This window comes from Leucopleurus acutus (genome assembly GCF_964270905.1).
Source record: "Leucopleurus acutus genome assembly, chromosome: 11".
In the NCBI taxonomy this organism is placed as follows: Eukaryota; Metazoa; Chordata; class Mammalia; order Artiodactyla; family Delphinidae; genus Leucopleurus; species Leucopleurus acutus.
The window spans coordinates 84,224,120-84,296,208 of record NC_139152.1 but is presented as its reverse complement, the minus strand read 5'-3'; the positions used below and the strand labels follow the sequence as shown (position 1 = coordinate 84,296,208).

The window sequence follows — 72,089 nt, the reverse complement described above, 5'->3', positions numbered from 1 at the left end:
AATACTCAGGCGGGGGCCGCTGCATTCAGGTGAGGCCTTACACACGAGTGCAGGGCTGAGGGGAAGGATGGTGGTGAAATCTAGCCTTTACTCCTCTTTCAGTCTGTGTGGGTGCAAGTACCCGAGGGCGGGATGCCATACTTTCGTTCCTCGCACAGACACTGTCTACCTACAAAGCCTAGAGGAGACCACTTTTCCTAATTCACCTACCTGAAAGGGCTCCTTTTTATAATAGGTATAATTTGTATGTGCTCAACTCAAAGCCCTTCAGGACTTGATAGGTCTGAGGGCAAGTGGGGTACAGGGCACCTGACTACTAAATAGTTTGTAGCATCCATCCCCCATTTGGAAATGGCAACTTCATAAAGCCCTTGGACTTCCTTCAGACTGATCTTCTCCCAGGGGTAACTAGGGAGCTTTAGAGAATAACTGGCCCTGTTCATTAAGGTTTGGGTTGTTTTGTTTTGTCTTTGAGATAATTGTAGATTCACATGCAGTTGTAAGAAATACAGAGAGATACAGTGTCTTCTTTACTAAAGGTTTAATTTTTATTTTTTAAAATGTATTTATTTATCTGTTTGTTTGTTTTGGCTGCATTGGGTCTTTGTTGCTGCATACGGGCTTTCTCTAGTTGTGGTGAGCGGGGGCTACTTTTCGTTGCAGTGCGCGGGCTTCTTATGGTGGTGGCTTATCTTGTTGAGGAGCACAGGCTCTAGGGCATGCGCGCTTCAGTAGTTGTGGCTCACGGGCTCTAGAGCACAGGCTCAGTAGTTGTGGTGCACGGGCTTAGTTGCGCCACGGCATGTGGGATCTTCCCAGACCAGGGATCGAACCCGTGTCCCTTGCGTTGGCAGGTGGATTGTTAACCACTGTGCGACCAGGGGAGCACAAAGTCTTAATTTTTTAAACCAACATTTACTGAACATTTTTTCTGTGCCTCAGGAAAATAAAGATGCCTCAGATGAGACGTCATCCCCTCAGCACCTTAGATTCTTGTGATAAAGACACACACAACAGATCTCTTTGAAAAAGTTCATCGTGCACATTGCCAAGGGGCAAGTGAGCATCTTGGACGAAAAGTCCTGTGCAGTGTCTTGGGGACTGAGTAAAAGTGGGTGTTGGAAGGGCAATCTGGGCAGAGAACACAGCACGGGCAAAGGCTCAGAAGTATGAAATAGCATGGTGTGTGCTGGGAGCCATTCAAGTAATTCGGCATGGATGGGAACAAAAAATTCAAGGAAGGGAGTTTAGCGGCATCCCGGGAATGAGAAGGGAATGTTGTGTGATCCTGGCCTCCCACATTCTATGCTGGGGGAATGAAAAACAGATGGGAAATATGCTCCCAAACATGGCCCAAGCATGGCTCTCGGAGAAGCAGAAGCGAATCTTGCTTCAGTTCGAGGAGCCCACTGAACACTCACTTCCAATCCTTGGGCTGTGGCCCACTTCCTTCCATGACCTTCACCCAAGGCCAAGGGCGGAAGTCTAGCTCACATCCTTCTCTTCTGCATAAGGCCAGCAATTGGAATGAAACAGAGTCCCCCCTCTACCAATCTGGGCTGCCACATGGGACATGGCTAAGCCCAGCTGTCCCCAGTTCCCATCTGGCATGGAGATTATCAAGAAGTACCCCCCAGGGTCCAGTGAAAGGCACAGAAGGTAGTCGATGGTGCTGCTGGCAAGCTCAGCAGAGGGTGACCAAAGTGTGGGGACTGCAGGGCAGACCACCTGAGCTGGCAATCAAATGGAAATCCCAGCCATTCTTCAAAGAGATACACAACCCCAGAGAGCTGAGATGAGGCAAATTAACTAGGAGGACTCCAGGCCCTGACGAATGGAGAAACAGCAGACCTGGAGTATTCTATCCCCAGCTGTCTGCAGAAGGTGCTAGCAGAGGGAGGAATGACTAGGTACATAGGGAAATCATTCTTCAAAGACAGTGAAGATGCAAGGAGCAGCATGGGATCCGAGTTTTCACCTGCCCACCTCCACAGCGACACAATAAGCAAACGCTTGTTACTTCCAGGCATTCTGGAGAAGACAGGGAGGGGATACTGAGATACTTAAATATGAGTTTTCTTGTGACTCAGCAGGCTGGGCTCATAAGGAAGATTATATCATTTATAGAAAGCTGAGAAAGCCACACTTTCTTTGAATAAATGAGTATATTGTGTGTAAATGATCAACCCCTCTATATGTGGCTTACGGACATCCCCGGCCAGGTTTTGGATGAAACAATTCTATTTTAATTTGGAATGATGAGGATTCAGTGCTGGTTGGTGATTTGTGAATCATGCCATACTCTCTACCAGGGCTAAAGTATTTCTTACTGAGGAAGAGATGAGCTCCCTTTTTACCTGTCCTCGGGTCCAAAGATATGACAAGCCTAGTTACATCCCCAGAAAATGGATATAGCCGTCATATAGCCGTCATAAGAGGACTGGGGTAGCCTTTGAATCTGTGAACTAGTTTACTTCGGGACAACCTGCTTTTGTAATATTCCACCTTGTAATTGAAAGGGAGGGAGGAAGAAAGTCTGGTGTGGGAATAAGAAGACAGCAGTATCCTTTATGGGCAGGACTTAGAATTGGGTGACTTAAGAGTCCCAGGTGGCCATATTTTTAGGTATGTCTTTTAAAGTAAAACAAGGAATTTTCTTGTAAGGTTTGCTCTGTTAACAAACCCTGCACCTCAGTCTCAGTGACTTATTACAACAGTGGTTTATTTCTTCCTCATGCTATCTGGAGGCTGAGGTGGGCTGTGGCTTTCACCAGGCCCTGTAGGAAAAGCTCACTCTTCCTCTTGTGTGTCTCCCCTTTACTATCATACCACAGCCACACTCACAACACTTTTGACACCAGATGTGAGGGTCGGGGTGTTCCTGCACCACTGGTTCTACAACACCAGCTGGATGTCCCACAGTTCAACTCAATTCTGACACTGTCTTTCTGGAAATAGTGTCAGATCCTATAGGTTAAGGGCTCAGTCCCGCAAAACAACCCCTTCCCCCCACCACTTCGGATGCCAGTCAAAAGTCCGGGTTGTCACCTGTGCTGCTGACCAATCATCCACAGATCAGGTATTCCCTCCACCCCCTCCTCGGGCTCAATTAATGTGCTAGAGCAACTCACAGAACTCAGGAAAGCAGCTCCCTTACTGTTTACCAGCTTATTCTAAAAGGATATGATAAAGGATACATATGAACATCCAGATGGAGGAGATGCATAGGGCATCTCCTGTGGGGAAGGGGCTCGGAGCTTCACCGCCCTCTCTGCCACTGTCCCAGCACCTCCACGTGTTCACCAACCCAGAAGCTCTCCAAACCCTGTACTTTTAGGATTTTTATGGAGGCTTCATCACATAGGCATAATCAATGATTAACTCCATTTCCAGCTCCTCTCGCTTCTCTGAAGAGTGGAGGGGAGGGTTGAAAATCCCAAGCTTCTAATCATGACTTGGTCTTTCTGGTGATCAGCCCCCCCACCAAGAGTCACCTCATTAGAGCAAAATACATTGCTATTACCCAGGAAATTCCAAGGAATTTAGGAGCTCAGTGTCAGGAACCTGGGTCAAAGACCAAATATTAGAACAAAAGATACTCCTAGTGCTTTTATCACTAAGGGAATTACAAGGGTTTTAGGAGCTCTGGGATAGGAGCTGGGAGCAGAGAAGATATATATTTTCTATTACCTTATACCCTGGGCTTGTTCTGTCTTCTGATTTCAGGACCCAGCCTCTACATAGGACATGTCTGGGAAAGAGCAAGAAAACTGGCCAAAACTCAAGATGAGTCATAGACCTTCTGCTGCAACATGGTAAATGCCATATTTACTCACATTTCATTGGCCAAAGCATGTCACATGACCAAAACCAAATCACATGAGGTGAGGACATAAAATCCTCCCATAGGAGGCACAGTGGATCACCTGACAATGGACAGGGAGGGGTGGGTAGTGATTGGAAAGAATAATATATTCCACCATGATAATAGAAACTCATTATAGATAATTTAGAAAATGTAGAGAGGAAAGAAGAAAATCAAAATTACCTGTAATCTCACTGTTAACATTCTGATATATTTCCTTCTAGGATATATGTCTGTGTGCTTGCTTGTTTTGACAAATTTAGGATTACATAATATATACCAGCTTTATAGGCTGCTGGTTTATATAGAATTATAATATATAATGAACTCTTTCCCATATAAATAATCATTCTTTTAAAATGTCACTTTAATGCCTGCCCAATTTTCATATTAGTTTGGATAGACCAGATTTTGTAGCAATAAAAAAACCCTCAACTTTGTTGCCTGGCTTCGAATCACAAAAGTTTATTTCTTATTCAAGCCACATGTCCAATGCAGGTTGACATGGAGACTCTGCTCATCTTGATCTCTCTGGAACAGAGGCAGACAGAGCAGCTACCATCTCAAATGTATCTGGCTATTGTGTAGGAAGGAAAGGAGAATATAGGGGAACATGCAATGGCTCTTAAAGCTTCTGCTCCCAAGGCTTTCACATTTTGTTAGCCAAAGCAAGTCTCATGGTGTGATTTTTTTTTTTTAAATGGCCACAATATTTTGCAGATCCTCCAATCAAGAATTGAGTCTGTTTCTCCACCCCTTGACTCTGGGCTTAGCCATGTGACTTACTTTAGCTGATAGTACATTAGCAAATGTAACATGAGCAGAGGCTTAAAATATGCTTGTGCGTTAGGGCTTGATCTCTCCTAGTGCTTTTAGAACAGCCCAAGATTGACCTAGAGGGTGACAGACCATGTGGAGAGAGAGACCATGCTGTCCCAGCTATTACAGCCATCCCAGATATGTAAGCAAGCCCATTCTCAACCATCCAGCTCCAGCCAGCCCAGACCAGAACTGTTTAGCCAATCCACAGATTTTGAGTGTTGTCTTAAGCCACTAAATTTTGGGGCAGTTTGATATGCAGCAAGAGCTGGCTTATACACACATCCAAATCTAATTTCATCTGGGAGGGAGCCATGATATTTTTTTTAAAGTCTAAATGACTACCTCGATATTAAATTATAAGGATGTGCCGTCATTTATTTAACCATTTTCTTATTGTTAGAATCGCACTGCTACCCACTGTGTTACATCACATTTACTACAACTATAAACAACACTACCATGAATATCTTTGTGTATAAATATTTATCCACGTTTCTGATTATTTAATTATAATCAATTGGTGGAAGAAGAATTACTGGGTCAAAATTTAAACCTCTTAATAATTACCAAATTATGAGACAAAAGGATTGCACCAATTTATATATCTAATGAAAGTATGTAAGTGTTCTCATTTCACTGCACCCTTACTCACCATCGAGTGTGAGCTTTTAAAAGCATCTTTACTAATCTAACAGGGGAAAAAAAATCTCATTTAAATTTTAATTTCTTTGCAAATTGAGGTTGACTTTTTCTTTCAAGTATTGTTAACAGTTAAAAATTCTTACATAACACTCAGAGTGTATATGATAGTATTTCCTTATTTTTCTATATTGAATTAAATCCAGCCTGAGTGCCCCACAGGACTAAATTGGCCGGAAGCTCGATACCAGATATCTTTCCCAGTTTCCTTTCCCTCTCTTAGATAAGTCCATCTGGGTTCCCACGGCCTTGAAGTAGTGTCCAGTTCTCACACTTAGACATGTCTTATTCAGGTCCATCTACCTCGAGGGCATTAGAGTCGGTGCAGGGCCCCTCCTGCTCAAATTTTTAACCACCTGTTGTTTGCCCAATATCATGTTCCGTCAGCACCACAGGAAGGCAAGATGCAGACCTCTAGTTCCCTTGATTTGGCAAAGTTATCATTTGAGAAAGCTTAAATGTGGCATGTGGGGGATGGGAGGGGAAGGGAGGTGGCTGGGATGACCAGAGGTTACATGTACTGCAAAATGCTTTTCCCAGTGGAATGAGCAGATGTCTCAGAAGACAAGCAGTGTAACTATTCAGAGCGTGATATAAATGTCAAGAGTCTAAGAAATCACACATGGAATTATTGAACCATAAGTCATCATATTTCTTCTGTAACCAAGAAAAAAATCACATTTTTATTGAGTTAGAAAAGAAATACAAAATCAGACTATGAATACTGCTTCATGAACAGACTTACTACCAAGACCCTCTGTATTCACACCTCCCAGCTCCACTGTTTTTTCATACGCTGCTCTTTGAAAAAGCTGTACTTTCTACCAAATGTCAGGGGATATAGCTTCAGTCAGTCAACTGTTCTCATCACTTGGGGTGGTGGGGTGGATCCCAAACCCAGTCACATTGCTTGCCTCTAAGGAGCGTATAGTCCTGTCTTCCAACCTTCTTTTAGGTAAGGCAGCTGAGTGAAAAAGCCAAGTCCCTATAAAACCCACTAACGGACTACCCATCAGCCTATGTGCCCGTGTTATAGGGGTCAGTATAAGGGCCAGCTGCCCTGCATCTAAGACAAATGGAGAACTTGCAAGAAAACACGAAGGCTGCTAATGCCAAACACGTTACAAGGCAACATTTGCCTGTGCAATCTGTGTGTTATGTCTTCTATAAAGGAATGCCAGTGAAGGAAGGAAATGAAAACCATTCCCAATATGGGCAACCTCCCCTCCCCCACACATGCTAGAGCTGAGGCAGTGGATACAAAAGTTGGCAAAGGAGCAGTGAGGGGGAAGGGACCCTGAGAAGGCAGATCAGAAAGGTCAGCTCCTGTGCTTTGAATTCGTTGCTGGAAAAGAGAGGAGTTTTTAGATGGGACCCCCACAGAGCCGTTTTACTGTTCCAAGTCTGCTTGGGGTCCTTTTTATGTAGTTACTCTACAAAATCTCACATCTCCTTTAAGATTCAACTTCAGCTAAGGGCCCTGAAGAAACAAGGCCTCTTTTGAAAGAACAGAAGAGTCCAGAAGCTTCTGGGTTCAACAGGCCACTGTCTAAACTGACAACCTGCTCTCTAGCCTGAGGGATGATAAAACTTCACAGACTGGGAGAGAATTCCACTCAAGAATGTCTGCTTCTGAGAGCTCACTCTGATTGCCCGCATCCCCATTAACAAAAACAGATGTGTGTTCATGAGTAAAGTAAACATTCAAGGTCAATATACGTTCCTCTCCAGCAATCTAGTTTGGCACTTCAATATGAGCAAATAGGCTATGAAGCTGAGTGGAACTTTTCTATAACATTGGTGTCGAGTGACAGGACGCACATCTGTGTATTAGGTTAACTGTTACATTAAATATCTACAGAATAGACTTTTTCTGTTTCGTGGGAAATGGTCTGAGCTACGGTAAATCTACTGACATGGAATAGTTATTCTCTATGAGAGAAACAAGAGAGTATGATATTTACGAGCCTGAGTCTGAATGCTGGTTCTAGTACTTACTATCTGTGTAACCTTGGGCAAGTCATTTAACTTCGGTTACTGTCTCTAAATGGAGGTTTCAATAGTATGTATTTCCTGCCTTGTCAGCACTAAGCATGTAAAAATGTGAGCTTATTCTAGGATTACTCCAGGACACTGGGGGGAAGTAGTATGCAAGAAGTCTCCATACCTAACCTTGTCTTCATTCATCCTTTCATCAAATATTTATTGAGTACCTACAATGTGCCAGCTAAAGATGCAGCAGTAATGATGAAAGACACACCTGGAAGTAATCGTGGAGTTTATGGTCTCCTGATTCATCTGCCACCCTCCCGAGACGTGACCCTCCAGTATCACTCAGCACCCTGAGTATGATGTTTCTCAGAGTTACTTGAACCTAAGAATCACCTGGCACTCTTGTGAAAAAAACAGATTCTAAGATCTCACCTCATCCTACTGAATATCGCAGGGAGACTCTGACTTCCTTTCCTCATTGGCAAAATAAGGAGCAGACACACCCTACCACGGTCTCATTATGTGTTCCCAGAGAAACAGCATATGGGAAATGTCTTCAGAAACCATGAAGTCACTTTCCAGCATGTGGCATCTAGGTTCTCTCTGGAGAATCAGAGAAGCCAGCCAAAGGCCACTCAGTGCCTATAGTCTGTCCTGGTGTCCTCCCACCCCACCTCCTCCTTCTGGACTCTTTGGAGACATGAATCAGAAGCCACCTATCCCCGTTTTAACCTAATGAGTTAATGGGTCTCATACAGGAACCAGCCTCAAGTCCACCACCAAGGTGAACACTTGCATTGTATTCTGGGAATGCCTATTACAAGGCTTCAGAGGTCCAGTCAATGGCCATAACTGGTGGTTTTCAAGGGACATCCTTGCCTTCCCTTGGCACCTGCTAAAATGGGAGATGAACCCAAAGATTAGAGGGGTGAATTGTAGGGTCTTGGTAAGTTCTCATCACCCAGCCCCTGCCCACCTCTCCAGCTCCTTCCATACATCCACTAGCCCTTGACTGCCTCTCCCCTTCTTTCAGTAATCAAACACTCCAGTTTCAACGGGTCACAAAACCACCCAGAATAATGATGATATTTCCTAGCCCTCTTGCTATTATGATCAATGGGTTGTAAGCAGAAATGTCATATGGCCACACCCAGGAACAGTCCACAATAAACAACTGGCATGTGTTTTATCCCTGTTCTATCCTACGCCTTCCTCCATCCTGCTGCTTGGAAATCAGAGGTAGCAACTGAAGCTCTAGCATCTGTTTTAGATGTTGGGAATGAGACAACAAGTTAGGAGTTCTGGGACCCTGAGCACTGTATGGCACAGAGCCTCTGCTTTAGTCCTGAACTACCAGCCTCTGTGCTTTTACATAACAGGGAAGTACACCTCTATTTAATTTAAATCAGTGTTATTTTGAGTTTCTATTACATACTCCAAAGTGAGTCTTTACTGATACGGTGCTCAGGAGGATGGATTCTGGAAATGCACTGCCTAAGTTCAATCACTTATTAGCTGATAGCCACAGGAATATTGCTTCACTTTTTGGCCTCAGCTATAAAAGGTAGATGCTAAAGACAGCATCTACCTTCTTGGATTGTTGTTAGGAATGAGCTAATAATATATGTGAAGCTTAAAACATGTAAGGCCTGACATAGGGTAAACACCCAGAATAAAAGTGTGCCCTAAGGGAGTAAGATTGAAGGTTGTTCTCTCAAATCAGAGGTAGGCTTTTTTAGTGCAGCAGCAATACCAATAGTGTTAATAATAATATCTTTTAAAATTTTATGGATTACTTTGCAGGAGTCTTTTCAACAGTTATGTATGAACTGTGCATTATGTATGTATGAGTTATGTATAATTACTTTCATTCCACAGAGAAGAGAATGCAAGGTTAGAGAGGTTAGGTTAACATGCCCCAAATCACATAGCTAGTAAGGGTCTGTGATAGGATTCACATGCAGGTTTTTCACTTCCAAATTCCATACATTTTCTGAAAACCTTCACTTGCTCCTAAATGCAAGTTGTTGTACTGCTATGCATTCTCTTTTTTAGATGCCTGATGCACATACATTTTTTGCAAAGGGATTCCCAGGCTAGATTTTTCTGTTTGTAAAGAATCAAAAAGGGTGCCCAAATTCCCCATGTAAGAAATTTTGTTTTCTGGTCGCCGACAGCTCAAATGTGAATAGGCCATGTATTTGATCCCATAAAATGTTAGCCCTAGACTATACTTTGAAAAAAGGGGTCCGATCAGGGCTCGCCTCAGGAATGGGGGTGGAAGAAAAGCCTTGATCCATCCCCATCCTGGTTGCAGTCTGGACAAAAAGCCCTGATTCTGAGTGATATTTCAGGCTCACCCTAAAAGGGGCCCAGAGTTGAGCGTCTGGGATGGGAGTGAGGCTTCATGACAGTGCATGTGTTTTGAATTGACAATTCTTTTAACAGAAGCAACTTGGAACCAGGACTGGGGGAGCTGCTGCTCACTGGAATGTTGTAGCCATTTTCCATGTTCCCTGAGGGCAGGGCAGGTGGCTCCCAGTGCATCTGGGGGTGGGGTTAAGTTAGATGCTAGGAAAAGCTTGCTTGCTATAATGACTGTGAAAGGCAGGCACAAATGTGGTTGTGGAATATAGTTATCTGTGCAAATTTGAAGCAAGTATAGGAAAAAATCTTTCACACGTAGAGGATATGGATTGAATGTCGTTGTAGCAGAAAACAGGAATTGAGAACAGAAAGTAATGGTATAGGGCTTCCCTGGTGGCTCAGTGGTTCAGAATCCGCCTGCCAATGCAGGTGACATGGGTTCGAGCCCTGGTCCGGGAAGATCCCACATGCCGCAGAGCAACTAAGCCCATGCGCCACAACTACTGAGCCTGCGCTCTAGAGCCTGTGAGCCACAGCTACTGAGCCCTCATGCCACAGCTACTGAGCCCTCGTGCCACAACTACTGAAGCCCGTGTGCCACAACTACTGAAGCCCGTGTGCCTAGAGCCCGTGCTCTGCAACAGGAGAAGCCACCACAATGAGAAGACTGCACGCCGCAACGAAAGAGTAGCCCCCGCTCGCCGCAACTAGAGAAAGCCCGCGCACAGCAACAAAGAGCCAACGCAGCCAAAAATAAATAAATAAATTTATATTAAAAAAAGAATGGGATGGTCAAAAATAAGATGCTCCACGCAGTGTGTAGAATCAGGGAGGGGTGTGGCTTTTGCTTGTGCACCTTGCCTGGAACCTAAGGGCTTGGGGTCCAGCACAAGGGAATGGGAGGAAGCTCAGGCAGCAACCAGGCTGGCATACCTCCCTGCAGGGCCTGGGCCTTCTGGTCCCCTCGTGCACACAACCAAAGGATGAAATCAGGTGAAAGCTGAGGACTCTCCAAGCTCCGAGTTCCTCTGAGCCGGAATGTAGAGAATTTCTATCGATGGAAAGTGATTTCTCTATCTTCTGTTAGTTTCTGTGGGCTACACTCCTGAATCTTATTTACACTTTCTCTTGAGGAAAAAATTGTGTAAGCCTATGGAAAGTTTCTTTCCTAAGCGGCGGGTTCTGTGTAGGGGCAGCGTGGGCACGAGGGTGTAGTTAACAATGAGGGAAGTTGTAGGGAAACGTGACAATATCAACTTAGAAACTCCAATCCCTTGTGTTTGACCTGGACGGGGAGGCCTGCCTGCTTTGTCCTACTTCACAGGAAAATGACAAAGAGGGGATAAGTGAGAAAAAGTTAAAAGTTATGTACAACCCTTTTGCCTCCAAGCCTCTTACAGCCTGCCACATCGTTAAAAAGGCTTACTGTGTAAGTCTTACACCCAAAGTTTAGAGAAAAGGAAATATTAATTGAAAAAAACTTGTTATATCCTAATGAAGTTTGTTCTTTTCTTCACCTGTACAATTTTTTTATGTAAAATGAGAGAATTGGTGAAGGAAAGAAGAATTACTTTTTCAACTCACAGACTCTACATTTACTCCAATAAGAAATTCCACTGTCAAATGTAGTTGCCCCAAAGTGAACACAACCAACCACAAGCAGTTGAAAAGAGTTGGTTTATATGCTTTTCTATGTATAAAGGTAAAGGGCAAACGTACAGTGTTAGCTATCCTAATTCATTCCCAATTTTTTCTCCAAAGGAAAGAGAGGGAGAGAGACCCAAAAGGGAGAAGAGTTGGCTCTCAGTAGCTTTCCATTCGGCTGGAAAAGGAACAGCTCTGGTTGCTACAACTATGGTTGCTCCTTCTTGCTATTTATGGATGGGGTGGCTGTTACTGCAGTCCACTAGTGCCCCCTATTGTCCCCTTCAGGAAACTCACAGGGCAGCATGAACGGCTAAACCTGGGTAAGTCATCTTAACACCCTCGAAACTTTTCTGACAAAGAAATCTCAAAATTTTGAAACTATGCTTCCACATTTAATTCACTGAAAGACAGTTTATAGTCAAGTTACATTATTATTTCTGAGACTTAGAGAATGTTAGGAAGGACCTTTAGAAAGTATGTAGCCAATTGTTTTTTAACCTAAGTGTGGGTATTAGCTCTGAGAGATATTAGCAGTTATTATGTGAAACCAAAATGGGTTAGGAGACACTGGGTTAAATAAACATTAATTAAATATTAGATAAGCAGGATCTTTCCTGCTGGTCTTCTCAGATCCTTTAATATGGATAGTGTGTCTCCCAAGGGGAAATGCAATTCCCGATAACATTTGACAAGAACCACGTTATATATGAATTTCTTGTAGGGCTAATATTTCAGGGAACACTTTGCGAAAGTGCTAATTGAGTCCAAATGAATCATTCTACAGATTTGGAAATAGTCCCAGGGAGGTGCCAGTGGCTTGGTGGTAGTTAGTAGGGCCGCCGTGAGGATCTGTCAGGAGGCTCCCAGCTCCCAGAGCTGCTTCTTCACCAGAGAGCCTACCTCCTCCCCAGAGTCAATTCTTAGTATTCCTGTTTCCACAAAGCGTGTTTACCTGTGGAATGGGAAATGGCATTGCCTTCAGCCAAGGATATTGGGAAAGTGAAGTAGACCCCTTTCAAGTATGCTCCAACTCTTTGGGGAGGAGAATTTGCTTCTGGTATTTTCGATTCAATTTTGCTGTCTCTTGTGAAGAACCTCATTTTTTTTATAAAAAATGTATATTCAGCAAATACGATGCACACGGTTTTCTGGTACTTGGAAGATTCAACATGATATAGCACATTGGGTAAGAGCAAAGGTTTGGAGGTCAGGTTCTGGTTCTGCCACATTCTGGCTGTGTACATTTGGACAAGTTACTTATCATCTTTAAACTCAAGATATGGAAACAACTTAAGTGTCCATTGACAGATGAGCAGATTAAAAAATTGTGGTGTGTATGTATGTATATATATATATATGTGTGTATATATATATATATATATATATATATATACACACAATGAAATTTTATTCAGCTTTAAAAAAAAAAGAAGGAGATCTTGCCATGTGAAACAACATAGATGAGCCTGGAAGACATTATGCTAACTGAAATAAGCCAGGCACAGAAAAAAAACTGCATGATCTCACTTATATGTGGAATCTAAGAAAGTTGAATATACAGAAGTAAAGAATAGAATGATGGTTACCAGGGGTGGGAAGGTGGGGGAAATGGGGTGATGTTGGTCAAAGGATACAAAGTTGCACTTATGGAGGATGAATAAGTCTGGAGATCTAATGTACAGCATGATGTGGTTAAGAATACCATAGTGATTACTGGAAATCTGCTAAGAGTAATTTCAGTGCTCTCACCAAAACAATAACTAAAAAAGTTAACTATGGGAGAAGATATGTTAATTCGCTTAATTGCAGTGTATGATTACTGCATACACTACGTATATGTGTATCAAATCATCTTGTCGTGGGACTTCCCCTAGCAACCAGTGGTCAAGACTCTGCACTTCTACTGCAGGGGGCACGGGTTCGATCCCTGGTCAGGGAACTAAGATCCCACATGCCTCGTGGTGCGGCCAAAACAAAAAAAATCATCATGTCGTACACCTAAAATATATACAATTTTTATTTTAAAAACTCAATTTGTAAAATAAATAAAAGACTCAGAATCCCTATCTATAAAACCTGACTGGGCTTCCCTGGTGGCGCAGTGGTTGAGAGTCCGCCTGCCGATGCAGGGGACACAGGTTCGTGCCCCGGTCCGGGAAGGTCCCACATGCTGCGGAGCGGCTGGGCCCGTGAGCCATGGCCACTGAGCATGCGCATCCGGAGCCTGTGCTCCGCAATGGGAGAGACCACAACAGTGAGAGGCCCGCGTACCGCAAAAAAAAAAAAAAAACCTGACTAATCCCTTCTCCACAGGATTGTGTTGAGGACTAAAGTAGAAAACACAGTTGCCCCTTGGTATCCACGTGCGATTGGTTCCACCACCCACCCATCCCCAACAGATACCAAAATCTGCAGATGCTCAAGTACCTTATATAAAATAAATACTCCATACCCAGGGTTCCACATCTGTGCAGATTTCAGCCAACCAGATTGAAATCTGTGGTTGGTTGAATCTGCGAATGTGGAACCCGGATACAGAGGGCCAACTGTACATGTAAAATGGTTAGTACAGTGCCAGCACATGTGTTTAATAAATATTTGCTGCTGGTGCTATCATTATTGTTTTCCTTATTATGATTATTGATATTATTATGATGCTATTGTTGTTACTTTTATTGTCCCTGCCCTCAAGGACTTAATAGCCCAGTTGGTGATAGAAGACAAGCACACTCAGAAACTTCAAATAATATAAGGGAATATATATAATATATATAAGGGAACAATATAAACAATATAAGGGAATATAAGGGAATGGAACAGAGATAGCAACTAGGTCTCACGTCACTTGCCGTGAGCCTTCAGTGGCTGCCTCAAGTGCTATGTGGAGAAGAATTCTGAAGTTCTTGCCAGCCTTGGAGAGAAAGAGCACCAATATCAATTAGTGATGTTTTTCATGGGAATGAGGAGTATGAATGAAGTTATACCACACATACTTAACATTCTTAAAATGAATGATGAAATTCCAGATGTGACAGATTAGATAGAACAGTCATTTCTGGAGAAGATAAGATAGCTGGACCTTGGAGGATGAGTTTGATGTGAATAGAAGGAGATGAAGTAAGGGAGGGAGAGGTATCTGGCACCAGGGATTTTGTGAGCAAGTGTGCCAAATATAAAATCCATGTGGCCTATTTGTGTGGCAATAAGTAGACCAGTCTGTCTAAAGAAGGGTTTGATGCTAAAGATTAGCTCTACAAATATGGTAACCAGAGATGCAGAGCTGGTGACGCAACATCCAATAAGTTCTCCCACTGTTCCCACAAATTCCCTCTTATGCATTGGGCCATGTGCCTGGATTTGAAGTTCAGAAAATGTAGATACCAGTAAGTCTCTAGCACCATCTTGTCTATCATGGAGCTGTTCAAAGGCTCTTTTCCGGGACCTCCCTGGTGGCGCAGTGGTTAAGAATCCACCTGCCAATGCAGGGGACACGGGTTTGATCCCTGGTCTGGGAAGATCCCACATGCCGCGGAGCAACTAAGCCCGTGTGCCACAACTACTGAGCCTGCGCTCTAGAGCCTGTGAGCCACAACTACTGAGCCTGCAATCCACAACTACTGAAGCCCGCACGCCTAGAGTCTGTGCTCCACAACAAGAGAAGCCACTGCAATGAGAAGCCCAGGTACTGTAAGGAAGAGTAGCCCCCGCTTGCCACAACTAGAGAAAGCTGCGCACAGCAACGAAGACCCCTCGCAGCCAAAAAAAAAGCTCTTTTCCATCATCCTTGCTCATGAAGACCATATCCTTTCATGTTTTCATATTTAGTCCCCAACTGCTGTTCAGAGCCCATTACTCTACGTGCACTTTAAAAAGTCCTTACAAATGTCTTCCATCACGTACAGATGGCATTGCAGCCCCAAGCATCTGATTCTCGGCAAATGCACACACAGATAAAAAGTCACTGAAAATGAAAAATGAAGAATCAACCTACCAGAAATTGCAGCTTGCATGTATACCATGTGCCTTCCCTCTATTCAGAACTGTGCTAGCTCTGGGAGGGATATCAAAGATGGGTTTATTAAAACCACAAATAAGGATGGGAAGTTTTGAAATACCCCATTTGCAAAACTTCATAACGTGACATAATGAGATTTTATTCATCCATTCTTTTTTATGGAGTATCTACCAAGAAGCAGGCACTTCTGTATTAGTTGAGACTTGTATGGTTACAAGTGACAGAGACCTAACTCAAGCTCGTTTAAGCAAAAGAAGGGACTATAGTAAGGGATAATGTGACATCTGTGAAACCAAAAGACAGGAATGTGCCTGGGGCACAGGAACCACTGAAACAGAACTCCAAGACCATCAGGTTTCTCTTTTATTCTTCTTGTCTCTGTGCCTTCATTCACTCGCTTCCTTAGTTTCATTCTTCCTTCTAGCTAGCCATCACCTTTCTCCACGTGGTGAAAAACAGGGGGGCCAACAGCTCTCAGATGTACCAGTATATCTACATAGCTTTGGGCACTAGAAAGAAATTATCTTAACATTCTCTCTGGTTCCAAGTTGAAAAATCCCCGGGAAGGACTCATTCAAGTAGTTCAAGTCAGATAACTCCAAAGAGTCATGAAACAACATGGCAGCTCCTGTGGGAACCGTAAAGATGGGGCGAAGAAAGAGGAAACTTATGGAAGAGAGGGGGTGAAGTGCTGGGCCAACAACACAAGAGGTGCCTGTTCCACCTTCCCTTATTTGTTTTTTCATGCCAGTTCAGCTACGCTATCAACAAACAATTCCATTCATTTAATAAGCACTTATTCATTTACTGAGTGTCAGCTATGTGCCAGGTACTATGCTGGATTCTAAGGAGGAAACGATGACCACGATGCCTCTTAGAGTGCTAGGCATTCAGCGATACAAAGAAATATAAACTAGACTTGGTTTAGGACCTCTGGAAACTTACCACACAACTGAAGGCAGAAGACTGTATTTGGAGAATCATCAAGGGGCAAGCTGCGTGCTATGGATAATGAAGGTAAAGGAAGGTGAGTGGGGTCAGTGAGGCCTGGAACCTTCCAGGGAAGCATCTTGGAGAGGGTGGTACTTCTGCAGGGTCTTTAAAGGGTGAGGAAGTTTTCGTTTATGACTACATGTGTTTTTTGGTTTTTTTTTTAAAGAGTATATGATTTCATTTATAAATTTATTTATTTATTTATTTTTGGCTGTGCTGGGTCTTCGTTGCTGCGCACGGGCTTTCTCTAGTAGCGGCGAGCGGGGGCTACTCTTCATTGCAGTGCGTGGGCTTCTCATTGCAGTGGCTTCTCTTGTTGCGGAGCATGGGCTCTAGGCACGCGGGCTTCAGTAGTTGTGGCCCGCGAGCTCAGTAGTTGTGGCTCACGGGCTCTAGAGCACAGGCTCAGTAGTTGTGGCACACGGGCTTAGTTGCTCCACAGCATGTGGGATCTTCCCGGACCAGGGATCAAACCCATGTCCCCTGCATTGGCAGGCAGATTCTTAACCACTGCGCCACCAGGGAAGTCCCACTACATGTGTTTAAAGTGCAGGATTTTCACAACATCACACTAAGTGAGGCCTCTGCTCCTGGCTGTCTGCATCTGGAATGCAGCCGGGGGCCAGTGGCCCTGTTCCCTTCTCAGAGACAGGACTACCACCCACAGCTCTTCTGATAGCCTTGCGTTTTATTGCCATGGCCTGTTGGATCAAAGCCTCTGAGTTTGATGCAAGTTCAGAATAATTTCCTTCAAGGATTAACTCATCTTTCTGGGCTTGGGGAGCTACACAAGTAACATCTGGTACAGCCTGCAGAGGCATTCTTCACCCAAGGAGTTTCAAATTTCAACATGTGAGCCGTCCTGCTGAATAACATCATCAACGGGAAACAGCACTCAGAGACCTCCTCTGGTGGTAACAAGAGCTCTGTGTAATGCCCCGAATCATGTTTTGCACACGACAGTAATAAATGGTGCAAACTGTAACAGGTCCTTTATCACTTTGTTTCTTGCCAAAGGGACTGAATTCCACACTGCTGGGGTTGAACTCCCCTTGTGGGCGTCCTCTGGGGCCATTTCATAGCCTGTGATAGCACTATTAACAACCCCCATCCTGTGCATGGACCAGCCCATAGGCTCACATTTTAATGTAGTCACAGGGAATCTCATGGTCAGTTCCTTTTCTAAGATCCCACCTCTCACCTCTCTGTCTGCCCAGGCGTTCCTGGAAAATCCTTGGTTGGGCCCATTTCCTTGCCCCTTGGTAAATCCTGGCTTTATTCTTCCACACTGTGTTTTTGATATCCCTGGCTCTGCCCTCTGCATCCTATGGGTTAGTCCCACCACTCCTGGAGTTCTCTTCAAGGTCAAGATTTTACCATGTTCTTAAAGGCGAAACCCTATAATAGTTGGGTGTTATGTGTCAGGGATGTATTATTGACAGGTGCACTATTATCATCACCAGTAAGGAAAATGAGGCTCAGAGTTTGAGTAAATTGTCCAGGTACAAGATATGAACCCATGTCTGTCTCACTTCTAAGACTGTGATCTTTTTAAGGGATAAATAAAGGAATTCCAGAATATGGTCATGGGAGTCCCACATGGGAATCCGTCCTTCCAAGTGGGGGAGGGAGAAGGAAAGAGAAATAAGGAAAACATGACCCAGAGTAGTGGCCCTGAATTCAAAGGAGGAGAATTTTGAGACATGGTGAATTGTGTCTAAGGCCACAGTTGGAGAATATGGAGAGCACTGGCATGAAGAAGACTATTGGCAAGTGTTTTCAAGAAAAAGTTCAGTTGAGTAATGGGTCTGGAAGAGGTTAAGTAGTGGGTAGACTGCAAACAAAAAGAAAGGGCCACCACATAGATGATGGAATAAAGTGAAAGGCTGTTCTGTATCTACTAAACTTGAAACTCCGGGTGGAGGGGGATGGGGCGGGGACCCAAGAATTGTTTTGACAAGCCCTCCAGGTGATTCTGATACACACTAACGTTTGTGGACCGCTGCTATAGTACAGTTCTCAGCCTTGGCCACACATTGGAATCACCTGGAATAATGATGCTTCTGCTCTATTCCTGAAATTCATTTAGTTGCTCCAGGCAATAGGGGTGTTTACAAAACTCTACAGGTGATTCTAATGTGCAGCTAAGAGTTGAAAACCACTGCTACCTCAAAGAGGAAGTGGAAGGGGTAAAAATAACTGTGATGCCAAGGGCTAGCTGTGCCAGACATTGTGCTAAGGATAAGAACACACTTTTAAATCTTTAATGGGCATAAGGAAAACCCAGCGAGCTCCCAGGTGCTTTACGGGCATTGCTCCAGTGAATCTTCATGACAAGACTATGAGGCAGGTATGATGGTTATTCCCATTTTACAGATGAAGACACTGAGGTTCCATGAAGTTACCTGACTTGCTGGGGCATCAAAGCTGGAACTTGAAAACCAAGTCTTTGACTCCAAAGTCAAAGATTCCTTTTTTTAGAATTGTGATAAAATATATATAACATAAGAATTTGCCACTTTCACCATTTTGAAGCATACGGTTTTAGTGGCATTAAGCACATTCACAATGTTGTGTAACCACCACCACTATCCATTTCCGGAACTTTTTCATCATCTCAAAACATATACTCTGTACCCATTAAACAGTAACTCCCCATTCTCCCCTCCCTCCAGCTCCTGGTCACTCCTATTCTACTGTCTGTCTCTATGAAATAAAGTATTCGTTCTTGGGCTTCCCTGGTGGCGCAGTGGTTGGGAGTCCGCCTGCCGATGCAGGGGACACAGGTTCGTGCCCCGGTCCGGGAAGATCCCACATGCCGCGGAGCGGCTGGGCCCGTGAGCCACGGCCGCTGAGCCTGCGCGTCCGGAGCCTGTGCTCCGCAACGGGAGAGGCCACAACAGTGAGAGGCCCGCGTACAGCAAAAAAAAAAGTATTCGTTCTAAATCATCATTTTCAGATGGGCTCAAAGAAGAAATGAAGGTGCTGAGGTTGATCATTTTTTCTCCTTGAATAAGGTATCTCTGAGTTAGGTGAGGCTCCCACCTGAAACCTATGTCCCCAGATACTGAAAAACTTGTAATTCCCACCAAACAGCATAAGCTCTCTTGCCTCTGTTCCACAGCACAGGTGAATCCCTTTTCCCACCTTGCCTTCATTTAGCAAACTCTATCTCCTCCTCCAAGTCTCCCTCCAGGCATGACCATCCCTAGGGAACTGAACCAAGCTCTTCAACTAGCACGGTCCCACAGACCAGGCTTTGCAAACTAATGTTAACTCGAACCACCTAAGCCTCTTACTAAAATGCAGATTTGGATTTAGTGAGTCTGGGTTGGGGCCCTAAGATTCTGAGTTTCTATCAAGCTTCCAGGTCCCTGGAACACACTTTGAGCCATGAGGTCAGAGAGGGCAGTGCTTCACCATAGCATGTTATTTGTTTTATTTTTTTTTAACTCTAGTGTTTCCTTGGCTGTTTCTCCACTCCACTATAAATACCTTGAGGGCAGAAACCCATCTTATTTATGGTTATATTCCAGAGACTAGCACGGTGCCAACCCAGAGTAACTCTCAGTAAATGTTGAATGAATGAATAAATAAATGAGCTCACAGGCTGGAAGGATAAAAAGGAACAGATCTGTGAAGAGCCTGGTAAGCCATACTAAGGAATTTGAAATTTATCCTGAAGTTATGGGGAGCCACTGAAGGATTTTAAGAGGCTGTTATATCAAATGTGTATGTGCAGTGTGTAGGATGTGTTGGAAAGGACCAAGAATGAAATTAAGGAAACGATAGTGAGCTACTGCACTAGTCCAAGCAAATAATTATGAAGGCAAATAATTATGAATAAATAAGGTAGTGATGGTAGGAATGGGGAGGAGGAAGAGGTTTCAAGGCCATGTAGATGGTTAACCACATATCCCCGTTTGCTTCCGACAAATCCAGTTTCCTTCTGGTTCACTTATTAATAATGTCCCTTTCATTCCCCAGAATGCCCTGGTTTGGATGCTAATTATCTTTTAACCCAGTACATAGGAGATAAAGTTAATAGAACATGAGGTGGGGTTGGGGAGCAGAGTGTTTCTGCCCTGGGTGACCCAGGGAATGCTAACACCATTCACCAAACCAGGCAGTCCAGGAGGAGAAGCAACGGGAGAAGTTTCTTTTTAAAATAAAAATAGTTAAAAAGTGAGTCAGTGAGAAATATTCAGTAAATTGCAGTAAGAGGATGACAAAAATTGCAAAGGAGACACACAAATGGTTGAAGTCTGGGGAGTATTGAAGGAAGTTATCATCCTCCCTCCCTGAACCTCTGAACTGAGTTAGTCTCGGAGCCATTTATTAGGAAACCTGCCTTCATCTGCCATTCACACCAGCTGCAGATGGGAAGTCGAAATGGCCAATTAATTCCGGGTTTTTTCCCTCACTTCTCACTTTCTGTTTTTGGCTGCGTTGGGTCTTCCTTGCTGCGTGTGGGCTTTCTCTAGTTGTGGCGAGCAGGGGCTACTCTTTGTTGAGGTGCGTGGGCTTCTCATTGCGGTGGCTTCTCTTGTTGCGGATCACAGGCTCTAGGCACGTGGGCTTCAGTAGTTGCAGCATGCAGGCTCAGTAGTTGTGGCACACGGGCCCTAGAACACATGGCATGGACTCAGTAGTTGCGGTGCGAGGGCTCTAGGGCACACGGGCTTCGGTAGTTGTGGCACGTGGGCTCAGTAGTTGTGGCTTGCGGGCTCTAGAGCGCAGGCTCAGTAATTGTGGCACAAGGGCTTAGTTGCTGCGTGGCATGTGGGATCTTCCCGGACCAGGGCTCGAATCCATGTCACCTGCATTGGCAGGTGGATCCTTAACCACTGTGCCACCAGGGAAGCCCCACTTCTCATTTTCTTCTCTTCAAGTCACTGCTGCATCTGCTCCCAACAGCCAACGACTTTTGAGTATCTTCAGCATTAATTGGATCACAGCTGACTGTGGTCTTTCAGACAGTCAAAACAACGACAGAGCACACCAAGGCCTAGTTAACTGAGTCTTCTCAAAAGAACACATCCCCCGGTTTGAGCCAAAGGTCAGGGAACACCAAAATGTTCTACCTCATTTATAAGCCCCATGACACAAGATCCTCACTAATGTCTATTCATACTTGCCAGCACCTTGGCTCTTCCCTCCCCTACAACATGTCAGCAACTGGGTAATTATTTAATAAACCTCAGAGCATACCTTTGCTTCTCTCGGCCAGAGAGACCAGGGATTTTCCTGGTTTCAGTTTCAAGGTGGTTCTGACTTCAGAGTTCCAAGTGTGGTCAAGCGGAAGAATAAATTCACCCGCTAGAGCCTTTTGAGGGAACTTTCAAACAAAACTCTGGCTTTTCAAGTATTAAGAGGAAATGACAGACTGAACTAAGCTCAGTATTCATTTTAATACACGTGTTAAAGGTTATGTTAGCAGCTGTCAAATTGCTGGCCAGCTCTAACTACATCACTCTTCACCCTAAATCAGATATCTTGGGTGGCACCCGGAATGTGCTTCTCTGGGCTGACCCTAAGCAACAGGATTGTTCAAGAAGGTGAATTTTGTCTTCCAGGCATTCCTATCACTTGTGCTAACATTAGCCTGATGAGCAAGAGAGCTGGAACCTGGGACCCCGAGCCCGGAGACCCTTCTGCTTCCGCTGGAGGCTCAGAGAACTCTACATCCTCCAACCACATCACCTGCTGGAGGTAGGATGCCAAGCCCATCCGTCTGACAAGTGTGAGCACCGAGGACTTCTGTTACTCAGCCTGGGGGAAGCCTAAGTGGTCTCTGCACCCCACCATGATTGCCTCCTTGGCAAGTAGAGAGCAGATGTTTCTAACCCCAAGTCCATCTTACTGCACCAATCAGAAGCAAAAGATACTAAGAGTTCAGAGTCCTAAGAAACCACACCTCACAGCTACCAGGGCCTTAATCATACTGAAAGGCCCCCAGCCCCCAGCCTCACTGCCCCATGGCATCCTTAGCCATTTCGGTGCTCCCCTTCAAGAGTCATGCATGGCTGTGGGAGAGCTAATCTCAAACTCCCACCAAAGATTGGTGTGGCACAGGAGCCCTCTCTCTATCATGTTCCCACTACCTACTCCCTGCCCCCTTCTCACAGTATCTTCGTTGTGGTTGGATGCTCAGTCAATATTAACAGGAACTGAGTCATAATGCAAGCAAGTAAAGAAATGTTCTTGGTGGTTAAACAAAAGTCCCTGAATAGCTGGTACTGAGAAAACTTTATGCTGTCTCTCCACAGGTAGTCCCAACTTTGTCTTTTTCAAAATGACAAAAGGATTTTGTGGACAGTGAAACTATTCTGTATGATACTACAATAGCAGCTACATGCCATTCTACATTTGTCAAAACTCATGGAATGTGCACCACACCAAGAGTGAACCCTAATGGATACTACAGACTATGGTGTAATGATGTATCAAGGTAGGTCCATCAATTAAAGCCTATTATTTCTAAGTAAGTTAAATTTCTCAAAGCTGGAGAATCAATCCCTCTCTCCCTCTCTCTCTTTCTCTCTCTCTCTCTCTCTTTCTCTCTCTCTCTCTTTCTCTCTCTCTCGCCCCTGCATCGCTGGTGTCCCCACTCATTGGGTCATTCCACACTGACCACCAAGCTACAAGGTCAGGGAGGACCAAAAGGCTTGTGGATTCTCCCTGGTTCTGTAATGGTTCAGTTTGCCAGAAAGAGGAAAGGGAATATTGCGGTTGATGATTGATGTCTATAAAAGCAAAATGTTCTCAGAAGATAAGGAAGTATAAGTGAAGTGGCAGCCCTTCAAAGAGATCCCAGAAGAGAAAGTGGATAGAAAAGGGATGAGATTAGAAGAGGCAGAGACAAAAGTGCAAGATCACAATGAAAAACCCAAGTGAGATGGAGACACTCTTGACCATGAAAAGGAGAGTGGGCATCAGTTGGGAGGAGGTAAAAGACAGTGGGTTCTGCTGTCCGCAGAGAGGGGAGCAAACAGCCTCACCTCCCTGCCGTAGGGGCTTAAACACAAGAGTGAAGAGGGCTTTGTAGAACAGTGACACCATTAGCTGGCTTCTGTCCCACACCATGTAGTGCAGAATCCACATGATGAATGCATGAGTTGCCAAGAAAAGGTGAACTTACAATCAGCATCCCCAGTTTAGATGGAAGGGTGAAATAGCTGGAAAGATTTTCCAACAAAAAACACTCATGTGATAAGGTTCCAAAGGCAAGAAGAGAGTATTTGTCGCATCACAGATTGCAGTTCCCGTTGGTCCCAGCATTCCCACTTACGGGAATTTCTCCCACAGATTTCCTTGCACCCGTGTGAAATGCTGTATGTACTAGGTCACTCACTTATAATTGCAAAGCTTGGAAACCACATGATTGGTCATCAAACAGGGGACTTGTTAAATAAAGGATGGCACATAGAATACTGTACAAGTGTAAAACAGAACAAAAAAACCCAAAGAAGCTCTCTATGTGTTGATAAGGAAACATCTCTGAGATACATTGCTTAGTCAAAAAAGGCAGGCTCAAAACTGTTTGCAAGATATGCTACATTTGGGATAGAAATTAAAAGGGAAACGTTCTTAAATGTGTGTTTCTGCTTGTATTTTCATTAAAAGGGGCTATCTGCCAGAAGAGCGGTGAATTAAGTGTGGGTAGAGGAAAGTACAAAGGCTTTTCACAGAGTACCTTTTTATATCGTTTTGATTTTTGAATCACATCAATATATTACTGATTCGAGATTTTAAAAAAAAGAAAACATGGTTCAGAGAGTAAGGGCTGTGAGTGGGAACAGTTGAATCACCTGTTATCTAGAAATTATCTTTCCACCCCAGCACAGTGAGTCCAGATAACAGCAGTTTGCTATATTTGCATATTAGGAGAACTCTTGGGTATTTGTATTAAGTCAGGGCTCTTATAGGAATAAGCATGGGAAATCCAGCTCAAGTTTACCGAAGTTAAAAAGAGATTCACGTAACTGAAGAGTCCAGAGGTAGAGCCGGCTCTGGGGATGGAGGGCTTTGCTCATCACTGAGGGACTACCTAGGCTGCAGGCTCACTAGGCATCATCTGTCTCATGGCACCCTGACCCAAACCACAGTGCAGATGGCTGGTAGCCCCTTCAGCATTTTCCAAGCATTGATTTTGGAGGTCACCCCCCCCAGTGTGAGTTTGGCATACCGCTGCCCTTCGTTTTAGAAGATGAATCTGCTGGGGGTGACCCAGGCGCGCCAGAAGCTTCTCCTCCAGGGCTTGAGGCTGTGGTTGCTCTCTTGTGCAACAGACAAGATGCAGATGCATGACATTCTGGCCTTGAGAATGCAGGGTGTTCAGAGCCAGACCAAGAGTATGTGTGTGGGGAGACGGCTGGGCCTCCAGGCTTGCCAGAATCAAGGAATGGGAGAGAATGGAGACCACTTATCTTCCTCCCACTCCCCCTTCCTCATTCCAGGCCCAAATACCAGACCAGTGTGTCTCCAAATGAGTAAAAACTGGGAACATGGGACCATGCCACATGTAAGGGATGTTAGGAAACCCAAACACAGCACAACACTGATGTACTTAATTTGGTTTATGAAATACAATTTCTGTGGAATCCTCTGTTAATGTTTGGGGAGAAAAAAAAAAAAAAAAGATGCACTGGATTAGAAAACAAGAGTCCCAGACAGGAATCTGTTGCCATCCGGTGGTAGAACCACTTACAGGTCACTGAACCTCTTTTTCTTTGCCTTAGTTTCCTCATTTGAAGCATGTGACAATTAACTGCCTGACCAATCTCACAGAGGTTAAATAAGAACACGAGAAGCTTGGAGAAGTATAAACATAACTTTGAAGCTAACTGAAGGTACATTATTACCTACCTGGCTTACATTTACTTATCTTTTTTTTTTACCTGAAAAGATTGGCAGCAGGTAAAATTTGGTTTGCTCTGAATCAAGTTGGGTTGGCTTTTCTGACCTGTGGGGTCAGGGAAGACTTTACTTTCTTAGTGGAATCTGCAGCTTTTTGTCTGTGCAAGATCCATTTATCATCCCTTTCTTCTGAGAAACAACTTTCCTGCACCATCAGCCCAGTAGTTTGGGCGGTGTGGACCCCTCAATGCTCCAGAGGTGGACATGTGATGCTGGTCTGACCAATCAGAGCATCATCACGCCTCCCTGGGCTACAGGATGGGCATGTGACCCAAGGCAGCCAATCAGAGACAGTGAGTTTCAATTGGAGAGCTTTGGTTGGAACTTTTAGGAAGCCCTCTCATTCCACTGGACAGTTTGTAGCCTGGGTCTTCTAGAAGCCATCTCACTCCCACCAGGGGAAAGCCTGCCTGAGAATGATGCCAACAGAGAGAAAAGCAGAGCTGAGAGAAGGAGAGAACAGATGGAGTCCTGGTGGCACTTGTGGATCCAGCCATCCCTATAGCCAGCTCTACCCCCGGACTTCTCATTACTTGAAGCAATAGATGCCCCTTTTTCCTTCAACAAATTTGAGTTGGATTTCTGGTGCAAACTTCTGATACTACTATTCAAGAATCTCTACAAAGATGAGCCATCCTGCCCACATGCAAATCTACATGAATTAAGAATACATAAGGTGGGCTTCCCTGGTGGCGCACTGGTTGAGAGTCCGCTTGCCGATGCAGGGGACATGGGTTCGTGCCCCGGTACGCGAAGATCCCACATGCCGCGGAGCGGCTGGGCCCGTGAGCCATGGCCGCTGAGCCTGCGTGTCCAGAGCCCGTGCTCCCCAACGGGAGAGGCCACAACAGTGAGAGGCCCACTTACCGCAAAAAAAAAAAAAAAGAACACATAAGGTTTAAACTCTACCTTTATAGAGTCCAAGTGGAGCTAGAATCCTTTCCCGGATAAATATACTTCATGGTAGCACCCAGTCGACATATTGTAATTTAACAGAGACACAAACTACTAAAATAAAGAAATATTTCATTTTATTTTACTCCTTTAGGCATGAGGTCCAAGGAAATGCAAGTTCATGGAAATTAGAAGTAATACCAGAATATGGATAAGATCAGCTTTAGAGATTTCATGGAATCAGCAGAACGTGATTGTCTGGAGTGATTTTTGGCCTTCTCAGTGTGCCAAGCCAGGTGTACCATTTTGTCTAGCCCATTTAACAATTTCTGTGGTAACTGTCCAGGATGAAGAGAGTCATCATAGAATGGAGAAGCCCAAACAACTGAAACGTTTACAGCACACAGAGCAGAACAGTCAATAGTACAAGGTGACACAGACTATTTAAGCACTTAATTAGTAAACCAGAGTAAATCTCATTATGCAGCACTACAAATATCCCTAGCCATGCCTTCATTTGCTCATTCCTTCATTCATGCATTCAGTGAGTATTTATTTATTAAGCACCTACTGTGTACCAGGAGGCAGTCTGGTAAATGCTGGAGTTACAAAGACAAAGATTAAGGCGCAGACTCTGCCCTCAAGGAGCTCCCAATCTAAATCTTGCAGAGAGATATAGAAATGAATGACAATGCATCCAGAAGGGCTGATAACAAAAGTCTGTTCCAAGGGAGACCCAGCTCTGGATTCATTCTACTGCAGGTTCCACGGTAAAAGTCAGTGGCATTCCTCCCCCTCTGCAGAACATAGCTTTAACCAGTATTTCAGTTCCAGTGTTACACAGAGAGCCACAGCATTATAACAAGTTACCACTAACCCAGCAGTGGGTCTGAGGCTCTCACCACTGAACCTTTAGGGGAAATAGAGTGTGACCTTGCAGAAGTGGCTGACCACCCCTGAGTCTCACTCCTTCCTCCACAGCTATCCAGGCGGGCTGCTCTGCCCTTGGCATATGCCCTCAAGGTCTGGACCCACTTGGCCAGACATGGGTTTATGGTCTGGAGGGTCCCTGAAGAAGAGTTCCTTCTCTTCAACTTCTAAACCTAAGCCTTCCTATTTCAAGACCCACTTCTTCCTCTGGAATGACCTGCTTTTCATTTGTCATTTTTGATTTGGGTGAAAAGTGGCACCATGTGCAGGTCTTGCTGAGCAAAGGACCTGCTTCACATTTTGTAAAGTGTGCAAACATCCAGCCATAGGCATTAAGAAGAGGAGCAAACAAACTCCATCACACACCCTGCTCCCCTTTCTCCTCTCTCAGACCTGCGCTCCCATCAGCACATTGACTGGCGTAAAATGAATGCAAGGTGTTAGTTGCAGCTTCTGAGTCAGACTGTATGTCAAGTTATGCCAGTAACAATAAAGGGTAGTTTTATAAGTGGAATCTGCAATGCTGTTTGCAGACTGGCTTTTGCAGAGGTTTAGTATTAAGCAAAAGTCTCCTTCCCATAATCCTGCCTTACTTGGATATTCCCTGAGACACACTCCCCTCTCCCCACTCATCTGGTAAAGACAACAGTCCGGAATCCAGTGAGTTTTTCCTGTTAGTTGTTCACCTGCATTTCACTCTGTTGTTAGAAGGCTTTTGATTTCTAAGCTGCCTTGCTGAATCAATCCTACCTGGAGTTACATCACTACGGACTGCCAGTTAGCAGCAAGGGTAGAAGCTTGGTCTCTGTCAGCAGGGAGGCCTGTGGGGGGGACAGAATTTCAAAACCGTGGTCTTCCGTGGTCACTGAGTTAATGTGCATAGTGGTATTAAGGCCTTTCAACAGAAGCATTTTGCTTGGTTCATCTAAAAATCATAGTCTCTTAGTGTTAGTTTATTAACGAAATCTTAATCATTATAAATTGAATTTTATAGATGCTCTAGAGATATAAAATTATACAGTGCATTCTCTAAAAATGAAATTTTAAAATGAATATTCCCTGATTTTACTTTTTAATGAATTCCTCCTTTAGTGTATTTCCATAAATCTCTTACAGACAAAGAAACAAAACAGAATCTGTACAAAAAATAAGAGGTCTCCATTTTCTGGAACACCTTATCTTTTCTGTAATGAATTAGTTAATATAAAAAAGTGTCTACTTAGAAAATTATAAAAACATTGCTACAATGTCATAAATGCTCTACATTCTCTAGGAAAACATACCTTTGGAAATAGTACAACTATTGGGAATTCTTAAAGAAATTCAAGTCCTGGATGTGCTGCAGATGAATTCCACGCAGGGCAGCGTTAAAACCCTGTCTATCCTCTGTACCACTTCTAGAAATTGTCTGCCACTTTCCTTGAGTGAGATTGAATTCTCCTTCCTTCAAACATCACCATTGATTTCTGTGGATATCCTTAGGGTGACACTCTATTTTTAAAAAAATAAAAAAGGTTTAAAAGAAGGTAAACAATTCCAGTGCCAGCTCTGAAACTCCCAACAGCTTTGCACCCCCTCAGAGATGATCTCACTACGGTTTGTACTGAGCTCGAGTTGGGTCCTCAAGAGTTTTCTTGGCCTTCTCTCTAACCTTTTAGCTAGTAATTCACTTGTTTCAAAATGTAAGATTTTCCCTGTTGCCAAATCTGACAAGGTCCCATCTTCTCTCTGCCTTGAGAACATTTTTCAACAACACACTTTTATTTTTAAGAAAAGACATATTTCCTGTTATTTGGAACTTGTGAGACCTCTTTGAAAAAAAAATAACCAGGATCTATGACTATAAGCATCAAATGGCAGAGGACAGATGAACGTTTCCTTGTTTAGGAGAGCTATTCAAGATGCTTTCCTTTGGGAATACACTAAATTGCACAATACTTACATATTTTTTCAAACACATAAGGGTAAAAAGATAGTGCTCTTATGTTAAATGCAAGAAATGTTCTATGGATTTCTACTAATCCGCATCATAACTTATAACATTTGTATTGATAAATACCTACCTGGAAATCGTAGATGAATGTTAGAAAGTAGAAAATAAAACCAAAGGCCACTGTCCATTCACAGATCGCACTCACTACGTGATATACATAATCCTAAGAGCAACAACAAAAAAAGAAACAGAATTTAGCCTAAATGCATTCACTTTAGTGGACATACTGAAATAATAATGGGCAGGTCAGGCCAAAGGAAAAAGCTGTCCAGTGAGCATAAATCAACCCCCGGAGGGAACACGGTGAGCAAGGCCATGTGGATGCACATCAGGGCAACTGCCCGGTAAGAATGTGAATACAGTGACCCCAAAAGTTCTCTCTGGTTCTCACACACTCTGGCTTTAAGACTTGTCTGTGGAACCTCAACAGGCAGAAGAAGGATCACAAAACGGCTGAGAGTGGAAAGCAAATTTGGACTCAACAGAAGAAAGAACTTTCCATACAAGGCATGACTTGCTCTCCCACAGCTGGGAATCCCAAAGTTGAAAGGCAGGCTTGAAAAGCACCTACCCAGTGTCCATGTGGTTATTCCAGACTTCAAGTATGCATCTAAAGGAAACTGGCTATCACCCCTGGGTTTTGTGTTTCTCTGTTACTATAGAAAACGTCAGTTCAGAAAACAGGTCTGCTTGATGTTATAAGGTAAGCACAGCTACAAAGCAAATGCTAATTATGAGACTGTTTTCTTGGGGGCAGGAATGAGAGAATGGAGGACAAGAAAGAGAATGGCTTTAATTCGGGGTTCCAAAGTCAGCTGCCTCTGGAGGCCAGGAAACTAATAAAAAGAAATGAAACTGACGGTTGCAAAAAGAGGGACAATGGGGAGCCCACGCCCCATCAGCTCAATTCCATTCTCGCCAGTAGGAAAGTATGACCCCAGTGTTCCTTTGAGATTAAAACAAGAGAGAGAGAGAGAGAGAGAGAGACTTCCCTGTTGGTCCAATGGTTAAGACTCTGTGCTTCCAATGCAGGGGGCTCGGGTTTGATCCCTAGTCAGGAAACTAAGATCCCACATGCCATGCGGCGGGGCCAAAAAAAGGCCCACGGAGTGTGTGTGTGTGTGTGTGTGTGTGTGTGTGAGAGAGAGAGAGAGAGATAGCTCCCCTGATTTTTAAATACTGGAAACCATTTTTAAAAAGCATTTTTAAACACCATCTAAGTAAAAAATGCTTGTCTAAATTCTGACTTTAGCCCACATGCCCAATTAGCCTGTGGACTGTCATCAGTTCAGCCCTCTGATTTCAAATCATAACCTATATTTTCTTCCTACTTCACTGTCTGCTCTGCCGTAGGTTACAAGTGTGAACAAACAAGTGTGCTAGATTACAGGTCAGTTCTTTTCTTTGATCCACCACAAAGGTCTAATTGAGGCACATCAAACTCTCAGACACCACCGCTCACCCTCCCCACGGAGGATCACATCCACCCACTGTTCTCATCCAGGCCACTCCGGGGAGAATCTGACCGGCCTACGTTACAGGGTCGAGAATGGGGGCCACTTCCTTTTCAAAGGTGACAGCACTAGGGGACCCACCCCATCTCCTATCATCTCTAGACAATGAAGATGGCTTAATCAAACAGAAGCAGAATTTGGGGGTGGGAGAGGATTTCTGTAGCATGATATTAATAACAGTGCACTGAAGGAGGGGTCCAGACTCTTCCACTACACATATATGAACGCAGGCAAAGCTCTAATCTCCTTGCTACGTAAAGTGGGACAAGGACATCATAATTCTTATCCTCCCTACCACGTTAAGTCAATGCACAGGAATGTGCTGTGAAACCTCTGAAGCACTCCACAGTTTGGGGCAGGACCTAAACGATTATTCTGTTCCGTGAACTTATGTAAAGAGTTTTCTTTGCATTCGTGGATATTGGGGAACAGAAGGGGAGTGAATAGAAAACCAGGTACTTTTCACATTTTTAAGATAGAAAATGAAATGAAAAAAGGTTTTTCAACTGGGGAGTATGCTTTGATGAATCCTTTCCAGCTGCTGATTTGTGGTGGAAGGCCTCCCCCCAGTGGTTAAGAAGTAAAATACACCTAGGGCTACTCTTCTGTGAGCTCTCCTTATCAGGAAGCACTTTTTTTCTAACTTCTGCCTGGCTCGTCCTCACCGTCTTCAGTCTCTCACTTGCTTCTTGCAGGCTTCCATCACCTGCCAGAATCCCCTCTGGTGGAAAATGCTTCCTCTGACCCTGCCATTACCCCGACCAGGGATCGAACCCATGCTCCCTGCAGTGGAAGCACAGAGTCAACCAATGGACCACCAGGGAAGCCCCTGAAACTGCTTTTTTTTTTTTTTTTTTTTTGGTTGCATTGGGTCTTCGTTGCTACATGCGGGCTTTCTCTAGTTGCGGCGAGCGGGGGCTGCTCTTCATTGTGGGGTGCAGGATTCTCATTGTGGTGGCTTCTCTTGTTGCAGAGCACAAGCTCTAACTGCGCGGGCTTCAGTAGTTGTAGCAAGGCGGGCTCAGTAGTTGTGGCTCACGGGCTGTAGAGCACAGGCTCAGTAGTTGTGGCTCACGGGCTTAGTTGCTCTGCGGCATCTTCCTGGACCGGGGCTCGAACCCGTGTCCCCTGCATTGGCAGGCAGATCCTTAACCACTGCGCCACCAGGAAAGCCCCTGAAACTGCTCTTTGAAAAACATCAGTAACTCCACCTGCCCCTTGGGAAAAACTGCTGCTCCTCACTAACTCCCTTCTCTCTGTAGGTAACTAAGGACATGAGTTGATCTTAATTTGAAACATCTGATTCCTTGTGTTCTGATGTTTGGCCTGGAAACTACCCGTCAGTCTACCCTATGCTCTGATGGCTCTTGATCCTACCCCAGGTCTAGTCCCCCATGTCTAACTAGACATTTCTCCTCGGCGTTTCACTATAGCTTCAGATTCAACGATTCTGAAACCAAACCCATCCATTTCTCCCCATGAAATCATTTATTCCTGTTAAGGACCCAATCTTTTCTTCTTCTTTTTAAAAACTATTTATTTGGCTGCGCTGGGTCTTAGTTGCAGCACGCAGGATGTTTTAGTTGTGGCACATGGAATCTTTAGTTGCGGCATGCAAACTCTTAGTTGCAGCATGTGGGATCTAGTTCCGTGACCAGGGATCAAATCTGGGCCCCCTGCATTGGGAGCGCTGAGTCTTAGCCACTGGACCACCAGGGAAGTCCCAAGGGACCCAGTCTTATCTGTTCATGAGAACAGGTTCTTTGGTTCACCCAAGACAAAAACTTGGAAGTCATCTTCACTTCATCACGTCCTTTCATTCTTATGCTATTTCTTCCAGTCTAGGGGAATCTTGATTTAAAATCTAAACTAGTGGAACTGCCTTCCCTCTGCCATCCTAACTCCGGTCTCTTTCCTCTTCAATACATCCCAGGTGTCTCTTCTAATTTTCTTCCAATAATATTCTTTTTTTTTTGCGGTACGCGGGCCTCTCACTGTTGTGGCCTCTCCCGTTGCGGAGCACAGGCTCCGGACGCGCAGGCTCAGCGGCCATGGCTCACGGGCCTAGCCACTCCACGGCATGTGGGATCTTTCCGGAACGGGGCACGAACCCGTGTCCCCTGCATCGGCAGGCGGACTCTCAACCACTGCGCCACCTGGGAAGCCCTCCAATAAAATTCTTTTAATTTACTTTCCTGTTCAAAAGCCTGCGGCCGATCACCTACATCAAGCATGAGCCCCTCTGCCCACCTCTTAAAGCCTTGCACAAACTATTCCCCCACAACCTTATCCCCAACCACATTTATTTCTCACCCTATGCTGATACAAACTATCTTCTACTCTGTTTTCATCACCTCTGCTTAACATGTGGTGCTTCGTCTGACCTCCATACACCTTCATTCGCATTGTTTCCCTACCCTTAAATCTCACCTCTTTTACTAAGCCTCGATGGTTGAAGGGTTTAAAATTTTAATTTCAAATTTTAAAAAATAATTTTGAAAATAATTCAAGGAACCAGGTTTGACAATCATATTGAAAACAGCTTATAGTTTACCTTCTCTTTTGGATTCCACTCCAGCTTGGTTATAGAAATTAACGAAGCACAGGCAATCACTAAAAAACGAAATTGTTAAGGAAACTACAGGAGAAAATAGGTCCTTTATTAGAAGAATAAAGAATAGGTTATTCTTCTGATAATATAACCATTACACAATGTTCACATGTTAGTGCCAACATTTCTGCTATCAAACAAGTTATATCAGCTTCTTATCATCTCAAACCTTAAGTTCGATCATGGTAGCAGTTAAAATACAACACAGAAGTAGTCATTCCTTAGCAATACTTTGTCAGTTATGTATAGAAGACTTTTAATCTGTGGCTACATTTTGCTTGACCCTGTTGTTTAAGTTTGGTCAAAATGACACAGCAGTCTAATATGGGTACTTTTGCAGTAGTTTTCCCCTAAAATACTATTGTCCCTAAATAATAATATTGATTAAAATTCTTTTTCCTAAAATACTATGTTCAAGGCAACAGCTTCAAGGAAAAAATTAACATTTCAAAGCATCACAAAGTACCAAGGCTCATATACAAAAACAAGCTACAGAAATTTAATGTATTATCTTTATAAAAATTTAAAAAAACAGATTTTTCCATTGAGTAACTGGGTGTAAGCGGAGCCCTTCCTCCCTGGCCCAAAGGGTTTACAAATCAGAAAGATACATCCTACATCTGACCTTGGGGACGAAGGACAAATCCTGAGAGGCCAGCCTAACAAGGCCAGGGACTGAGGCTACTGCCCAACGTGGACAAGACTGTCTGCACAAAGGTGGTGACAACCATTTTGATTGAACGTAGAAGGCCAAAGAGAAAGCTAGAGAGAAATGGGATGCTCTTTAAAAGTTTTTGCAAAATGTTAATTCCAAGTGTTGCGTCAATCAATGCCAAGTTTAGCGCCTCCTCTGAATTTGGAGTCAGCACCCTCTCTCCCTGCCCTCCGCCACGTCCCATATTTTGCAATGCTTAACACCTCTCAGTTTCTCAAAGTAAAAGAAGTAGAGAATGGGACTTCCCTGGCAGTCCAGTGGTTAAGACTCCACGCTTCCAGAGCAGGGGGCGCGGGTTCAATCCCTGGTCAGGGAACTAAGACCCCGCATGCCGCTGGCCAAAAAATAAAAAGAAGTAGAGAACATTAAAGGTTCTCTAATCATGTCATGACCGTATGTCTGTTTCTAATAGTTTTAAAAGCCTCTTAATTCTTTCACTTAATTCTTTATCTCATCTTTAGTCCCATCAGGTCCCATGCTGGGGAGGAGTGGGTGGGGGGGAGAGGCAGACAAAACTCTGGCAAAAAAGACCTGGTCTCAGCTCCCAGAAATATTACAGCCTTGTCGGACCCAGGGAATGTGCCGCGTTAGAGAGAAAAGAACAGGGTGCAGTCATGACTCGGAGGGAAGATTATTAATTTGGAGCGAAATGGGGTTTGAGGTGTCAGGGAAGCTACACTGAGTTGAGTTTAATCTAAGCTGTGAGGTTTGAGGAGCTCTCTAGGACAGCATCATCCCACAGAAATTCAGGCATATGTGTAACAATATTTTCTACTATAGTCACCACATTGACAGAAATGAAAAAGAGCCTAATGAAATTAATATTAACATATCTTATTTAACCCAATATATCAAACATGTTGTCATTTCAACATGTAATAATATAAACAATTATTAATGAGATATTTTACATTTTTTTTCTCATTAAGTCTTTGAAATCCAGTGTTTTACACTTATGGCCCTTCTCTACACAGACTACCCACGTTTCAATGCTCAACAGCCTCGTGTGGCCAGTGGCTACTGTGTTGGATAGACAGTTCAGTTCTAGAAAGACAAAGTGGAGAAGTTTATCCAGGCAAGAAGAAGAGCATGGGCAAAAGCAGAGAACAGGAAACAGCCACAGTCAGGGAAGAAAGTGTAAAACGGAGGTCGGAGAAATAGGCAGCCTCAGACTGCGTCTCACGCAAAGGAACCGGCCTTTGCATTGTTAGTGATTTTGTGAAGCCTTTTGAAAGCTGCAGAAGCTGAATGCAAGATGGATAGTTTAGTAGGAAGGGCTCAGAAGCATGATTCCAGGCCTCAGTTTCTTCAGGAGTCAAATAAGGTTTCACGGAACTAATACAGGAAAGAGAAACAAGGACATTTTCAAGATACTTTAAAATCTTTCTAAGGAAATATAAATCCATGCTAATGTTTAAGACAAAAGACTTTTTCCTATGGATGAATTTGTTCAAGTTAATTGGATAAAAACATATAACCTGTTTCTGTTCAGGGATCCTACCCGTCAGCATGGCTCATACGATCTTCCTAGAAATGGGAACTATTAGTATGTGAAACTCTGGCTTGAAAAAGTAATTCTGCTAAACCTCTCTCATTTTAGTACCTAGAGATCTGTCTCCAAAGTTGGAAGCAAGGAAAGTTTTCCTATACCAAAAAACTTTGTTTTTGACTTTACAAGTGGTTCTATAAATCTTACAACTAAAACAAGCTAAAAGGTTTGAGGAGATCCGTCTCAAGAGAAAGCATGAATGTCTTCAATCCATAAATAGGACAAGGAAACAGAGAAGGAACTATCTTAGGAACCAGGGTGTATAGTTTGTTGTTAAATTTCTCAATACTAGAATTTGGTCCCTCTGTGCTTAGAAATTTTGTAATTAAAATTTTTCTTCCCTAAATGACAAAAACAAAAACCATCCTTAGACTTCACATTTTGTATAGCTCCAATTTTTTTTTTAAGAAATTTTTAAAATTAATTTATTTATTTTTGGTTGCATTGGGTCTTCTTTGCTGCGCCCAGGCTTTGTCTAGTTGCAGCGAGCGGGAGCTACTCTTTATTGCAGTGCGCGGGCTTCTCATTGCGGTGGCTTCTCTTGTGGTGGAGCACAGGCTCTAGGCACGTGGGCTTCAGTAGTTGTGGCACGCAGGCCCAGTAGTTGTGGCTCATGGGCTCTAGAGCACAGGCTCAGTAGTTGTGGTGCATGGGCTTAGTTGCTCTGCAGCATGTGGGATCTTCCCGGACCAGGGCTCGAACCCGTGTCCCCTGCATTGGCAGGTGGATCCTTCACCACTGCGCCACCAGGAAGTCCCTATAGCTCCAATTTTAAAAGAAAAATGCAAGGCTTAATACTTAGAAGCACATGATGACAAAATATCTTTTTACTCAAGCTTGCCCACTTTGTACCACAGCCCAACTCGGATGAACAAGACCACCGCTAATAAAATAGTTCCATTTTCCTACAGTCTGAAAATAATCACCAATTTTTAATGACTCTTTAGCATTTGCTATGACTGCAGATGGTATTTTGAAAGATGGGGAATTTTCCACCCTTGAAAGACCACAGCTTTTTTTTTCTTTGTTAAATACCTCTTGGGGGAAAAAAAAGGAAAAGAAAGAATGAAAAAGGAAAAAAAAAAGGAAGGAAGGGTTGTTTTTCATTTCTTCTAAATCAGAATATACAAGTATGATAAATTTATATTTTCACATTGTTGAATTAGAAAAAATAAAATTTCATTTTGAAAATGAAATCAGTGATAAAAAGAAAAGGCTAAATGTATTTAAATGACTTAGAAATAAATAGTATAGAGCTTTTTAAAACCTCTTAATATGGACGAATAAATCAAACCATCTAACCACCTATGTGTGGGGAGAAGGGAAAGTCGGGCCTCTTGGGAATCCACAGGGCTATTACTTTAAGTACAATATCAATATTTGATGTCTTTAGCCAAGCACTACAGAGAAAAATAAATATTTTCACATGGCTCATGAAACTGACCCTGTGGAAGGAAAGTAAATAGAGACTGAAGTGTTCTGACATTGTTTTTCATTTTCCTTTCACACCATTCTTTTCCCCAAAGATTCCTTTGATTTAACCAGACAACGTTGAGATATTTTCCTTATGATTTACCCGTTTCTCCCAATCGTTCTTCTGAAGCCTGTTGACACTTGGCTGTTAACCTTTGCTTTCTCCATTTTTTTTGGAGGGGAGTGGGGCGGCGAGGGTGTCAAGCTTGCAAGGACACTGACAAATGTAAGAAAGGATACTGGGGATGATGGCTGCAGAGGAAACGGCAGAGATGGCCATCCGTATGCGGCATGTGGAAAGGCTGTTCCACTGGGGACACGATTTGTAAGAGATGATGGATTGCAGGAGCGTGTACACAACACCGCAGACAAACGCCAAAAGGGCACCGCCATCGTGTACCACGGGGACAGTTAACTCCTAGAGAGAAAGTCACACATGTGCTGTTACTCAGCGTGAGTCTGTGCACATCAAGAGCCGAACACTCACTCGCTTGCTTTGGGCTCCTCCAAGCCACCAGGCATCACAGATGCACACACCCCATCTTTGGAAAATACAGCTGCTTGCAGAAGATGACCAAGAGAAAAGCCTTACCGGCACTGGAGTAAATGCCAGGAACTTGCTTGTTCCATAGCAAACGTTTGGCTTGCTGCGAGTTGGGCAGATGGGCCTGGTTCAGTAATAATATCTCAATAAAACTGGGGGGGGAACCCATATTAAACCAAAAAAATTATAAAAGAATTAAGAAAAACAAATCCTTTTCACCCCTTGAATGTTAGGCACATTTGAGCAAGGGAAAATAAACAAAAGGCAAAGCATCTAATGCTAATGAGCTGGGGTTGTTTTAGGAATAACCTGATAGTCCTGGTACTTTCCACTCTCCATTTTCTTTCTATGCTAATAAGTAAATCAAATCCTGAATTTACATACTTTGTTTCCACCCCCCACTAGCACTGTCAGGAAACTTGCTTCCTCAACCCTGGCCAATTCAATACATCCGATCTTAATCTGCAAGCTTCATGACACCCACATTAGCCCTGATGAAATCAGATCAAAAGGCCCTTGAATTAGCAGGAGGTGTATTTCCAGTGTGCCCTTTTCACTGTGGAATACATATTCGCTCATCAAAGATGTCTTTTAGAAGGGAAACGACTCAGATCAGACATGAATTTTGGATAGAGGTTAAGATGAAAACCTGGTAGCTCTTTTTGAAACTCTTGTTAATTTAAAAGATAATAGGGCTTCCCTGGTGGCGCAGTGGTTGAGAGTCCGCCTGCCGATGCAGGGGACACGGGTTCGTGCCCCGGTCCGGGAAGATCCCACATGCCGCGGAGCGGCTGGGCCCGTGAGCCATGGCCGCTGAGCCTGCACGTCCGGAGCCTGTGCTCCGCAATGGGAGAGGCCACAACAGTGAGAGGCCCGCGTACCGGTAAAAAAAAAAAAAAAAAAGAGATAATAAAAGTAGAGAAAACTAGACTATTGAGAGGATTCAACCTCAGGAAACTTGACTTTTCCAAAAAGGAGACTTCTTGAGGGACAGGAAAGCATTGACGGAGACTGCTTGGTGAGGAGACACCAAAAAGTAGCCATCTTATCCACCAGTGCAGGAAAGAGTGCTAGCTGTGAACACCTGGTAAATGCAGTTTACTCCCCCTCAAGAAAAAGCACCAGCCAATGCTGTCTCCCGCCCCCACATCTCTAATTCTTCTTGAGGCAACCGCTCACATAGGTTTGCTTACGGCACGCCCGAAAGTGAATTGCAGGATATCAAAAAAGGAAGTTGTAAAGATACATTTACGGGAACAATGACAAGGCAAACACTTTGCTCTCAGGAAAGTTAGAAATTCTATTTCTGGTCTTTGTGAAGATGTAATCACTTCACAGAAACCTTAAAAGGAAACAAAAGTGTAATTATCTAACCACCTAAGCCTTCTTCCTGAAGTCTGCCCTTTATGGTTTAAACACTGATGGCCGTTATCACTTGTGATGTTGAGTTATTCCGAGAATAATGTGATGGGATATCATACAGTGCATACTATCCCCCCCACAGGACAAGTCATACCCACACTCCACTAGACAACTTATATCCTTCCAAGTTGCCACCTTCCCTTTGAAAATAATTTTTCCGTCGTGCTTTCTGATGCTAGAACTGTGAACTGTGAATTTTTTCCCCTAATTTTATGAAAAAAAAATTATCATTCTTCTTTTTTAAGTTTATTTTATTTTTGGCTGCACTGGGTCTTCGTTGCTGCGCGCAGGTTTTTGTCTAGTTGCGGCGAGCGGGGGCTACTCCTCGTTGCGGTGTGCGGGCTTCTCATTGTGGTGGCTTCTCTTTGTTGCGGAGTGTGGGCTCTAGGCATGTAGGCTTCAGTAGCGGCGGCACGCGGGCTCAGTAGTTGTGGTGCATGGGCTTAGTTGCTCCGTAACATGTGGGATCTTTGTGGACCAGGGCTAGAACCTGTGTCCCCTGCATTGGCAGGCGGATTCTTTAACCACTGCGCCACCTGGGAAGCCCTAGAACTGTGAACTGTGTACATGCTTTTTTCTCACAGAGATTTTCTCATTCTGGCCTAGAGGTTAACTCTTCCCCACAGGTTCTGGGCAGACTGCTTCAATCAAAGGTGACTTTTCATGACTCACAGGATTTGGGGAGAGTATTAACCTCTCTGGGTCTCCATTTCTCCATTGATAAATGAGGAAAATAATACTACCTATCTTCTAAGGTCATTATTAGAATTATACGAGTTAAAGCATGAAATGTTTTCATAAATGTCTGTCACCTAGAAAACTTCAATAAGAATTCCCAGGTGGTCCAGTGGTTAGGACTCCTTTCTCTCACTGCCGGGGCCAGGGTTCAATCCCTGGTCGGGGAACTAAGATCCCACAAGCCGTGCAGCCCGGCCAAATAAGAAAAAGAAAGAGGAAAAAAAGAAAACTTCCATAAATGTTGTTATGGAACCCAAAACACACACAATCATAAAACGTAAGGAAATGTCATCAAGAGTCTCTACCATGTGACAAATGTCATAGGCAACTAGTGATGTTTATTTCCTAACACAGAGAAAATAGAGTAGGAAAGTTAAACGAAGCCGGAAGCAAACTGAGTTCACAAGATGCCCTCCTGGAAGCCCTATAGGCTTGCTTCAGGGAGGCTACAAATTTGGCTCTCAGCTTTCACCAGTGTTAACAAGGAAACACTGTTAGTTGTGGATTTGTAACATCCTAAAACGAAAACTTGTTGGCCGCCAGACCTGGAAGAATATCCCCGCCCTAGGTTGTCCTGAAGATTCTGTGTCATACAAGGAAGGATGCCGCACCCCTCACAACACAGCACTGAGTTTCCCAGAGCACTTTATTATACTGTCCCCCCCACCAATGACAGATGGCTTCCTGCATGTGCAGGGCAGAAAAGGTGATTCTCTGAGGCCCACGTGATGCAGGCGAGGCAGAGGGCCCTCTGACAATGGTCTGACTCATGCAGGAGCAGACACTAGAGAACAGGTGGACAGCAGACGGTACAGGTGGTGTCCTGAGGTTATCAGCCTCCCAGGTACACACCAGGAGGCAGTGCCCCTCTGCTGCAGCTTCAGTGTGCAGATGTGGACTTGAACAGCCAGCTAGCACTGAAGGCTGACACGTTTTTATAAAGTAAGCGTCACAGAAGATCAACCCACTTCTGGTGGGAAAAAAGTTAAAGGAGTACCCCCAAGCAGAACCAAAAGTCCCCCAGGAGTAACCTCCTTTCTACGGTCACAAAGGGACAATGGTGATGACAGAGCAGGCCCTCCAGGGTGTTGGCCTATAGTGATGAACCGATGACCGTGAAGACGGCTAAGTACAGACTGCTGGGCACTGTACATTATCTCATCGAATCCCAGCAATAACCCTGTAAGGCGAGTGCTCATAATTAGTACTCATTTGAAATACAACACATACTTGTAAAATATAAGATATTGCCTCCATAGACAAATACCATACCTTCCTGAAAGAGGCTTCGGAATGAAAGGAATCCAAAAATTAGAATAAAACGTGTAGGATTTTTTCCAACACTTGACACAGTAAGAATATGTCAAGTGGACTCTGCAGTAGTTGTTATATAAGTTAATTTGCTCAGTAAGGCCATATTTTGGCCCTGCAACTGATTAGCTGAGTAACCCTGACCAAATTATTTCACCTCCATGTGCCTCTTCCTTTCACAGATCCTCATCTGTGAAAGGAAGAGATCAGATGCCTCTCTTTGAATTGAACACCAGAGGCCCAAACAGCAGAATCAGTAAACATACACACGCTCATACACAGAAACGTTTTCACGATGTTAATGAAATCATTACAATGACTGAAGTAGCTCTCCCAGTACATTAAACCACATCAACAAGAACACAGAGCAACCCAGAGCCCACAGCATGGTCTGAAGCACGCTCTCTCTCACACACGCACCCCATCTCTCCCAAGTACTAGGCTGGGCTGACTTGCAAATGACGAAGATTTGTTTCTAAGAAGCAAACTATCCCAATATTCATACACTCATCAACTATTTGAGAGCTGTGCTGGCACAAGCGTGCCTCTGGTGCTCTTGCTTCTCTCCTCCAGATACATATACTCCATCACCCCCAATAACCAAAAAAACTTCAGGTCATACCTGGAAATTGGCTACAATGCCCAACCCGATGCATCCCACCAATCCTAGAACTAACGACACCAAGTTAAAAACAGGAGTGCTGAAATAGCTGGTTTGGTTTTGCTTCTCTACTATTTTATATCTTGTGTACATCGTGGCTGCACCTGAAAAAGAAAGGGACTCTGATGAATTTTTATTTTTTGACTTTTTAGAAGGAAAAACACATGAACAGTTTTTATGGCTTTTAAAATAATTTGTATTTTCAGTCTCCTGATTGCGATAGTCTCCCCACTCGTTCACACCTGCCCTTCCTCACCCCATCTTACTCTCCCCCGCCATGTGACGCATACACACACACACGCATACACACACACACACACACACACACACACACACACACACACACTGTCTTGGCTGTTATCCTTTTCACATAAATGCTATTGTGCACGTATTTTTCTGGAACTTGCTTTTTTATTTATTTAAAAACGTTCCATGGTTGGGACTTCCCTGGTGGCACAGTGGTTAAGAATCCACCTGCCAATGCAGGGGACGCGGGTTTGAGCCCTGGTCTGGGAAGATCCCACATGCCGCGGAGCAACTAAGCCCGTGCGCCACAACTACTGAGCCTGAGCTCTAGAGCACACGAACCACAACTACTGAGCCCACGTGCCACAACTACTGAAGCCCGTGTGCCTAGAGCCCATGCTCCACAACAAGAGAAGCCACTGCAATGAGAAGCCTGTGCACTGCAACAAAGAGTAGACCCCGCTCGCCGCAACTAGAGAAAGCCTGCGCACAGCAATGAAGACCCAACGCAGCCATAAATAAATAAATTTAAAATAAATAACTAAATAAATTTTTAAAATAAAAGTGTTCCGTGGAGATCTTGCCAATGTCAGTACACATAGGTCTCCCTCATCATGGTATACAGTGAGATGCCATATTTATTTCATCATTCTCCTAATGATAGATTTCTACATTATATGTTTTTCCTATTACAAACAATGCTCAGTGAACATCCTTATATAGAAGGCTTTGGCGCACTTTCAGTGTTTCTGAAAGATGAATTCCTAGAAGTAGTATTACTGGGTCAAAAAACTATGCTCAATTAAAATGCCAAAAAGTAGCTCCAAACTGCTCCAAGACTGAGGCAATTCATACTCCCACAGCAGAGTTTGAAAGCAATTCTGTATGCCCTGTCCTTTTAATTGTTGCCAATCTAACAAATGAAAAATGGCAACCTGTTTGTTTAATTTGCATTTCTCTGATAGTCAGTGAGATTGAGCAACTTTCAGTATGTCACTACTCATTTGCATTTCTCTTCTGAAAATTGTATGTTTATCATTTTTTTAATTTTTCTCTTGAATTTGTTAATTTTTAATTTGTAGTTGCTCTTTATACATTATGTACATTAGTCTATTGTCTGCTATAAATATTACAAATGTTCTTCTGGTCTGTTGTTTGTCTTTAACTTCGTGAATCTTTCATCACTTAGAAGTTTCCATTTTCATCTACCCAAATCTGTCAGTTCTTCTATTTAGCTTCGGGGTTTTGTGTGTGTAAGTTTAGATAAACTTTTCCATCCTAAGGTTTTAAAAATATTTTCCTATACTTAAATCCAAATCCTCTTTTTTTTTTTTTTAAGATTTAATTTTATTTATTTTTGGCTGTGTTGGGTCTTCACTCTTGCGCGCGGGCTTTCTCTAGTTGCAGCAAGCGGGGCTACTCTTCTTTGCAGTCGGGCTTCTCCTTGCTGTGGCTTCTCTTGTTGCAGAGCACGGGCTCTAGGCGTGCAGGCTTCAGTAGGTGTGGAGCGTGGGCTCAGTAGTTGTGGCGCATGGGCTTAGTTGTTCCATGGCATGTGGGATCTTCCCGGACCAGGGCTCGAACCCATGTCCCCTGCACTGGCAGGCGGATTCTTATCCACTGCACCACCATAAGAAGAAGTCCCTCCTCTTATGGTTTTTTTCTTCATGTTTACTTCTTTAATTGCCATTGGCTTTTGTGAATAGTGTGAGAGCAAATTTAACTCAGCAAATTTAGCTTATAGAAAAAGTCACATAGATATGCAGAGATATGTTTAAAAGATATTCACTTTAGCATTGTATATTACAAAATGAAAAATAGCCTAAATGTTTAACAATAGGGGACTGAATTATAAATTATTATATGTCCATGAGATGGATATCATGCATGTGTTGGGATAAAGTAGATTTCTGTGTGTTCAATAGTGTTATTATGGCCATAATATTTTTTGCTGAATTTTTAAAACCAGTCTAAAGGCTAATCATTTATCTTAGAGCATTTTAAACAGAGATATTCATGTCAGATTCTCCCTTGCCTAGAAGCAAAAAGCTACATTTATCACTTGCTAGTGATAAAATAATCTGTCTTCTAAATCTGGACTCTGGGCAAGGATGGTGTAAGAGGGCACTGGGATTGACTGACTCCTATTTCTACTTCCCCTTGCTCACCTCCAAAACCTTGGGAGGAGAAGACAACAAATGAGTGATGGGGTGAAACTCCCTCTACCAAGGAGGATGAACAAATTCTGAAGATGTCAAGTCAGTAGGTAGGGTTTCCAGCACCTCTGCCCCTTCCGCCCTACATCAGTAGAGAGGGCCAGAAAGTGCTGGTTATATGATGGGTCCCTGGCAAATACCTGACTGTTCTGCAGGGTTAAGGGTTTATGGAAAGAGCCCTACCTCTTCCATCCATATACCCTCATCACCCATAGGACTGAGTTTTTTAGTCCTTACATTAATTGGCTCATGAGAGAGGGTTGTAGCCTCTCAACTGCATCTCAGGTGCATTTGAGGAACTGAAAAATCATAGCTGAGTTGGAGACAAACTATTCCATGCTTCACCTTTCCCTTCCTCTAACAGGTGAGCTAACACCTTTGTCATTGGTTCAGAAGCTTTCGTGAGTATCCAAGTCCCTTAGAGTGCTGGTTCACAGCACATATGCTTGGGCCCCACTTCCAGAAGTTCTGATCCAGTAGATCTGCAGTGTGGCCCTGGAACAGGCCTTGGAACCAGCACCCAAGAGGATTTTCTTGTAAGTTACCTTCAGAACACACTCTGAGAAACACTAGCTTCTAACTTTAGGTGTCTTTGGCTTAACGCAAATGCATTGGATATAAATCACAATTTTAGAAATTACATTTAAAATCCATTTCAAATTCCTGTGGCAAATTACCAGATAAAGTGAATAGTTCTATAATGAGGCCAAAAATAACTTTGGATTTCTAGTCACTTGAGTTCTTAAAGTAGAGCAAAACTGTAGTTGCAAAGGTTATACTTTTTAAAAAATCACGTAGACCAAGCATAAACCCTAATGTAAACTATTGACTTTGAGTGATAATGATGTGGCAATGTAGGTTCATCAGCTGTAACTAATATATTACTCTGGTGGGGGGATGTTGATAATGGAGAAGGCTGTGGGGGGGTGCGGGGAGCAGGGCATATATGGGAAATCTCTACCTTTTCCTCCAGTTTTCTGTGAATCTGAAAATGTTCTAAAAAATAATGTTTGTTAAAAAATAACAATAAAAGAGGACAGAAGCAAGAAGAACTACAATCATGCAGCCTGTGGAACCAAAACCACATTCACAGAAAGAGACAAGATGAAAAAGCAGAGGGCTATGTACCAGATGAAGGAACAAGGTAAAACCCCAGAAAAACAACTGAATGAAGTGGAGACAGGAAACCTTCCAGAAAAAGAATCCAGAAAAATGATAGTGAAGATGATCCAGGACCTCGGAAAAAGAATGGAGGCAAGGATCGAGAAGATGCCAGAAATGTTTAACAAAGACCTAGAAGAATTAAAGAACAAACAAACAGAGATGAACAATACAATAACTGAAATGAAAAATACTCTAGAAGGAAGCAAGCAGAATAACTGAGGCAGAAGAACGGATAAGTGACCTGGAAGGCAGAAGGGTGGAATTCACTGCCGTGGAACAGAATAAAGAAAAAAGAATGAAAAGAAATGAAGACAGCCTAAGGGACCTCTGGGAAAACATTAAACGCAACAACATTCGCACTATAGGGGTCCCAGAAGGAGAAGAGAGAGAGAAAGGACCCGAGAAAATACTTGAAGAGATTATAGATGAAAACTTCCCTAACATGGGAGAGGAAATAGCCACCCAAGTCCAGGAAACACAGAGTCCCAGGCAGGATAAACCCAAGGAGAAACACATCGAGTAATCAGACTGAATAATTAAATTAAATTTAATTAATTAATTTAATCAAATTAAAGACAAAGAAAAATTATTGAAAGCAACAAGGGAAAAACGGCAAATAACATACAAGAGAACTCCCATAAGGTTAACAGCTGATTTCTCAGCAGAAACTCTACAAACCAGAAGGGAGTGGCACAGTATATTTAAAGTGATGAAAGGGAAAAACTTACAACCAAGATTACTCTACCCAGCAAGGATCTCATTCAGATTTGATGGAGAAATCAAAAAGCTTTACAGACAAGCAAAAGCTAAGAGAATTCAGCACCAACCAAACCAGCTCTACAACAAATGCTAAAGGAACTTCTCTAAGTGGGAAACACAAAAGAAGTAAAGGACCTACAAAAACAAACCCATAACAATTAAGAAATGGTAATAGGAACATACATATCAATAATTACCTTAAACGTGACTGGAATAAATGCTCCAACCAAAAGACACAGGCTTGCTGAATGGATACGAAAACAAGACCCATATATATGCTGTCTACAAGAGACCCACTTCAGACCTAGGGACACATACAGACTGAAAGTGAGGGGATGGAAAAAGATATTCCATGCAAATGGAAATCAAAAGGAAGCTGGAGTAGCAATACTCATATCAGATAAAACAGACTTTAAAATAAAGAATGTTACAAGAGACAAGGAAGGACACTACCTTGGATGATCAAGGGATCAATCCAAGAAGAAGACATAACAATTATAAATATATATGCACCCAACACATAGGAGCACCTCATTACATAAGGCAACTGCTAACAGCTATAAAAGAGGAAATCGACAGTAACACAGTAATAGTGGGGGACTTTAACACCTCACTTACACCAATGGACATATCATCCAGACAGAAAATTAATAAGGAAACACAAGCTTTAAATGACAAAATAGACCAGATAGATTTAATTGATATTTATGGGACATTCTATCCAAAAACAGCAGATTACACTTTCTTCTCAAGTGCACAAGGAACATTCTCCAGGATAGATCACATCTGGGGTCACAAATCAAGCCTCCATAAATTTAAGAAAATTGAAATCATATCAAGCATCTTTTCCGACCACAACGCTATGAGATTAGAAATCAACTACAGGGAAAAAAATGTAAAAAACACAAACACATGGAGGCTAAACAATACGTTACTAAATAACCAAGAGATCACTGAAGAAATCAAAGAGGAAATCAAAAAATACCTAGAGACAAATTACAATGAAAACACGGCAATCCAAAACCTATGGGATGCAGCAAAAGCAGTTCTAAGAGGGAAGTTTATAGCAATACAAGCCTGCCTCAAGAAACAAGAAAAATCTCAAATAAACAATCTAAACTGACACCTAAAGGAGCTAGAGAAAGAAGAACAAACAAAACACAAAGTTAGTAGAAGGAAAGAAATCATAAAGATCAGAGCGAAAATAAATGAAATAGAAACAAAGAAAACAATAACAAAGATCAAAGACCAATCAATAAAAATGATACATAAACTGTAACATTTTACTTCACGTGAGATTGGTAATTTTTAATTTATTTATAATAATTATTGTGTACTTACTAAGAAATGCAGAGAAGTTTATCATAAATCCAAAAATACCACTCTCTGGAGGTGTTGTTCCTGTATCACTGAGAAAGAGAAGACATGTCCAAATTAGTAAAAAGGAATTCAGTTCAGGCATGTAATTGACAGGTATTATATTGTGTCCCTTCTGGGTGTTTGGCCACTTTGAATTCCAAAGATTTGACCTGATTTTGTTCTAAAGTATTTTCAAGTTGGGCTCTGAAAAATTAAAAACTATTTTTTCTTTTTTCCCCAGTTTTACTGATATATAATTAACAAACAGCACTGTATAAGTTTAAGGTGTACAGCATAATGATCTGACTTAGAGACATCATGAAATGATCACCACAGTAAGTTTCGTGAACATCCATCATCTCATATAGATATAAATTTTTTTGAGAACTTTTTTTGTTATGCTGAGAACTCTTAGGATTTACTTTCTTAACAACGTTCATATATAACATACAGCAGTGTTAATTATAGTACCCATGTTGTACATTACCTCCCTAGTACTTATTTATATTCTAACTGGAAGTTTGTGCTATTTGACCACCATCATCCAATCGCCCTCTTCCTCACCCCTGGCCTCTGAGAACCACAAGTCTGGTCTCTTTTCCTATGAGTTTGTTTGTATGTTTGTTTGTTTTGAAATATAATTGACAACACTATGTGAGGAAATTTTAAAGTGAATGGTGGTGGTGTTTTTCAGATGATCCCACCTGAAAAATCTGAAGTGTGTGTTCATTCTTGATGAGGAATTGAGTGAGACTATTTTTGGGGAAAAAAAAAAACCTGGTCTAAAATCACGTTTGAAAAGTCTACTATTTGAATATTAAATATACAAAAACACATCATTTTAATTTTTAACAATATGATTTATGCATAAGAATTTACACTGCTGAAAATATGATAGAAGGCTGAGCAATAAATATTATTGATGCCTGTCAGTACTTTATGGAAATAGGGTATCAAGGGTATTACTCATGGTGATAAATTATTTTAACAAAAAAATAGCTTCTATGAGACATATTTCAGATGCAGTCTATCAATTAATTAATTCAATGAGCTGGAATGTAGCATTTGACATGTGCTAGCTTCTATTCATTAATGCCAAGGTTTACATTTTTATACTCTCAAGCTGCTTGCATAAAGCACAGTTTCAAACTGATGGCAAAGGCACTCCCAACATGAAACAACTCGTACTTGTCTTGAGTGTTTCCACGTTTTAAAAACAGCTCTGAAATTTAAGTACTGAAAAATGGATCAAGTTGAAAAGATGCACTTCAAAGTGTTTGAAAAATTCCACAGGAAGCCTGTGTGTGCAGGAAGCAGGAGTCTTTAAGCTCTGTGAACACTTAATATTTGAAGAGTATGAAGAGGTTAATGTTCCCCCTTCCCACAAATTCCTCTAGTCCCAATTACTTCAATCTCAGTGTCACTTGTACCTGTAAGAATCTGAAGGGTTTAGAATTTAACATTACCATTTTTCCTACAAATAATCTTCTTTCTCACTAAAGGGATGTTGGGGTGAAGGCTGCCCGACGTTTGGGATGCCCTTCTGAGCACAACATCGTCCTGAATGGGCGAGGAGGGGATGGGAACCAGAGATGGAAACAGCTGGTGGAAACAGCTCATGTGTGCCCTTGGGCAGCACTTTTACGCGGGCCTCTCACTGCTGTGGCCTCTCCCGTTGCGGAGCACAGGCTCCGGACGCGCAGGCTCAGCGGCCATGGCTCACGGGCCCAGCTGCTCCGCGGCATGTGGGATCTTCCCGGACCGGGGCACGAACCCGTGTCCCCTGCATCAGCAGGCGCCATCAGCAGCAACCACTGCGCCACCAGGGAGGCCCTGGGCAGCACTTTTGCCAGAAAATTCTCACAGGGAAAGGAAGCCTTCTATTCTTGACCTTAGGGTATAAAAAAGCAGCTACCCGATGACTCATGCAAGAGTACTTGTTGGCACAGGTCTGTGAGGAATCTGCCACGTGCCAGGAAGATTGTTGGTTGTGGAGAAGTGACGAGGATATTGAGGGGGGTAGGTAGGTGGGGGGACAAAGGTGCTGTAACAGGAGATGAGAAGATGCCCATACTTGGGAATGATCTGTCCAGGGAGAGCAAACCAGGACATATTTCAAGGGCCCAGGTATGCAGTCCACATGACATCGAACATCGATTCGAAAGCTCAGAATTTCAGAGTGATATTTTATTCTTGCTTATCTTTACATTTAAAACCATACAGGCAGAATCTGGGAATTCCCTGGCAGTCCAGTGGTTAGGACTCCATGCTTTCACTGCCATGAGCCTGGATTAGATAGATCCCTGGTCAGGGAACAAAACAAAGATCCCACAAGCCACACAGCGAGGTCAAAAACAAAAACAAACACACAAAAAAACCCATACAGGCAGAATCAAAAGTGCTTTGCAAACAGCCTTTCCATATGCATTTGTTGAATGAATGACTATCAGTACTGGCAGTAGACACTACTTTTTGAACACTTACCATGCACCAGCCACTGCTAGGTGCTCACCATACATCATTTCATTTCATCCTCTCAACCCTGAGGTGGGCCTATTACCAACCCCACTTTATTAAGGAGGAAACGGGGTATTGGAGAGGTTATATAACTTGTTCCAGGTCCCAGTGCTATCAGATGGAGGGAATCTACATTCCATCTATGTGTCTGACTCTGCTTTCCTGCCTCCTCTGTGCTCTAACAGCAGGCAAGGAACAAAGCAATTAGAAGAATGACTGGGGGAGGAGAGCGAGCACAGATGTGCTGGTAAATGCTTAACAAACAGCTCTAGAGGGAACCTGATTTGTAACACAGGCCAATTTCCATGCTATAAATATTCCCAATATGTCAAAATTCAAGCTACCAAAATGCTGGTCACTGAACAAGGAGTTGGGAAAAAATGCACACAGTTGGCTCATCATGCCTTAGTTCTATACCAGGAAGGTGTAAAGTAGGTTAAGACCTCATAGCTTCTCAGATGCCATAATTTAATAATAAAACACCTTTAAAAAATGGTTCTGAAGAACCTAGGGGCAGGACAGGAATAAAGACGCAGACATAGAGAATGGACTTGAGGACATGGGGAGGTGGAAGGGTAAGCTGGGACGAAGTGAGAGAGTGGCATGGACACATATACACTACCAAATGTAAAACCGATAGCTAGTGGGAAGCAGCTGCATAGCACAGGGAGATCAGCTCGGTGCTTTGGGACCACCTAGAGGGGTGGGATAGGGAAGGTGGGAGGGAGATGCAAGAGGGAGGAGATATGGGGATATATGTATACGTATAGCTGATTCACTTTGTTATAAAGCAGAAACTAACACACCATTGTAAAGCAATTATACTCCAATGAAGATGTTAAAAGAAAAAAAAGAATAAACTGGAAACTAATACTACATTGTAAATCAACTATATTTCAATAAAATTTTTTTTAAATTAAAAAAAATAATAAGAAAACACCTTTGGGCTTCCCTGGTGGCACAGTGGTTAAGAATCCGCCTGCTAATGCAGGGGACATGGGTTTGAGCCCTGGTCCGGGAAGATCCCACATGCCGCCGAGCAACTGGGCCCGTGCACCACAACTACTGAGCCTGCGCTCTAGAGCCCGCGAGCCACAGCTACTGAAGCCCGCATGCCTAGAGCCTGTGCTCTGCAACAAGAGAGGCCACCGCAATGAGAAGCCCAACCACCGCAAGGAAGAGTAGCCCCCACTCACGGCAATTAGAGAAAGCCCGCGCGCAACAACAAAGAGCCAACGCAGCCAAAAATAAATAAATAAAATTTTTTAAAAAACCAAAAAAAACCACCTTTGACAATTATTCACCACCATGGTCTGATTTTCTTTCAGGATTACTCAGTCTATAACACCCACCATCAATGCATGAGTACCAATGGGCCTACATTCCTACGCTTGGCACTACAACATAGGAAACATCAATACTACAAACATAGGGGAAAATATGAATGCACTGTATTCATAACCAGTTGTTTGATTAAATGAAATCATCTTTTAAAAAGTTTTTATTTGGCTGCAAAAATAACCACAAACTTTATCCACTCATCAACAAAACATTTATGGGACACCTACCATGTGTTAGTACAATCTGAGTCACAAATTTCCCTATTTATCAGCTAAGAGTGGTCAGTGCGTGATTTATTTCCATGAAGTGACAAAGTGGTACCTAAACTACATTTGGTGATTTTTAAAATTTTATTTATTTATTTATTTGGCTGCGCCGGGTCTCAGTTGCAGCATGCAGGATCCAATTCCCTCACCGGTGATCGAACCCAGGCCCCCTGCATTGGGAGCATGGAGTCTTTACCACTGGACACCAGGGAAGTCCCCCATTTGGTGAAATTTTGCTTAAGAATATTTCAAGAGGGGGGCTTCCCTGGTGGCGCAGTGGTTAAGAATCCGCCTGCCGATGCAGGGGACACAGGTTTGAGCCCTGGTCCAGGAAGATCCCACATGCCACAGAGCAACGAAGCCCATGCGTCCAACTACTGAGCCTGCGCTCTAGAGCCCTGCGAGCCACAACTACGGAAGCCCGCGTGCCTAGAGCCCATGCTCTGCAACAAGAGAAGCCGCCGCAATGAGAAGCCCGTGCACCATGACGAAGAGTAGCCCCCGCTCACCACAACTGGAGAAAGCCTGCGCGCAGCAAAGAAGACCCAACACAGCCAAAAATAAATAAAATTAATTAATTAATTTAAAAAAAATTCAAGATATAAACAACAAAGTCCTACCATATAGCATAGGGAATATCCTGTGATAAACCATACTGGAAAAGAATATGAAAAAGAATGTATATGTATATATATATATATATCTATAACTGAATCACTTTGCTGTACAGTTGAAATTAACACAACATTGTAAATCAACTATACGTCAATAAAATTTTGTATAAAATTTAAAAAGAAAAAGAGTATTTCAAGAAAATTTCCAGGGAATTCCCTGGTGGTCCGGTGGTTAGGACTTTGTGCTTTCACTGCTGAGGGCATGGGTTCAGTCCCTGGTCAGGGAACTATGAACCTGCAAGCCATGCAGCTTGCAGCAGCCAAAAAAAAAAAGAAAGAAAAGAAAAAAGAAAACTTTCCAAGCAGAAAATGAAACTGTGGCCACTTCTAAGAACTTTTAAGGATAGTAGTGGTTGCCTACTATCGTTAATACAAACAGAAGGCTCCCTCTTTCATCTCAGCCACCGACATGCCATGCTGACTAAGGAAGACCCAGAAATTTAGGGGCCGCATGCCATGCAGTCATGCCATGGCTGCATCATCAAACGTCGGAAGCACCCAGAGGCCTGGGTAACGCGGATGGCATCCATCACCACAGGATCAGCTTTGACGAATATCAGTGAGGTTACTTTGTGAAAGTTGGAATGAGGCATCACCACTTAAAAGAGGAATCGGAGCTTCTGCCCCATTGTCAACAATGATAAACTGTGGACCTTGATCAGTGAGCAGACACGGGGGAAATGCTACCAAAAACAAGACTGGAGGTGCTCCGATCATTGATGTGGTGTGATCAGGCAGTTCTGGAGAAGAGAAAGTTCCCAAAGCAGCCTGTCATTGTAAGCAGATAGGGTAGGGGGGCCCTGGAGGAAAAGAACCAGATATAGCTTTTTGACATTAGAGAAGCCATTTAGCCCTAAACCATTTTGTGATCTAAGCCTGGCTGCAATGCTTGCCCTTGAACAGGTCTCAGCAGTAATGATCTTAAGGGAACAAAGGAACAAACAACTGTTACCAGGCAAGGTGAATAACAATAGCAAAGAAAATAAGTCAGTTGTAAAGACTCCCAGTTCTGTTTCAATGGTAAAGATTAGCCTGAAGCACTTTCTGGAACTGTTTCACAGAATTTAAACCCCTCTGGAGGGCTCATCCACCAGATCCACTGGAACCTAAGGGATGAGAATGTTGACCTTTTCTGATCCTCCTGACATCAACTGACTAAAGCTTGGACATTGTCGACCTTTGCCCCAATTCTATGCTGAATTCTCCTCTGTTCAAGCCCCTTCATGAGGATGCAGGTAACCTAGCTTAAAGCTTCCCCAGTGTTGCTGTTTGGGGAGACTCTGCTTTGGGAAAGATCCCTGGTGTTCTCCTTACTTGCAAGTAATAAATCCTTCCTTCTTCCATTGTTTGGCTTGGCTGTGTCTTCTGGCTTGACACCTACCAAGAGGTGAACCCATTTTTTGGGGTAACATTGTCATGAAGGTTAAATTCTTCAGCAGAAGAGGTGAGGAGAATATTAAGGGTGTGTGTGCGTGTGTGTGTGTGTTGGGGGACGGCGTGGGGGAGTGGCTCTGTCCTGGTAGCTTGAAGTCACATGGAGGGAGATTTTTAAATGTTAACAAGTGGGCTTCCCTGGTGGTGCAGTGGTTGAGAGTCTGCCTGCTGATGCAGGGGACACGGGTTCGTGCCCTGGTCTGGGAAGATCCCACATGCCGCGGAGCGGCTGGGCCCGTGAGCCATGGCCGCTGAGCCTGTGCATCCGGAGCCTGTGCTCCGCAATGAGAGAGGCCACAGCAGTGAGAGGCCAGCGTACCGCAAAAAAAATAAAAAAATAAAAAATAAATGTTAACAAGTGCTTTTCTTTAAAAATAATATATGTATATATTTTTTCATATATATATATATATATATATATATATATATATATATATATATACATATATATGAAAGCCTCTCTTACCTTAAAATGTTCTTTTCAGTCTTTCTTTTGGTCTCCAAGCTATTATTTTACATCATAAGTAAATACTGTATCACACCTTCCACCTGACACTGGAATCCAGATGAACATAACACCAAGGGGGTGCCAAGAGAACCTGTTGGTAGCCTCTTTTTCTTTTACATTTTTTATGCTCACAGTAAATGATCATATTGTGCAAAGGCAGAGGTAGTAGGATTTGGTTGGCACAGCTGTACTTGGGCACCTGATTCAGGAAAATGGAGAATGAATGCCATGCCAAAGCAGTTGCCTCCCAATGTGGCAGAAGTAGTCCCCTTACCCAACTCCCACGACATCATTCTGTATCACATGGCTTAAAGACCTGGCCCAGATCCATCCACGTCCTCACTTGCCTCCTAGTAAATGAGGCACTTCCTGGAAACGGTACAGGGGGATAGGAACTAATTGTTCATTTGCATGTGGCTTAGAAGCTGCTGAGGCTGTTATGTGTACACACTTGTGCCTAGGAAATCAATTTACAACTATATTTACTGTGTTTAGATTTCTACAAGTTTTGTTCATCACGGAAAATTCCAAGCTGTTTATCTAACACCTTTCTCCGAACTAATTTATGATGTTAAGCCACTTCATAATCACTTGGTGCTCAAAGGGATAAAAACAATACAAATAAGACGTGCATAGGTTCAAGATGGCGGAGTAGAGGACGTGTGCTCACTCCCTCTTGCGAGAGCACCGGAATCACAGCTAACTGCTGAGCAATCATCAACAGGAAGACACTGGAACTCACCAAAAAAGATACCCCACATCCGAAAACAAAAGAGAAACTGCAATGAGACAGTAGGAGGGGCGCAATTACAATAAAATCAAATCCCATAACTGCTGGGTGGGTGACTCACAGACTGGAGAACAATTTTACTACAGAAGTCCACCCAATGGAGTGAAGGTTCTGAGCCCCATGTCAGGCTTCCCAACCTGGGGGTCTAGCAACAGGAGGAGGAATTCCGAGAGAATCAGACTTTGAAGGGCAGCGGAATTTGATTGCAGGACTTCGACAGGACTGGGGGAAACAGAGTCTCCACTCTTGGAGGGCCCACACAAAGTAGTGTGTGCATCAGCACCCAGGGGAAGGAGCAGTGACCCCATAGGAGACTGAACCAGACCTACCTGCTAGTGTTGGAGGGTATCCTGCAGACGTGGGGGGTGGCTGTGTCTCACCGTGAGGACAAGGACACTGGCAGCGGAAGTTCTGGGAAGTACTCCTAGGTGAGAGCCCTCCCAGAGTCCACCATTAGCTCCACCAAGAGCTGAGTAGGCTCCAGTGCTGGTTTGTCTCAGGCCAAACCAACAGGGAGGGAACCCAGCCCCATCCATCAGCAGACAAGCATACTAAAGTTTTACTGTGCTCTGCCCACCAGAGCAACACCCAGCTCTACCCATCACCAATCCCTCCCATCAGGAAGCTTGCACAAGCCTCTTACATAGCCTTATCCACCAGAGGACAGACAGCAGAAGCAAAAAGAACTACAATCCTGCAGCCTGTGGAAGGAAAACCACATTCACAGAAAGACAGACAGGATAAAAAGTCAGAGGGCTATGTACCAGATGAAGGAACAAGATAAAACCCCAGAAAAACAACTGAATGAAGTGGAGATAGGCAACCTTCCAGAAAAAGAATTCAGAAAAATGATACTGAAGATGATAAGGACCTCAGAAAAAGAATGGAGGCAAGATTGAGAGGAAGCAAGAAATGTTTAATAAAGACCTAGAAGAATTAAAGAACAAACAGAGATGAACAATACAATAACTGAAATGAAAAATACACTAGAAGGAGTCAATAGCAGAATAACTGAGGCAAAAGAACGGATAAGTGACCTGAAAAACAGAATGGTGGAATTCACTGCTGAAGAACAGAATAAAGAAAAAAGAATGAAAAGGAACGAAGACAGCCTAAGAGACCTCTGGGACAACATTAAACACAACAACATTCGAATTATAGGGGTCCCAGGAGAAGAGAGAGAGAAAGGACCTGAGAAAATATTTGAAGAGATTATAGTCAAAAACTTCCCTAACATGGGAAAGGAAATAGCCACCCAAGTCCAGGAAGCACAGAGAGTCCCAGGCAGGATAAACCCAAGGAGAAACACACCAAGACACATAGTAATCAAATTGCCAACAATTAAAGACAAAGAAAAATTATTGGAAGCAACGAGGGAAAAATGGCAAATACATACAAGGGAACTCCTATAAGGTTAACAGCTGATTTCTCAGCAGAAACTCTACAGGCCAGAAGGGAGTGGCACAGTATATTTAAAGTGATGAAAGGGAAAAACCTACAACCAAGATTACTCTACCCAGCAAGGATCTCATTCAGATTCGATGGAGAAATCAAAAGCTTTACAGACAAGCAAAAGCTAAGAGAATTCAGCACCAACCAAACCAGCTCTACAACAAATGCTAAAGGAACTTTTCTAAGTGGGAAACACAAGAGAAGTAAAGGACCTACAAAAACAAACCCATAACAGTTAAGACAACGGTAATAGGAACATACATATCAATAATTACCTTAAACCTGACTGGAATAAATGCTCTAACCATAAGACACAGGCTTGCTGAATGGATACGAAAACAAGACCCATATATATGCTGTCTACAAGAGACCCACTTCAGACCTAGGGACACATACAGACTGAAAGTGAGGGGATGGAAAAAGATATTCCATGCAAATGGAAATCAAAAGGAAGCTGGAGTAGCAATACTCATATCAGATAAAACAGACTTTAAAATAAAGAATGTTACAAGAGACAAGGAAGGACACTACCTTGGATGATCAAGGGATCAATCCAAGAAGAAGACATAACAATTATAAATATATATGCACCCAACACATAGGAGCACCTCAATACATAAGGTAACTGCTAACAGCTATAAAAGAGGAAATCAACAGTAACACAATAATAGTGGGGGACTTTAACACCTCACTTACACCAATGGACAGATCATCCAGACAGAAAATTAATAAGGAAACACAAGCTTTAAATGACAAAATAGACCAGATAGATTTAATTGATATTTATGGGACATTCTATCCAAAAACAGCAGATTACACTTTCTTCTCAAGTGCACAAGAAACATTCTCCAGGATAGATCACATCTTGGGTCACAAATCAAGCTTCGGTAAATTTAAGAATATTGAAATCATATCAAGCATCTTTTCCAACCACAATGCTATGAGATTAGAAATCAACTACAAGGGAAAAAATGTAAAAAACACAAACACATGGAGGCTAAACAATACGTTACTAAATAACCAAGAGGTCACTGAAGAAATAAAAGAGGAAATCAAAAAATACCTAGAGACAAATGACAATGAAAACACAATGATCCAAAACCTATGGGATGCAGCAAAAGCAGTTCTAAGAGGGAAGTTTATAGCAATACAAGCCTGCCTCAAGAAACAAGAAAAATCTCAATTTTGAAATCTCAAAATCAAAATATCTCAAAACTTACACCTAAAGGAACTAGAGAAAGAAGAACAAACAAAACCCAAAGGTAGCAGAAGGAAAGAAATCATAAAGATCTGAGCAGAAATAAATGAAATAGAAACAAAGCAACAGCAAACATCAATAAAACTAAAAGCTGGTTCTTTGAGAAGTTAAACAAAACTGATAAACTATTAGCCAGACTCATCAGAAAAAGAGGAAGAGGACTCAAATCAATAAAACCAGAGGGCTTCCCTGGTGGCGCAGTGGTTGAGAGTCCGCCTGCCAATGCAGGGGACACGGGTTCGTGCCCCGGTCCAGGAAGGTCCCACATGCCGCAGAGCGGCTAGGCCCGTGAGCCATGGCCGCTGAGCCTGCAAATACAGAGCCTGTGCTCCGCAATGGGAGAGGCCACAACAGTGAGGCCCACTTACCACAAAAAAACAAACAAACAAAAAAGCTAGAAATGAAAAAGGAGAAGTTACAATGGACATCGCAAAAATACAAAGCATTCTAGGAGACTACTACAAGCAACTCTATGCCAATAAAATGGACAACCTGGAAGAAATGGACAAATTCTTAGAAAGGTATAAACTTCCAAGACTGAACCAGGAAGAAATAGAAAATATGAAAAGACGAATCACAAGTAATGAAATTGAAACTGTGATTAAAAATCTTCCAACACCGCCTGCCGATGCAGGGGACGCGGGTTCGTGTCCCAGTCCGGGAAGATCCCACATGCCGCGGAGCGGCTGGGCCCGTGGGCTATGGCTGCTGAGCCTGTGCGTTCGGAGCCTGTGCTCTGCAACGGGAGAGGCCACAACAGTGAGAGGCCCACATACCGCAAAAAAAAAAAAAAAAAAAATCTTCCAACAAACAAAAGTCCAGGACCAGATGTCTTCACGGGTGAATTCTATGAAACATTTAGAGAAGAGCTAACACCCAACCTTCTCAAACTCTTCCAAAAAATTGCAGAGGAAGGAACACTTCCAAACTCATTCTATGAGGCCACCATCACCCTGATACCAACACCAGACAAAGATAGTACAAGAAAAGAAAATTACAGACCAATATCACTGATGAATATAGATGCAAAAATCCTCAACAAAATACTAGCAAACAGAATCCAACAACACATTAAAAGATCATACACCATGATCAAGTGGGATTTATCCCAGGAATGCAAGGATTCTTCAATATATGCAAATCAATCAATGTGATACACCATATTAACAAATTAAAGAATAAAAACCATATGATCATCTCGATAGATGCAGAAAAAGCTTTTGACAAAATTCAACACTGATTTATCATAAAAACTCTCCAGAAAGTGGGGATAGAGGGAACCTACCTCAACATAATAAAGGCCATATATGACAAACCCACAGCAAACATCATTCTCAATGGTGAAAAACTGAAAGCATTTCCTATAAGATCAGGACAAGACAAGGATGTCCACTCTCACCACTATTACTCAACATAGTTTTGAAGTCCTAGCCACGGCAATCAGAGAAGAAAAAGTAATCCAAACTGGAAAAGAGGACGTAAAACTGTCACTGTTTGCAGATGACATGATACTACACATAGAGAATCCTAAAGATGCCACCAGAAAACTAGTAGAGCTAATCAATGAATTTGATAAAGTTACAGGATGAAAAATTAATGCACAGAAATCTCTTGCATTCCTATACATTAACAACGAAAGATCAGAAAGAAAAATCAAGGAAACAATCCCATTCACCATTGCAACAAAAAGAATAAAATACCTAGGAATAAACCTACCTAAGGAGGTAAAAGACCTGTACTCAGAAAACTATGAGACACTGATGAAAGAAATCAAAGATGACACAAACAGATGAAGAGATATACCATGTTCTTCGATTGGAAGAATCAATATTGTGAAAATGACTATACTACCCAAAGCAATCTACAGATTCAGTGCAATCCCTATCAAATTACCAATGGCATTTCTTACAGAACTAGAACAAAAAATCTTATATGGAATTTAAGAAAAAAAATGTCATGAAGAACCTAGGGGTAAAGCAGGAATAAAGACGCAGACCTTCTAGAGAACGGACTTGAGGTTATGGGGAGGGGGAAGGGTGAGCTGTGACAGGGCGAGAGAGAGTCATGGGCATATACACACTAACAAACGTAGTAAGGTAGATAGCTAGTGGGAAGCAGCCGCATGGCACAGGGATATTGGCTCGGTGCTTTGTGACAGCCTGGAGGGGTGGGATAGGGAGGGTGGGAGGGAGGGAGACGCAACAGGGAAGACATATGGGAACATATGTTTATGTATGACTGATTCACTTTGTTATAAAGCGGAAACTAACACACCATTGTAAAGCAATTATACCCCAATAAAGATGTTAAAAAAAAAAAAAATTTGTATGGAGTCACAAAAGACCCCAAATAGCCAAAGCACTTTTTTATTTTTAACTTTCTTTTTTTTAAAAATAAATTTATTTATTTATTGGCTGCGCTGGGTCTTCGTTGCTGTGCGCAGGCTTTCTCTAGTTGCAGTGAGTGGGGACTACTCTTTGTTGTGGTGTGCGGGCTTCTCTTGTTCTGGAGCACAGGCTCTAGGCACGTGGGCTGCAATAGTTGTGGGGCGCAGGCTCAGTAGTTGTGGCTCATGGGCTCTAGAGCACAGGCTCAGTAGTTGTGGCACACAGGCTTATTGCTCCATGGCATGTGGGATCTTCCCGGACCAGGGCTTGAACCCGTGTCCCCTACACTGGCAGGCGAATTCTTAACCACTGCATCACCAGGGAAGTCTCACCAAAGCAGTCTTGAAGGAAAAAAATGGAGCTGGAGGAATCAGACTCCCTGACTTCAGACTATACTACAAAGCTACAGTAATCAAGAAAATATGGTACTGGCACAAAAACAGAAATATAGATCAATGGAACAGGATAGAAAGCCCAGAGATAAATCCACGCACCTATGGTCAACTAATCTATGACAAAGGAGGCAAAAATATACAATGGAGAAAAGACAGCCTCTTCAATAAGTGGTGCCTGGAAAACTGGACAGCTACATGTAAAAGAGTGAATTTAGAACACTCCCTAAAACCATACACAAAAATAAACTCAAAATGGATTAGAGACCTAAATGTAAGACCGGACACTATAACTCTTAGAGGAAAGCATAGGAAGAACACTCTTTGACATAAATCGCAGCAAGATCTTTTTTGCTCCACCTCCTAGAGTAATGGAAATAAAAACAAAAATAAACAAATGGGACCTAATGAAACTTAAAAGCTTTTGCAAAGCAAAGGGAACTACGAACAAGACAAAAAGACAACCCTCAGAATGGGAAAAAATATTTGCTAACGAATCAACTGACAAAGAATTAATCTCCAAAATATATAAACCGCTCATGCAGCTCAGTATTAAAGAAACAAACAACCCAATGCAAAAATGGGCATAAGACCTAAATAGACACCTCTCCAAAGAAGACATACAGATGGCCAAGAAGCACATGAAAAGCTGCTCAACATCACTAAGTATTAGAGAAATGCAAATCAAAACTACAATGAGGTATCATCTCACACCAGTTAGAATGCGCATCATCAGAAAATCTACAAACAACAAATGCTGGAGAGGGTGTGGAGAAAAGGGAACCCTCCTGCACTGTTGGTGGGAATGTAAATTGATACAGCCACTGTGGAGAACAGTATGGAGGTTCCTTAAAACACGAAAAATAGAATTACCATATGACCCAGCAATCCCACTCCTGGGCATATACCGAGAGAAAACCATAATTCAAAAAGACACATGCACCCCAATGTTCATTGCAGCACTATTTACAATATCCAGGTCATGGAAGCAACCTAAATGCCCATTGATAGACGAATGGATAAAGAAGATGTGGCACATATATACAATGGAATATTCCTCAGCCATAAAAAGGAACAAAAGTGGGTCATTTGTAGAGATGTGGATGGACCTAGAGACTGTCATACAGAGTGAAGTAAGTCAGAAAGAGAAAAACAAAAATCGTATATTAACGCATATATGTGGAACGTAGAAAAATGGTATAGATATACTGGTTTGCAGGGCAGAAATAGAGACACAGATGCAGAGAACAAACGTATGGACACCAAGGGGGGAAAGTGGTGGTGATGGTGGTGGTGGTGTGATGAATTGGGAGATTGGGATTGATATGTACATACTGATGTGTATAAAATGGATAACTAATAAGAACCTGCTGTATAAAAAGAATAAATTAAATTAAATTCAAAAATTAAAAAAAAAACACGCATGATAATATAAGCTTGGTCGAATACTGTTCTTTAAATCATTGGATACACGTGATTCCATTACTCTAAAGCCTGGGGTCATGGTTTACTGTGGGGACTGAGACGCTGGCAGTATGCAAAATTATCTGCATGCCCAAACAGTTTTATTAGACTGTCCTAAAATCCTAGGCCCATTGCTTGGAAGATTAGTCAGGACCTAGAACCAAAAAACACTTAATGCACCCGTATAAGGAGACCATTACTTCCTTTGTCTTCATATTTAAATATATTATTTAAAAAAAATAAGTATGATAATAAAAAGTCATTCCAGGGAATTCCCTGGTTGTCCAGTGGTTAGGACTCGGTGCGTTCACTGCCGTGGCCAGGGTTCAATTCCTGGCTGGGGAACTAAGATCCCACAAGCCACATGGCCAAAAAAAAAAAAAAAAGTCATTCCATTTTATTACTTTAAATTATTAGGGCTAACTTTTTGGCAGCTTCACTCAGTGATTATTCTACAGTGGGAGGTACCCTATAGCTATATCAACTATTTTTTTTTGAGGTGTGGTTGATCTACAATATTATATTCAACTAGTTTTAAATTTAAAAAGAATATCCTAATCATAAATGCAAACAACTTGCTCTTTTCTCTCTATTCACATGCAATTGCCCTCTATCAACCCAAGTTCCCTCTTTGTTCACTCATACAACATTTTTAAAATACTGTTAAACAACATTGTAAAACAGCTATACTCCAATAAAAATTAATTTAAAAAATTTAAAAAAGGAAGTTTAGTGAGAAACAAGCTGGTCTGCCATCGCTAGGTCAAACTACTTCCATGTAGTTTTAACATTTTAAGAAAATTTAACTAAAGATTTTTGTAATCAAATTTGATTGTTTAGAGGAAATTAATTTCTTAAATACCTATATTAATTTATTAAGCAGAAAATCAAATTATTGTTATCTTGAAACAGCTATTAGTTTCATGAATAGAATAACAAGATTAAGTTGTCCTTAAAGACTTGTGAAAAAAAGTTTCAATGTTCGTATTCAATGTTCGTTTACACTAAATTTTAAATTCAGTGTAAAAAAATTTTTTTTAAATACTGTTAAGCATCTTCTATGTGTTGGGAACTGTGTCGGGTGATGAGGATACAAAGATGAAAAGGTAATTCACTACCTTCGAGAACCTTAGTATCTAACAAAAAAATTCAAAGATTCATTGATTCAACGTTTAGTTACTGATTGCCTTCTATGTAACAGGCAATTTTGTGGCAGGGTGAATGCAGTGGTAAGTAAAACAGAAAAAGCCCCTTCTTTGTGGAATTATATTCTGTGGGGGGCAATAAAAATCGTCTAGGAGTGGGACTTCCCTGGTGGCACAGTGGTTAAGAATCCGCCTGCCAGGGCAGGGGACACGGGTTCTGAACCCTGGTCTAGGAAGATCCCACCTGCCGCGGAGTAACTAAGCCCGTGTGCCACAACTACTGAAGCCCGCGCGCCTACAGCCCGTGCTCTGCAACAAGAGAAGCCACCACAATGAGAAGCCCTCGTACAGCAACAAAGACCCAATGCAGTCAAAAACAAATAAATTAAAAAAAAATTTTTTTTAATCGTCTAGGAGTGATGAATGCTGTGAAGAAGAGGCAAGCTGGATAAGAGGACAGAGAGAGACAGATGAGCCACCCACTCGAGACAGGGTAATCTGGGGAGGGTCCTTGAACAGAGATCTGAATGAATATTTGGGCCAGGAAAATTACAAGCAGAGGGAAGAGCCAAGTCAGAGGCCAGAAGGTGGCAATATATTAGAGCAACTGCAAGGAAGGAGGCGTGGCTGGAGGAGAGTAAGCAAGGACCTGTGTGCACATGGGCGAGGGGGTCATGGAGAGCCCTGTGGGTCATGGTAAGGACTCTGAATGTTACTCTAAACATGATGGGAAGCCGCTGAGGGCTGAGAGCAGGGAAGTGATATGAAGTTGATTGACGTTTTTAAAGGATGTTACAAAAAGACTATGGATGGGCAGGCATGGACCAGGGAGACTTAGGAAGTGATTTCAGTAGTTTATCAAGAGAGGACAGTGGCTTGGACCAGAATGGTAATGAAGAGGGAGGCATAAGCGGTCAGATTCTGAAATTTTTTCTGAGGGGAGTTTCTAAAAAAAATAATGCCTGCTTGGACTATCGCTGCTAATATTACAAAAGGAAAAAAACATTTCCTCAGCACTTACACTTGCCTTCATCTTATTTGGTCTTCAGAATATTATAAGGAAAGTACTTATCATCATCTTAAAGATGAAGAAACTGAGTCTTAGAAAAGAAACTTGCCCAAGGTCACAGAGACAGTAAATGGGGAAGCCAAGCCATGTATCTAGAGCTGTCTAATTTCAATGGACACAGTTCAGAACTCTCCTCTGCTGTGCTATATTCTTTCCTTTTATGATAAAATATCATTTCCATGTGAGTTTACAGAACTGTTTATCTTACAAGCGGGTTCACACCAGTGATCCCTCCTGCAGCCATTACCTTAGTAAGTTGTCCTTGGCATGCTATGACTCTACAATGCATGTTCTTGATGGACTGAAATGCAATTACTGTCAGGGAAAGAGGACTGTTCAGTGGACCACTCTTTTTTAAGTTGAAATTGAGCACTTAGGTTTAAAAATTGTCATCAAGACTTCTGAGCGATACTCTACTGCCTTTTAAAAAGTAGGACTAGCAGAAGAAAAACATTCACAAGTTTAAGTCAGTGAGAAAAATAAGTATTTTATGTAATTAAATGACAATGAAAACTTTAAATGGAGGAGAACTTATATATATTTACAGTTGACTCAGAAGCCAAACAATGCTACAAGCTGCAAAAGTTTAGGATCTTCAATGTTCTTACTGTGTTTTTCATAGAATTAACTAATTTGGGCAATGCTTTTTGATAAAAATATTAAGCTATAAATTATCCTTTCTAAGCTATAAATTATCATTTCAAGGATGACACTTTTCTAGCTCAAAGTTTTAAATGGCATGCCTGCCTTTTCGTCTTATGATACTGTGGCTTAGATACTGTGAGGTAATAATCACTGCACTATAAAGACTGAAATGTCATTAACATCATGTGAGAATATGTGACTCTGTACCCAGAGACCTCATTATCCTATTATTTATTATCCTGAATCCCATTGTTGCAGCTGAACAGGGAAGCAGAAGTCACCACTGCCTGAAATTCAGTGTAGTTAGTAATCAAGAGTTGGTTTAAGCAGGAAGCCATCAAAAATTATATGGATTTGGGGGGCGAGGGATAAATTAGGAGTTTGGGATGAACAGATACACACTAATATATATAAAATAGATAAATAACAAGGACCTACTGTATAGCACAAGGAACTATATTTAATATCTTATAATAATAACCTATAATGGAAAAGAATATGAAAAATAGAGATATAGGCGTATGTATAACTGAATCACTTTCACACAACATTGTAAATCAACTAGACTTCAACTAAAAAAAAATAATAAAAAAATTATACGGATATGTACACACCACAAATATACAAATGTACAAACATTCATTTGCCTACATGTTGATGTGGGCCAAGGCTGTTACATAAGTACGAGTCCACCGTATGTCCTCCTGGCATAAAAACCACATCTACTCTGAATCATCTCATTTCCAGTTTTGGTGTCTTTAAAGTGGATAGAGGGCTTCCCTGGTGGTGCAGTGGTTAAGAATCTGCCTGCCAATGCAGCAGACACAAGTTCGAGCCCTGGTCTGGGAAGATCCCACATGCAGCGGAACAACTAAACCCGTGGGCCACAACTGCTGAGCCTGTGCTCTAGAGCCTGTGAGCCACAACTACTGAGCCTGTGCTCTAGAGCCCACAAGCCACAACTACTGAGTCCACATGCTGCAACTACTGAAGCCCACACGCCTAGAGCCCATGCTCCACAACAAGAGAAGCCACTGCAATGAGAAGCCTGCACACCGCAACAAAGAGTAGTCTCTGCTCGCCACAACTAGAGAAAGCCTGTGCACAGCAACGAAGACCCAATGCAGCCAAAAATAAATAACTAAAAAAAAAAAAAAAAAAAAAAAAAAGAATATGAGTGTGGCCCTGTAAAAATCTAAACTAATGCTTTGAGGTTGATTTTTATTTGTCCTTGGTTTTCACATCCTTGCATTAATAGTTTCATAATACAGAAACATCACACTATGTTATTCCAACTTGCTAAATTTGGTGGCTGTTTGAATCCCCATGCTTCTAATTTAATTTTCTGATAGGAAACATCCATTTGCCTAAAAAATAAATTCATATAAAAGTTAATGCCAAGTTTAGAGATGTTACCTTTGGGAGAAACTGGGTAAAAAAATACATGGGATCTTTCTGTATTATTTTTTTATAACTGCATGTAAATCTATAATTATCTTAAAATTAAAAGATTAATGTTTTTAAAGTGTGGCAGGAGAAGTCTTATTTCCACCCTTTTTTTCCATCAGCTAGGGTCTTGCTGACCATGGCCACCTCCCTCCATCATACACAGATAAACCATTTTTATTAGTTTCTTCATGCAAGCAAATACAGATACACATTATTCCCCTCCCCAATGGTAGTATATTTTGTTTGCATCTTGCTTTTTTCCATGTAACAATGTAATGAAATTCTAAAGAGAGTATTCTATGTAAAAAGAGCTTTCGTTTGAGATATTCTTGGGTAAATCATTTATTAAGCCAGTCCTCTACTGATGGACATTTGTATTGTTTCCAACCTTTTGTTATTAAAAGCCGTGCTATGAATATACTTTAGATATTGTATTTGTGTCATTTTGATAAATAATGCCCAAGTCCCTCCATAGAGATTGAATCACTTTACATTCCCACCAGCAGTGTTACAGGAGCCTGTTGCCCCAAAGTCTCACCAATAGAATGTGCTATCAAACATTTGGGTTTCTGCCAATCCAGTAGATGAAAAGTGAGTTTTTTTGTTTTGTTTTGTTTTGTTTTCAGCCGGGCTGCGCAGCTTATGGGATTTTGGTTCCCCAACCAGGGATCGAACCCAGGCCCTCGGCAGTGAGCGCCTGGAGTCCTAACCACTGGACCACCAGGGAATTCCCAAAAGTGAGTTTTAATTTGAATTTTTATTCCATTCATGAGATTGAGCATATTTTCATGTGTCTAAGAGCTATAGGCCCACTTGTCCCAAATACTGAGGAATAACAATGTTATCAGAAAATATCTGATAAGAAAGCTGAATTTGATTGTCCTACTGCAAAGGGGTTCTTCCACAGTTCTGGATCTTATTTTAAATGCAAGGGCTAGTGGTGATCATTTTTTAGTGTACAAAGATACCGAATCACTATGTTGTATACCAGGAACTAACAAAGTGTTGTAGGTCAATTATACTTCCAGAACAAACAGAAAAAGATCAGATTTGTGGTTACCAGAGGTGGGGGTGGGGAGAGGGGACGTTACATGAAGGTATCCAAAAGGTACCAACTTCCAGCTGCAAGACAAGGAAGTGCTAGGGATGTCACGTACAACATGAGTAACGTAATGAACACTGCCGTATGTTAAGAGAGTGATTCTTAAGAGTTCTCATCACAAGGAAAAACTAGTTTCTTTTGCATTTATTTAGTTATTTTATTTTATTATTATTTCTTTTTGTGGTACGCGGGCCTCTCACTGTTGTGGCCTCTCCCGTTGCAGAGCACAGGCTCTGGACGCGCAGGCTCAGCGGCCATGGCTCACAGGCCCAGCCGCTCCGCGGCATGTGGGATCTTCCCGGACCGGGGCACGAACCCGTGTCCCCTGCATCGGCAGGCGGACCCTCAACCACTGCGCCACCAGGGAAGCCCTACATTTATTTTGTATCTATATGAGATGATGGGTAGTCACTAAACTTATTGTGATGATCATTTCATGACGTGTGTAAGTCAATTCATGATGCTGTACACCTTTAACGTATACAGTGCTGTATGTCAATTATAGCTCAATAAAACTGGAAGATAAATAAATAAACAAAATTGTAAAATGCAATGGCTCTTACTTAAAATGTTCAGCGTTGTTAAAAAACATCAGAACATCAGATTGGCTGAACAATGCCTTCGCGTTAAAGGGTGCTCACCCTAAATATGTCCAGATCACTGACCAACCACCAGTGACTTTACCGAGCCTTCCCTAAAGGGCTCTGCCCTACCCTGGAGGGAAGAATAACAATACTCACAGTTGAGCACCCAAGACATATTAATTCAACAAATATCGAGAGCCTTCATGGATGTTACATTCCAGCAAAGGAAGACAGATGATCAGCGTAATAAATAAGTAAATCATACAGTTTGTTAGAAGGTAATAGGTGCTATGGAGAACAAGACTGGATGGGGGTGTCAGGAGCACTAAGGTGCAGTGTTAAATAGGGCCATCAGAGCAGGCCTCACAGAGATAATTGAACAAAGAAGGAGGTAAGGAAGAACATTCTGGCAGAGTAATAGCCAGTGCAGAGGCCAGGAGGAAGAGGTGTGCCTGACATGCTCAAGACCCAGGAAGGAGGCCAAGGAGTCTGGAGGGAAGTGGAGCGGGGGGCGGGTAAGGAAGAAGAGGAGGCATCAGAGCAGAGATGAGTTAGAGAAGTACGGGTCTGGGCCAAATGGATAAATCTGGAGTTAATCCCATCACGTCCAGAAACTTGCCCTTCTAATCTTGCCCTTGCCCTGGCCTCAATGACTTAGTTTTCTAGGAGGCAGCAGAGGCAATCCAGTGCTCCAGCCACCCATGTAGGCAGACAGAGCAGACAACCTAAAGGCCCCAGGCACACTTAGGCAAGCAATCATGTGTTTGTAGGCTGAAGGCTCCCGGCAGCAAGGGAACAATCTCGTGCCTTTTTCTCCTGTTATTCCACTTTTTCCTGAAAGTTTCCTTTCCTTGCTAAATTTAAAACCTCTTCCTTGGAATGTCTGTGATTTGAGCATCTTACAAGTAGTTGGTCCTGTCAGCTCATTTCCCCATTTCTGAATGTCTAGTAGCTCACCTGGAGGTGGTGTTAATCACAACTACATCAGACACCTCTGCAAAGACTCAAACCCTGCCTCTGATCGCCTAGCCAATGTGTACCAAATACTACCTGCCCCTGACCTTCAAACTGGCAACAAACACAGCTGCTCTTTACTCAATAAAAGCATTACCGGGAGTGAACTCTTGCTTTTAACATCAGTCTAAGAGGATCTATCCCACTTCAGATACAAGAGAAGCAAGACAATGGCACTTGGGACAGAGACGAGCCATGAGAAACCAAGCCGAGGTTTCTGCAGGGGCACCACGCCTGATGGGAAAGTTTCCTCGATGCATGGGACGCCTCATCTTGCGTGGGCAAAACCACCACCATTACTACAGATTTGGTTCTGTGTACTATTCTGCATATCACTTGCTTCCTTGCATCTTTAAACTGTAGTCCCCTCTTGCTTCACTTCGTTTCCCCTTTCTCGCCTACAAAAGAGATTATAGAGCATTGCTCACCAGGCAGAATGGCTGCAAAAAGAAGAGGCCCTACAACCTCTATAATCTCTACAATCCCTACAATAATTAAGCAGTAACCTTGGGTGTCACCAACTTTATAATGCCCTCACCAATCAATACAGACCCAGAGCAGTCACACCACTTGGATAAGGATGGATTCTTCAAATGTTTAAGGAACGCCATTACCACAGTCAAGGCGCAGAGCTGGGAGCCACACGAAGAGGATCCAGACGCATGTCCTGGGCACTGATAAAGTGACTCTCAAGAAAGGTAGAGGCCGGACGTCCCTGGTGGCGCAGTGGTTAAGAATCCCCCTGCCAATTCAGGAGACACGGGTTCGAGCCCTGGTTCGGGAAGATCCCACATGCCATGGAGCAACTAAGCCTGTGCGCCACAACTACCGAGCCTGCGCGCTAGAGCTTGCGAGCCACAACTACTGAGCCCGCACACCACAACAAAGAAGAGCCTCCGCTCGCCACGACTAGAGAAAGCCCATGCACAGCCACGAAGACCCAATGCAGCCATAAATAAATAAATTTATTTTAAAAAAATTAAAGAAAGGTAGAGGCCAAAACTCATGAAAGACGAAATGGTATAATGACAACACAAGAGATGTCACCAACTGTTGACAATTTGAAGGCCCAGTACCCAGAGGGATCTTGGGCAGCTCCATCCAAGAGAGCTTAAAGCGTCTTCCAAACACCACTACCAAAGGTAGCATGGTGTTGCTTCTGGCATGGGAATGAATCTGGGTGTGAGTTCTGCTTCCACCATTTCTTAGCTGTGACATCAGTGTCACACTGATGAATTTCAACATCAGCTTAAACTTAGTTTCCTTGCAAGAAAAATGAGCCAGACAGCCACTTCACGAGGACGTTGGGAAGCAGGAGTGAAATACGTGAGCTGTTCTAGCGTACACCTGGATCTGCCTCTTACACATTCAATGAGTGGCATCCCACAGGATCCATCCTTGTTTCAATACCGCCAAAGCGTCTTCCAGAGATTCTGTCCCATACCCAGTCTCAAAGTTCTCCTGTTTATCCTCGATGGCTCCTGACGCCACTCTGCTCAGTGTTCGGGGTAAAATCAGAACTGCTCGGCTCCTACCCTCTGCCTCCCTGTACCTCCCAGGAGCGCCCCCCTCCTGGTCGTCAGTGCTCCATCTTTCTGCAAGACGCCCCAGCTGGGTCTGGACCCCTTCCCTCCGCATCAGCAGTGCTCCCCCGCGGTGCCTCTGCCCCGTCCCGCGTCCTGCCTCCCACCCGGCTCCTCACCTGATGTAGGGGAGGAAGGGGTTGACGTGCCCGGAGAGCACGGCGACCACGTAGGAGATGATGAAGGCGGCGGACGACCAGGTCACCAGGAGGAAGGGGATGAGGGCCATTCCCCTCAAGAAGCACAGCATTGCGCCGCCACCAGGAGGGCGCTGCGCTCTGCGGGCCCGGAACGGGGGGCTGCTCTGCGCTGCTGGGAGGCGGGCTCCGCGCACGTGCCGACCCGCGGCGCGGCGGCCACGGCGCGAACAGCCACGGGCGGCCGGGAGGGAGGCTCCGCGACGGCTGGGCAGGCCCGGCCCCGGAGGTAGGGGAAGCGCGGAGAGCGGAGAGAGGCGGCGGGCTGCGAGGAGGCGGCGCGGGAGTGGGTGGGGCGCGGGCGGCCCGGGCTTGTTGCGAAACGAGTGAAGTCACAAAGCGGCGGCCCCGCCGACTTGCGGGCGCGCGGCGACCTACCCGCGAACGCGACGCCGGGGCTGCGGGACCGCGGGGCGGGGGGCGGAGGGGGGGGACCGGCTCCTTTCGCTTTTGGTTCGGCCTCCGGGCGGGGGCAGCGGCGGGAATGCCCGCCCAGACGGTCCCAGCCCGCCGTGCCGCCCTTGCCCTTGCGCAACTCCGGGGAAACGCATCAACGCCTCCCGGCCCCTCTTTCCCTCGGGGTTTCCGGGGTGCCGGGCCTCGAACCCCGACGGCTTCCTCTCCGTGGTCCCGCCGCCCGCGCGTGGTGACATCCGCCCCATCCCGCCGCACTGCGACGGCTGCTGCTGCCCCTGCTGCAGAGGTCCGGGCAGAAGTGTTCGGTGACGTTCGCCAGGACATGGGGCACGGATGCGGCACCCACGTGGATGGTGTCCACCTGAAAACCGAGGGGAGTGTATAGGCGGGTGTTTGCGAGGGCCGGGGGCCGAGCCTGGACGGCCCCGGTGCTGCCCACAGTGCTGCTTCCCCCCTACCCCGCCCCAATCCCCCCTCCACCCCGCACAGCGGACTCTTCTTTCCTAGAAGTTAGGTTTCTCTTTCTCTCATGGATCAGGGTTAGCCCAGGCTTGGAGCCTGGTGAGTAATGGGGACTTGATACATTTCAAACCCTGTGAAAGGGATTCGTGTTCTGAAGGCGCTGGCGGGCACAGTGATTTTGAGATACAGTTTAGGGATTCTGAGCCCAAGGTATGTGAGGTCACTGGTCATTGGTAACCAAACGTGGGTTTGTTTTAGCCACCTTAACATTTCTTGAGTGTCCTGTCCTCCTGCTGGAGGACAGGATACAAAGATTAAATAGTTTCATGGGGTCTAGGAGACTGACATGTCAAAATAAAATACATTGTATGGAATATTAAATAAATATGAGATTTAAAAAAAAATAGAGCTGAGAGGCTGGGGCCAGTGCTCGCATGAAGAGCCAGGTACGTGTTCCTGACAGATAGTAGAGGTTTTTAAAGTAAATCATTGCTCTTCAGGCAAAGAAAGGTGAGACTACC

At 43.2% G+C, this 72,089-nt stretch overlaps 1 protein-coding gene across 1 annotated transcript; it reads right to left on the bottom strand.

The window, feature by feature from the left end:
* Window positions 1-26,195: 26,195 nt before the first annotated feature.
* Window positions 26,196-70,880, bottom strand: DRAM1 (DNA damage regulated autophagy modulator 1). Its single transcript, XM_082850105.1, has 7 exons — window positions 70,612-70,880; window positions 47,401-47,468; window positions 41,636-41,778; window positions 37,239-37,416; window positions 33,205-33,263; window positions 29,207-29,299; window positions 26,196-28,634 (listed from the first exon to the last, which is right to left on the bottom strand). Exons 1-7 carry the CDS (start codon window positions 70,740-70,742, stop codon window positions 28,590-28,592), a joined length of 717 nt encoding a protein of 238 aa, XP_082706231.1. The 5' UTR covers window positions 70,743-70,880; the 3' UTR covers window positions 26,196-28,589.
* Between the last annotated feature and the right edge of the window lie 1,209 nt (window positions 70,881-72,089).

What these genes read in the sequence shown, in the direction of transcription:
- DRAM1 (XM_082850105.1), bottom strand. Translation starts at nt 70,742, where the DNA reads ATGCTGTGCTTCTTGAGGGGAATGGCCCTCATCCCCTTCCTCCTGGTG. An exon ending in GCATTGTAGCCAATTTCCAG is followed by an intron (nt 37,417 to 41,635) that starts GTATGACCTGAA and finishes CTTTCTCTCTAG; the next exon opens with GAGTTAACTGTCCCCGTGGT. An exon ending in CTCTGCAGCCATCATCCCCA is followed by an intron (nt 33,264 to 37,238) that starts GTATCCTTTCTT and finishes TTCGTTTTTTAG; the next exon opens with TGATTGCCTGTGCTTCGTTA.